Here is a 72,089-nt window from a genome sequence, read left to right as displayed (position 1 = left end):
TACGACCCTATACACAGCACAGGATCTCCGATCAGAGCCGATTACGGAGTACCTAGAGAGAACTAACGTTTCTAGACTCACAGTAGATCAGGGGAAGGATTTAGATGCACCCATTAGAATTGAAGAGGTCATATCTGTGATAGCCAGGTTACAATCTAATAAGTTCCTCGTCTAGGATGGCTTCTCAGCTATCTTTTATAAAATGTATTGTAGCTTACTGGCTCATCTCCTTACGAAGGTGTTTAATGCAATCACAGACTCATCAATGCTCCCTCCATAAATGCTAGAGGCCTCAATCGCAGTAATTGTGAACCGTGCAAAGACAGGAAAGTTTGCGATTCCTATAGACCCATTTCTCATTTAAATGTAGACACAAAGTTGTTCACAGGGGAACTAGCAGCACAGCTGAGCCCACTGATGGCTGATCTGGTTGAGCCTGACCAGTCCGGCTTTATATCTAATAGATAATGCCCTGACAACACCAAACGGCTACTACACCTCATAGATAAGGCAGCTCGGTCCCAGCGGGAGATCATGCTATTCTCGATAGATGCTGGGAAAGCATTTGAAAGGGTGCATTGGCCCTACTTAAAGGAGGTCTTAGCCCACTTCGGAATGGGGTAGAGGTTTCGATCTTGGATCCTTAGCAGCTACAAGAGACCCTCCGCTTCTGTGAGGGTGAATGGTAGGAACTCTGATAGTTTTCCAATTTGACGCAGTACTCAGCATGCTGCGCTCTATTCCCTCTCCTGTTTGCTCTCTATATGGAGCCATTTGCACAGAAAGTGCGGGATTCACCAGAGGTGAAGGGGGTCCAGTATGGAGGTGAAGAACATTTGATCACCCTTTACACGGATGACGTCATAGTCACCCTGGATGACCCTTGGTTCTCCCTCCCGAACTTCCTATGAGAGGTTGAGAGCTGTGGTGTGGTGTCAGGACTCCGAATCAATATTTCTAAATCTCAAGCTTTGAGTCCAACGGTATCCTACACCACGCAAGACCACCTTGCACAGACGTTCTCGATCAGCTGGAAGCCAAGTATACGCTATTTAGGCATTCAGTTCTCCCCGACAATCCAAGAGACAGTAGCACTTAAATATAGGGAACTGGTGGACAAAGGTAAATCAGACCTAAACGCTGGCAACCGTTTCCTTAGCTTGGCTGGGGTGGGTAGCAGCTTTAAAAATGACAGCCCTTCCAAGAATATTGTACGTTTTTTTTGACTTTACCTCTCTGGCCTCCTCCTGGGGCTATCCAGACCTTCATCTGGGCAAACCGACATCCATGGATGAAGCAAAATTTGAGCTGACGTAGCCCGGTGGAGGAGGGTCTGGGCATTCCATCTCTGTGGCAGTACTTTCAGGCGGCCCAGATAAGCTACATGGTGGAATGGACCCGAGCGGAATCCAAGAAAACATGGCTGTTTATGGATAGGGCATTGGCCCACCTCCCTAAGGAAGATTCCCTTCCTGAGGAAGGTAGTTCGTCCCCCTAGCTTATACATTTCGGCAATCACAGTGCCGCTACTTAGGGTATTAGACATAGTGGGGATGACAAATAGCCTCACCTCATTCCCTTCACCATTAACCCCAATAGTAGACAACTCAGAATTCACTCCAGGGATGAACCATAAGGTTTTTGAGGCCTGGCAGAGAACCGGGTGCAGATCGGTAGATCATCTCTTCGATACGGAGGGGTTCGTACTATTTGATAGCCAATACACACAGATTAAGCATTGGGTCCTGGGCTCCACAATGAGGGAGGCGGCACAAAGGCACTTGACTAACTTCGAGAGATGGCTCCTCAGATGGGACAGGGAAAAACATATTGTCTCTGACCTATATAAATTCCTAATGGGCCCAGAGCTGGTGATGAAATTTCTCGCCCAACAGAGATCGGAACAGGAGCTTGGGCATCATCTAATACAGAAAGAATGGCAGGACATATATTATAGAGCACGTCACATGGTACCCAACATCTCTATCATGGAGACTTCAGTAAAGATTGCCACCTATTGATTCTGGATCCCGGTGCGGTTATATAAAATCAATCCAGATAGAGGGAATGAATGGTGAAGATGCTAACATTCTCCTGGGACTCTGATCCACATTCTATGGGAATGCCCCAAATTAACGCTTTTTTGGGAAGAGCTCTTAGTAGAAATAGATACTCACTTCAACACCCAGCTCCCTAAGTTCCCCTCCTTCACCTTACTGGGCCTTCCCAACCCAATCACTTATCTGCTTTGCTCTAGGCAGGGCAAATACATGGTTCTCTGAGCGGCTCACCAAGTAATATTAGCCATTGTGGGTACGGAAAAAGTTCCAACGAGATTGGCCTAGCTACACCGTATTTGGGATCTCTAGGCATGGACAGGCAGGCAACGGCATCTGACCCGGGTGGAGATGTAATTAAAGAGACATGGTGCCCATTCAGAGCACTTTACTCACAGGAATTTATAGAACTAAGATGCCCTAGATATCTCAGGTTAATGCATTTGACAGGCTCTCCCACCTCCTAGCTCCTTTCGGACTATGTAGTTTGGTGGCTTTCTATAGAATACACCTAGGATACAGCTGGCACACTAGGGGGTGGGGAGCATGAGAAGGGAAGGGGTGGTATTAGTGGAATGGTTTATGTTAAAAACAGCTCATGCGCTGGGTGGGCCGAATGTTGATGTCACCTCAGCTCTGTAAAGATTCTTTGTACTTTGGCAAGCAGCACAATAAAACAAATGTAAACATAAAAATGGAAAAGTACTTTTACTACACACTGTTAGACCTGACATCCTTGACGTAATATTCCCCCAAACTTTTTACCTTCCCTCATCCTGTTTTATTCTGCCTTAGGGCTCTGCACACTTTACTACTGTTAACCAGTGCTAAGGTCCTGGTGCTCTCTCCCTAAAATGTAATAATATAGGCTGACACCTAATTGGCACATTCAGTTAAATTGTATCTAGGGGGCGTGGCCCAAGGTGCACTATTATCCTGATTGGAGTGTTGGATTTAGAGACTACATTAGGTCTACTGAAAAGTAGGTACCAGTGTGACTTACTTACTCTTTTGGAAATTATTTGATAACCACAACAACCTCCCACTTAACCATGGCGAAGGGTAGGGATTTTCATTTTCACGTTTTGGTCCTGTTGAAACGCCATGGACCCCTCGTGGACTTCATAGGCATGAAACATGTTGACCTACACACTTTGTTCGATTGCCTCTCTTCATGACTAAAAGTAAACAATCTACACATAACTTTTATCCTTACCTAGGGGACAGCGGATTAAAAGCAGATTTGTGGTACCCCAAGGTAATTTTAATTCACCATTTCACTTATCTCCCACACACCAGCAGTCATCGTCACAGCTTTTTAAGTAAAATAACCCCACTAAAGGGCCTGTATGGTATTGCAGCGCCGACCCCAGAAGGAGCCATGCCTGATGATGAAGCATGACATGATCAAGCGTTTATGAAGGCACTACTTCCTAAGAAGGGAGACCCCTCTCCTCTGCTTCAAATCTAATCTTAGAAACACTATCTTAGGAACAGACACACCATCAAGATTCTGAGTATGCACATCTGACTGCAATCCTCGGGGGAGTGCCAGGCCAGCCCCACGAGATCCCTTTTTCCCAGCACTAGGACCCCCACCATACCATGAGTGCTATTAAGTCATGACATGATATGTCAACGGCCTCAATGATCGCATCAAAGGGGGTGCAGTTCTGGTTTTTGCTAGGGTCATACTCCTGACATCCTACTAATACAAGAGTCTCACCTGATGGGCACTAACTGCCCTCTTGGCTCGGTATGATTATGAGAGGGTGTGCCATGCAGGATACTCCAGAGGTGCCCCGGGATAGCCATTCTCCTACACAAACCCATGCCCATGGTAATCACCCACACCAAATTGGATGCCAACGGCATACAAGTAGCAGTGGGAGAGACGATTATAGGTTGGCTTTACAATGTCATAGGCTTTTAAGTCCCTCCACAATCGCTAGGATCAATGCTCAACCCTATAAGGGTGGTGTTGCTATGGTCATACAATCATAGGTGCCTACTCCAGCATGGTAATGTGTCCCGACCAAAACAGCTCAAAACCTTTGGGGTTTACTACCATCACAGGTCCCCCATGGAGACTTAGGCCTCCAGCCTCGTCCAATGCAAAGTTTGGAGAGCATTCCATCCCGTGGGGCAGGAAAAACCTTGCATCTCTGCGGGCCACAAAACTAGTACTCGCATTGACATATTTCCCCTACTTGCTCCAGATCTGACACACACGACAGACGTATGCATGCATACACAGGGGAATTTCTGATCACTCACCTGTACTGATCATGTAGAGGGGGACGACATGGTCATCGAACGGTCTGGAGACTTAATGCATGAAGGCTGATGGATACAGAGGTGCAGGAGTATCTAACACAAGAGCTGAGCACTTTTTATGAGCTAAATGAAGTTTTAGTCAAATCACAGGTAACCCTCTGTGTGGCAAGGAAGGCCTACATGTGAGAAATGGCATGATCTTATCTCAGAACACAGGACCACCAGGCTCTACGCCAAGTAGCTGAGCTGGAGGCCTGGATTACCCATTTGGAGTGAGACGCGGAGGAATGAGAGAAAACTTTGCCAGTTGGCAATTGACAGGGCATGCCTCAAACAGCAGAGCCTAGATGAGGCACTCCAATGCAGGTTCACTTCCCAAAGCTGGGTCTATGAATGGGGTGACAAGTCCAACAAGCTTCTGTATTGGTTGGCTACTAATGATGCGAGAGAGAGGGTGGCCCCATACATCACAGGTCAGACTCAGGTTAGAATAATAGACACCTATGAAAGCAAAAATGCCTTTGAGAAATACAATGAAACGTTAATGCTAAAAGTCCAAGACCAGCACAAGGAACTTCTAACTTCCCTGATAACGGAACTGCCACTGCTCACTTTATCGATATTTCAGAGAACAGACCTGGATTGTCCTATTGAACTGAATAAACTGGAGGAAGCCATTAACAAGATGTGTCCGGTAAGACACTGGGACCTGACGAGTTCCTGATTGAATACTATCAGCGACTTCGGAGACCCCTTCTGCGAGGGCTGCTAGCCATGTACACCAAGTTCACAATGAAAGGCCACATCTCAAGGGCTAGATTTGAGGACAATAGTGGTACTCTACAAGATGGGGTGTATCACTGATGACTGTGCCTCCCATTGGCTGATATTCTCAATCAATACTGCACTCAAGCTGATATTACGGTCCTAGCCAACAGACTTCTCATGGTCATTCCAACCCTGCTGCCCCCCGATCAGTGCAGCTTCATGTCTCAACATAGTAGAAGGCTTTGTATCTGCAGAGTCATTCAGCAGTGGTATGCCAAGATCTCTTGGAGGGTCCTAGTGCCATCCTTCTTATTGACTTTAAAAAGGCATTTGATTCCCTTGATTGGAACTTCCCACGGGACGTTCTTAACCTCTTCTACGCTCATGACGAGCTTAGCTCGTCATGAGGCACAGTGCAGCTGCACTGTGCCTCACGAAGAGCTGAGCTCGTCACAAGCACAGCGGCGTCGTGCGCGGCCCCTCTCCCCCAGCACAGCAGGGGGAAAACACCCTGCAACAAAGAGGTTAAATAATTGGGCATTGGACGCCATTTAAGTCCTAGGTTACAAGCACTATACACCTACCCTAGTGCTCAGGTACAAGTAAATAGAGTCTTGTCAGACTCTTTCCAAAAAACAATGCAAACAAGGCTGGGCTGCCCACTGCCCCCTTGCACTTTGCCCTGGCCATAGAACCTATGGCAAACTGAGTTAAATTTGATGCACAGGTGTGGGGATTCTAATGAGGAATTAATCTGGAAGACCTCTTTGACTTTTATGAAGATGAGTTTCTTTTTTTAAATTCCCGGCTGAAGTTCCCAGGGGCATGACTACTGCAGATTTTGGACCTATATGGGCAGGCATCTACTTTGCAGGTTAACAGGGGCAGGCCTCTACTGGTCCCCCTTTCTGCAATTGCGTGAGAATTGGGGTGGGGTGCTCATATTCTCGTCTGCTGACTGAGCTTCCAATATCTGAGGATACACATTGTCCTACTCCTGGAACCATCCTGATCCTTGAACCTTACCCCACTGGTCAACAAGATGCTGAGGGTCCTGAAGCAGTTATTATATATTTTTGAAACTTTCCTCAGATGATTAGTGCTGGAACTGGCCCTTCTTGCAGGGTCATCCCAAACGTTTTGCTTCTTCCTCCCTTATTTTTACTGACCTGTGGCTGTTGGCAATAGGACTCTGCGCACTTTACCACTGCTGATCAGTGCTAAAGTGCATATGCTCCCTGTGTAAATTGTTATGATGATTGGATATACATGATTGGCACATTCGTATCACCAAGAAGTCCCTAGTAAAGTGCACTGGGTGTGCCAGGGCTGGTGATGACAAATGCTACTAGTGGGCCTGCAGCACTGATTGTGCCACCCACATGAGTAGCCCCAAAATGGTGTCTCAGGCCTGCCACTGCAGTGCCTGTGTGCAGTCTGTGAACTGCCATGTCCTCCTGGTCAGTGTCCCCACTGACCAGGCCTAACCCTTCCCTTTTTGTGCACATTGGTCACCCCTATGGAAGGCCCAAGGTACCCCCTTGGGCAGGGTACAGTGTATGTGAAAGGAGGAGCATGTACTGGTGCGGGTGACATGCTCTGGTAGTGAATCACAGCCAATTTCGTTTTTCACTATTGTAAGGCTATCTTGCCCCATAGGTTAACACGGGGGATGCTGGCTACAGTGGCTACCAGCATTTCTTCCCATAGGAACAAGATAGGACATAAGAGTCTAGTATCCTGATCTCAGAATTTAATAACACATCTTTTAGGAAAGGTTGTTTTTGAATCCTGTGTTTGAAAACAGCACTTTTAGAAAGTTGCTGTTCTCTTGTCTGACCTTCCTGTGTGCCTTGGCCTGTTTGTGTATTGACTGTCTGGTTTGAGAGTGACAGGGGCTGGGGATTCCCCAGGAGACTGGCTGAGTCAGCCCTAGGCTGAATGACAGCATTTGCAGCTTGAGTGGTGGGAGGAGATAGCACCTGGGCCTGAATAGGGCTGTGCCTGCCTTCAACAATGCTGGCTCCACCTCCTGCTGGGTGGCTGACGACCCTGCCCCTCACTCTGAAAGGAAAGGAGAAGCCAGGAAAACAAAGTGCTCAAGAAACACCCAGAACTGGTTCAGACCGGGCTCAGGGCCCACATGCATAAAGAGAGCAAAGAATTTTAGGGGTATAATTACAGGACCCCTGACAACGGAAAATTAGATCATCCTGGAATTAAGAAGGAACCTCTGCCAAGGAGAAAGCTGAAACTGAAGAAGGGAGATTGTCCAGCTGTTGCTCTGCTGGATTGCCCTGCTGTTGCTTTGCTGCCAAGGAGAGGGGAAGGACTTTACTGTGCTGTGTCTCTTTGCTTGAAGGAATCTCCAAGGGCCTGAGAAGAGCTGGCTCCCTGTTCTGAAGTCCCAGGAACAAAAGGACTTCACCCCCAGCTTCCCCCGAGCTTTACTGAGAGAGTTCTGTCCTTCCTGGAGTGCTTTGCCCTTGTGTGGTGCCTCTGGAAGTTGTACCTGTGTTGGGAAGCTGGAAACTAAGCTTCAGAGACTTTGCTAAAGAAAAGTTATTGCATCGCTCGCTGCGGAGCGCATCCCCGACAGTGCGAGAAGATTCCCGCCGCTACGAAGGTCGAGATCGTCGCAGCGCCTGTTGCTGCTGTCAGAGCCGTCGCATCCTTCGTTTGCGGGACGCACCCGATTGGTGCGGGAAGTCGAACATCGCTGCGAGTGTCGTCACAGAGCCTGTCGTCGCTGGGTGAGATCGCCGCACCGCCTGCTTGCGGACCGCATCACGTCACTGCGAGTGTCATCGCTGAAGCCATCGCATCGAGGAGCTGCGAGAGAGATCACTGCTGGTTCGCGCATCATCGCCCCGGAGATAGTCGCAACTCCAGAGATGGTCGCATCGTGCCTTTGAAGAAACAAACTTCCTATGGAACCTACGCACCGGAATCCATACAAGTGGCCTTCCTCCCCATTCAGACCGGATTCGTTGCAACACGCCCGCTGCTGCTGGATTGCCCTGCTGTTGCTTTGCTGCCAAGGAGAGGGGAAGGACTTTACTGTGCTGTGTCTCTTTGCTTGAAGGAATCTCCAAGGGCCTGAGAAGAGCTGGCTCCCTGTTCTGAAGTCCCAGGAACAAAAGGACTTCACCCCCAGCTTCCCCCGAGCTTTACTGAGAGAGTTCTGTCCTTCCTGGAGTGCTTTGCCCTTGTGTGGTGCCTCTGGAAGTTGTACCTGTGTTGGGAAGCTGGAAACTAAGCTTCAGAGACTTTGCTAAAGAAAAGTTATTGCATCGCTCGCTGCGGAGCGCATCCCCGACAGTGCGAGAAGATTCCCGCCGCTACGAAGGTCGAGATCGTCGCAGCGCCTGTTGCTGCTGTCAGAGCCGTCGCATCCTTCGTTTGCGGGACGCACCCGATTGGTGCGGGAAGTCGAACATCGCTGCGAGTGTCGTCACAGAGCCTGTCGTCGCTGGGTGAGATCGCCGCACCGCCTGCTTGCGGACCGCATCACGTCACTGCGAGTGTCATCGCTGAAGCCATCGCATCGAGGAGCTGCGAGAGAGATCACTGCTGGTTCGCGCATCATCGCCCCGGAGATCGTCGCAACTCCAGAGATGGTCGCATCGTGCCTTTGAAGAAACAAACTTCCTATGGAACCTACGCACCGGAATCCATACAAGTGGCCTTCCTCCCCATTCAGACCGGATTCGTTGCAACACGCCCGCTGCTGCAGCGGGGCTGTCGCAAACGCCTCCCCAGGGTCTCAGGAGCAACGCATCGCTTGTTTTCTACCGCACCAGTTTCTGCTTTCGGAGCTTTGTCGCAACTAAAGATACTGTGTCTGAAACGTGACGCAACTGTGAACTTTTCACGCAACTGTGGATTATTTTATCGCAACCATATTCTTGAACTGTGTATGATGGATTTTTGTCATTTTGGTCTTGTGAAGTTTAGATTAAATACCTTGATATTTTTAAACTGTTGTGGAGTCAGTTTGTGGTGTTTTCACTGTCTTACTGTGAGTGTTGGTACAAATACTTTACACATTGCCTTATGATTAGCTTTGTCTGCTCGTGCCAAGCTACCTAGAGGGTGAGCAGAGGTTATCCCAGAGGGTTTCCTCCTTACCCTGACTAGAATCAAGGGTCCCTATTTGGACAGTGGTACCTACCTCTGCCAACTACAGACCCCCAGTTCTAACAATTAGGGTCAGTGGTTCATGGCAGTACAAGCAATGATGCATTGTTGGAAATGGGGGTCCTTATCCCTCACCGCCGCCACCAAATTCTGGAGGCGGGACTCCCAGTCCCACACTGCTGTCGCCAGGTGCGAGATCCAGACCACGCGTTTCAACGTTAGGCTAAGTAAGGACACCGTCTGAGATAGCCTTGCTCACCCCATAGTAGCTTGGCACGAGCAGCTAGGCTTATCTCCAAGGCACAAGTGTACAGTATGTGCAATCACACTCACAGCAACCCAATGGTGTCACAACAAATAGACTCCACACAAGCTTTTATAAAGCGAGTATAATCTTTATATAAGAAGATATACAATATGATCACACAATACAAAACCAACATATAATAATGGGTAGTATTCCTTCCGGTGGATTGGTAGGTTCTAATCCCAACCACTGCTTCTAACCAACAGTTAAGCTTATTTCTAACCGTTTCCAAAAGGTTAGGCAGGTCGTATCGCTAGAATCACAAACGTTGAAAAAGGAAAGAAATACTGCAATGCGTAATGATATACTCCTGTACTGTGCAATATAGAAACAATGCCATACGTAGCGCCACAGTCATGTACTTTGCAATAGAAGGAATAATGCAATGCGCATCACTACCAGCATGCCCTGTGCAAGGAAGAAACAAAGCAATGCGTCGCACTACAATCATGTACTGTGCAATGAAGAAATAATGCAATGCGCCCCATTATAATCATGTACTGTGCGATGAAGAAATAATGCAATGTGCCACGTTACAATCATGTACTCTGCACGAAAAAAAAAACACAATGCATAGCGCACCATGCATGTAGTTTGTCAGGCACACATAAGGTCAGGCATCATACAACAGTTCGTTAGCAGCAATAATGCAAAGTGTAATACGACAGTCTAAGTGCTCTGTCAACAGTTGCCCCCAACATGGATCAATGATGACACAAAAGAACTGCTTCTCACTCTGTCCCAGTACTACCCCTTCCTGGGCCAGCACGGGCCTCGATATGAGCCGAAGCCACAGGCTTGCGAAGCTGACAGAAGCGAGAGCCAAGGGAGTGTACCTCCGAGGCAGCACCCCACCCCAGGTGCTGATCCACGTTATCTGGGGAGGGGGCACAATCCCACTCTCCTCTCCTCCTTCAGTGACTTGGGTCTTGATTCAGAACTCTGTCAATGGGCCCGGCGATCTCTGGCTGGCAGCTCAGCTCCTCTTGGGCTACTGGTCCAGGTCGCTGCTGTTTCACACCGAGGGCCCAATGACCTGGCCCTCCTTCCAGCTGTCTCAGTGGACACTAAGACCCGCACTTAGCACTGTGGAGACTTACTTCGATTTTGGTGCACACACTACCCAAGCACTCCTCACCAGCGCCTTTGGTTGCACCGCAACATGCAGTCTGCGCGTCTGAGACTCGTCTTTTCTCTGGTGCACACGATGACCAAGTGCTCTTCACCAATGCCTCGGCTTCCACCTCGACACGCACCCTGCATGTCCGAGTCTCACCTCTTCTCCCGGCGCACACGATGACCAGGTGCTCTTCACCAACACCTTGGCTTGCACCTCGACACGCACCCTGCTCGTCCGAGACACACTTCTTCACTCGGTGCACACAACGACCAGGCGCTCTTCACCAACGACTTGGCTGCACCACGACAAGCACCCTGGGCGTCCGAGTCTCCTCTCCTCTCCCGGTGCACACAACGACCATGCGCTCTTCACCATCACCTTGGCTTGCACCACAACACGCCCCCTGCATGTCCGAGAATCAGTTTACTCCTGTGTGCCCACGATCGCAAGGCACAACATCCGAGGGTCTCAAGCTGCAAAAGCACGTGCACACCACGTTGCTTGGGACTTCTCCGGAAACTTTTATGTTCCTGTGTTTTCAAACAGGGAGCCAGCTCACCTCCGGCCCTTGGGGTTCAGAACACAGCACAAAGCACTGTCCTGTTGAAGAAGGGGGGAACACCACTAACTGCAATGTACCTTCAGTCTCTTCCTTAGTAAAAGCTACAAACTGCAGGCCAGCCCCAGATCATGAATCAAGGGTCAGTCCTATCCAGCAGTCTCTTCAGCAACTTCTTCCTTGGCAGAGGTTCTTCTGGACCATGAAAGAAGTCAAAGTCTTTGCTGATTCTACCTGTCCATTTCGCCATTCAAAACTACACCAACTTCTAGGGTTCCGGTTCTTTTAATTATGCCCCTTCATGTCTTTGAAGTTCTTTGTGCTCAGGGGTCCCTGAATCCTGCCTAAATCAGTTCTGGGTGTCTCTTTCCCAGTGTCACTGTTTTCCCTTTGATACTGGGGGTCTGGATCCCTAATCACTCAGCAGGAGATGGGTCAATTGGTTTATAGCACCAGCCCAGGCCTTTTCACCTCCCGGGCTTTTCTTCCCCCTACTCTTCAGATGCAGGGCAGCCTTGTGCCATCTCAATCCCTCCCTGGGTCAAGACCTCACCCAGCTCCTCGCACCTCTCAGATCCAGACAGTCAATACACATTCAGCAGAGACACACAGAAATGCATATAGCACAAAACTCAAACACTTTATAAAAGAGTGGTTTCTGAACACACACTGGCAAAACCACTTTCACAGAAAGATATTGTTATATCCCATGTTTCTTCATTACTTATGTTCTTTTATGTATTTGCATCCTAGTGCCTTGGTTGCTAGGTTATTGTGGAATGTTCTACTCCTGATCTTCAGTTGAAGACTGGAGCTTCTTGGATGAGCACTCTGATAGATCTTATGCTGTACTTGAGATTCCTGATTAAACTTAATCCTTAAGTTTACCTCCTTCTCCTGTCATACTTTGGATACAACATAAATTGGCGACGAGGTGGTCAAGTCAGCATTATCTACGAACCTACGCCTAAATTTCCACTTTTAAACAGATCTCATCAGACTCCAGCGCTCATCATTAATTTTTCCAATTTGTACCAACCTCCATGAATTCAACTTTTCTATGAACTTCCTTGAAATTGAATTTCTACTGGAAAACAACATTGACTTCATTTAAAAGTAAGCTGTTTATTTTATATGTTGTGATTTGATAGCACCAGCGCCTGTTTCTTTCTATTGTTCCCTGATTGCACCAGCGGCAGCTCCTTAATAACCTATTCTTTCTACATTTCATTTTGAGTGTCGCTTTCCTTGTGAATACAACAGCTATTGCCTTGATTGTGCCCTTGACTGCACCTACGGTTGGCACTCTTCCACTTTTCTATTTTGGCATTTTAACATCTCAATCACTTATTCATAAGAATTGTTCAACGTTTACTTGAAAGTATTTTTGACAATTTTTTCTACCTCTATACACGTCTTCATTTATCTTGATTCTAACATTTTACAGCTAAACTGTCTAACTGCCCTTACTTGTTGGAATTCTCGTCTTTTCAAAAGTCGCCATTCCTTCATCGCTGCCTTGAGTCTGCACGAGAACGGCGCGCTGCATTCCTCCGACTTCTTCCTCAGTGTCTCCACGACGATCCACGTCATCACGATTTGACGCTCATTTTGCACGTCATCTCGCATCACACAGCAGCCATTTTAGGTTGCCTAGTAACGACTTGGAGGATCGTTGATTGTTTACTTTCTTTTAATCTCCTGATTATTCTTCCTGTTATGAGGTATTTTATTTTATTTCACAGCTATATTTAATTCTTACAACGTGTGTCATATACGCTGACACACACAGCTGACAAAATACACTGACACACACAGCTGACTTTATTTATCTACGCTGAAATTAATATATCTACACTGAAACCGGCATTTACAACGTGTATCATTTACGCTGATACACACAGCTGACATTACCTATTTACGCTGAAGTTTATATCTATGCTCTAATTAATATTTACAATGTGTGTCAATAGCGCTGATACACACAGCTTACATTGTCTAATTACTCTGAAATTGACATATCTACGCTGAAATTCACATTAACAACATGTGTCATTTACGCTGATACACACAGCTGACATTGCATACATACTCTTACGCTGAAATTGATATTAACAATGTGGTTTACAATTAATATAGTTTATTCATGCTGATATACACAACTGAAGTTACATATTGATTGCAATTTATGTTCTTTTATATTCATACGTTATTACTTTACTAATTAAGGATGGCTCAACAAACTGCGGTTCTTCCATCTTCCTTTCTTCCTGAACCAGGTACGCCAAAAATCAAATGGACACATTGGTTTAAAGCCTTTAATAGTTATATAATTGCTATTGATGCTGTAAAATTTCCTGCTGTTAGGAAAAATGCAATGTTATATAGTGCTTTAGGTGCTGAGGGTCAAAGAATTTTTGATCATCAACCCCCTATTACTTGACCTTCTTCGGATGATTGGAATGAGTATACTGAAGCCATTGCACGTTTAGAAAAGTATTTTAAGGATGAACCAAGTGTAATCGTTGAAAGACACAAATTTTACACCCGCAAACAAAGAGAGTATGAAAAGATTGATATATTTTTAGCTGAATTAGGGATTTTGGCTGCAACTTGTGAGTTTGAAGGTCCTATTGACCAATATCTCAGAGATCAAATTGTAGTGAATTGTTTTAGTAACAAAGTTCAGGAAAGAATTTTATGCTGTCGTAATCCATCACTATTAGAAACATTAGAATTGGCTAGAGGTATAGAAAGATCTGCTTTTGCCTCTAAAGAATTAAGCAATAGTAAACCTACACATGTAGATTTAGTGAAATCCACTTCTTCTAAAAATAATACTCAACGCATTCAATCTCCAAAACCTGAATGGAAGAAGTCGGATAAACCGCCCACTTGTTTTAGATGTGGATATAAATTACATCTTGCTAATTCAATCTCTTGTCCTGCCTTAAAAAAACAATGTACCAATTGTAAAAAAATTGGTCACTTCGCTGCAGTTTGTAAGTTCAAGTCTAAAACTATGTACCTTGAAGTCTCTGATTCAGTTGTAACGTGGGTGAAGAACAAATTATTAAGAAGATATTATTGTCTGTTGACATGATAGATAACCATGAAGATTCTTCTGTTTATGATCCAGTCTGTGATTTAAAAATTGGTGAGTTTCTTGTTCAGGTCACTATAGATTCAGGATCTCCAATTACCATTATTGCTGATTTTCTTCTTCTTAAACATTGGGAAGAAAATTTACTCTTGCCTCCTGACATCCGTACTGTTGCATTTAATGGCAAGGTCATTGATTTAATGGGGTTCTTCAATGATAGTCTAACTTTTGAAGATCGTTCTATTCAAGCTAAAATTTATGTATCTAAGAAAGGTTATAATGTCTTGGGTTGGAAAGACCAAGAAAAATTCCTATTAATTTTAAGACCTGGTACTAAAAATCCTATCTCTTTGGATCGTTCTACTACAATTAATGCTCTGGTCACTGAAGAATTGTCCCTAGACAGTATCATGAATAAATACAGCAATGTTTTTTCTGACAATCTTGGATCAGTTAAAGGCTTCGAACACAAAATCATTTTGAAGCCTGATGCTGTTCCTGTGATCCACAAGGTCAGACATGTTCCACTGAGTATTATGGAAATGTTAAAAAATCATCTTCAACAGTTGAGTAATGAGGGAGTCATTGAAAACATAAATTCATCATTGTGGGTTTCTCCAATTGTAGTCGCACTTAAGAAGAACTGTGATGAGCTTAGGTTATGTGTAGACCTTAGAGCTCTTAACAAAAATATCCAAGTAGATTGCTTTCCTCTTCCGCGTATTCAGGATATGCTGGCTCAATTGAGAGGTACAAAAGTTTTCTCTACCATAGATCTTCGCGCAGCTTACCATCAGATTGAGTTGTGTGAGGAGTCCTGGGATTTAACCGCCTTCAATACTCCCTTTGGGCTTTATAGATATCTAAGATTACCTTTTGGTCTTGCCTCAGCTGCATCTGTTTTTCAGAAATTGATGTTTCAGTTGTTTGGTGAAGTTCGTGATGTTCTAGCCTATCAGGATGATATCTTGATCTCTACTAATACTATTGAAGAACATCTTATCAAACTTGATCAGGTCATTGGCATTTTAAGTGACCATGGTATGACTGTAAAAAAACAGAAGTTTAAATTTCTCCTCAGTGAGGTTGAGTATCTTGGTCATACCATCTCCCATAAAGGTATTGCTCCCAAACATGATCTCCTGCAAGGCATCCGTGATTGTGCTCAACCCATTAACAAAGATCAATTAAGATCATTTTTGGGCTTAAGTGAATTTTATTCGAGATTTGTACAAAATGTTGCGCATGTTAGTGAGCCTTTGAGGTCACTTACTAGGAACAATGTTAAATTTGTGTGGGATGAAGTGCATAAAGTGGCTTTTGATTCTTTAAAGGATTTAATTATATGCGCTCCAGCTCTTAAACCCTTTGATGAGAAATCTCTTTCTTTCATTACAGTAGACGCTAGTAATACTGGATTGGGTGCTGTACTGAGTCAAGCAAATGGTGGTAGTGAAAATGTTGTTGCCTTTGCGTCCCGTCAACTTTCCTCTTCGGAGAGAAATTATAGTACAATTGAAAAGGAGGCATTAGCTTATGTTTGGGGAGTTAGGCACTTCTCTACATATGTTTGGGGTCATGAGTTCGTTGTGGTGTCTGATCACAAACCATTAATTTTTATTTGGAATGACAAGGGTTTAAGGAATGCTAGTCCTAGATTAAGCCGCCTTCTTTCAAAGCTTTATGATTTTAATTTCGTTATGAGACATATTCCCGGTGGAAAGAACTTCACGGCAGACTTTTTGTCCAGGTGTCCTTCAAGTTCTTTGGATTTTTCTCCTATTCTTGATGACAAAGAAGTAGTAGTTAGTTTTTTGGATGGGCTGATTTTAGCCAAGGATGTGGTTTCTGAGTCTGACTGGATTAAAGCGTTGTTGCAAGATTTTTCTTTTAATACTTTAAAGAAGTACATTGCTGAAGGTTGGCCAAGGGAAAATTTGATTGATAAAGATCTTATCCCTTTCTCCAAGGTCAGAGATGATTTAAGTTTGGAAGGTGATTTCATTCTGAGAGGTGTTTCCCTCATTCCCCCTGTTTCTATTCGAGACAAGATTATTGATATTGCTCACAAAGGTCATGGTGGGATCACAAGCACCAAGAAGAGATTGAGACTTCATTATTGGTGGCCAGGTATGGACGTCTGTGTGGATACCTTCTTGAATGGCTGTAGCAAGTGTTCTCATGCTGAGAAATCCTTGCGTACTGTTAACAAACCTTTATGTCCTGTTGTTTTCCTGACAGTCCATGGGAGAAACTAGGCATGGATTTCCTAGGACCTATTGGTGGTTTAAACCAGGGTTTTAGATTTATACTTACAATAGTTGACTATTACTACAAGTGGGTTGCCTGTGAGTTTTTAAAAGAACCTAATACTTATAATGTCATAAAATATCTTAAAAAACGTTTCCAGTCTGAAGGAATTCCTAATTTTTTAGTATCAGACAACGGGGTACAATTTGTATCTCATGAGATGAATAGTTTTTTGGATAATTTTGCCATTAAACATCTTACTACTGCTTTGTACTCCCCGCAAGGCAATGGTTTGGTGGAGAGAGTGAATCGTGTCCTGAAGGACGCAGTCCAATTAACTATTTCGTCTGGTCTTTGTGTTCAGGATGTTGTCAGTGACAGAGTTTGGTCATACAACAACACACCACACTCAACCACTGGGGTGACACCGTTCCTCTTGTTAAGAGGGAGACAGTCCTTTAATGAATTATCTCCTGGTTGGGTTGTTAGCAAAACCTTTCAAGGGAAGGATGTTCTTGATCTTGATCATGTCAAAGATAGGGTTGAATCTGCTCAGCGCAAGTCCAAAATTAGGTATGATATGAACAAACATGTGAAAGAAATTTCTTTAAACATTGGTGACAGAGTCAGAATCCGAAGACCAAGTAAGGTTAAAGGTTCAAAATTTTATCCGGAAACAACTACTATTCAAATCAGTAAACATGCTGTTAAGGTAATTGGTGGTAAGTGGTGGAGTAAAAGGGCTGTTTCCAAGGTGAAGGGCTCGAACATTGCTCTTAATGAAGTTTACTCTGACATTTTGTCTCCTCATAACCTTCCTGCTTGTAATTCCAATCTGGGTGATGGGGCTCTGTCGTTGTTTGACAATTCTAATGTACATGAGGATGAGTTACTTCAATCTGCTGACTTGGTCAATACTGACGATTGTAACACAATTCTTTCAGATGTAGCTGAACCTTGCTCAGGGTCCTCTGATGCCTCTGCACCTTGTTCAAGGTCCACTAGAATTAAGTTTACACCTAAATATTTAGATGATTATATTACTTGATATGTTGTTTTCTATTATGAATTTTTATTGTTTCCCTCTTTTGTTTTTCTCTCACCTTGTTTATTTTAATATGTTTTGTTTTTGGTCATTGTGGGGAAGGAGGTGTGTTATATCCCATGTTTCTTCATTACTTATGTTCTTTTATGTATTTGCATCCTAGTGCCTTGGTTGCTAGGTTATTGTGGAATGTTCTACTCCTGATCTTCAGTTGAAGACTGGAGCTTCTTGGATGTGCACTCTGATAGATCCTGTCATACTTTGGATACAACAGATATGTTATGACCCTGTGAGTTTATACATACTAAACTTTACCTCTCCATTTTAAACTTATAGGAAACTAGGCTAACAAACACAACACCCAGCCTCCCCCATTCTGTCCTATGGGCAGGATGGCCTTTCAACAGTGAAAAACGAAATGGAGTGTTTTTCACCATCAGGACATAACACACACCTTAGTATATGTCCTGCCTTTTACTTACACTGCACCCTGCCCAGGGGTTACGTGGGACCTTCCACAGGGGTGCCCAATGTGTATGAAAAAGAAAAATAAGGCCTGACAAGTAGTTGCACTTGTCAGGACAACTTGCTAACTTAGCAAACTGCACGCAGGCTCTACACTGCAGGCCTGAGTTCCCTTCTCTGTGCACCTTTTCATTACTAGCCCTGGCACACACAGTGCACATCATAAGGGACTTTACTAGTAAGGCAAACATACCAATCATGGCCCACCAAATACCATTACACTTTACACAGAGAACACTTGTACTTTGACACTGACCAGCAGTGTGCAAAAATGCCACATTTCACTGAATGTTTTTCTTGTTTGTTTGCTTTAGGTGCACAAGAGACATCACCCGTAGTACTGCCAGGCAGAAGGCCGGCACAAAGTGACACCACCTGAGTCCTCCTCTGCTTCTGCTTGTTCAGTTAAATGCCAACTGACAGGGCTTGAAGATGGCCACAAAGAAAGTTTCAAGCCAAGAAAGTGGCCAGTGAGGAGGAGAAGGAGATTGCCACCACTGGTGTGCCGCCCTCCACCTTTATCATGAAACATGGTGTGCCTGCTGTACCCTGCTCCGGGCAGCAAAAAGCTTGGACCAGCACTCCCACATCAATGGCACCACCTCAACTTAAGCTAAAGCCCTTGTCTCTCAGTAAGGAAGCCACTGTAGTCATGGCGCTGAGCAGTGAGTTTGAATTGGATTTGCCTCAGTCGTAAAGTACCCAATGGTCACAGGCAATTGAGCACAGTAGACAACCGGAACCGCATCCAACAACAGTTCTTTTTGAAGTAGGAGCACAACAGGAGGTTGAGCTTCCTGCTAAGCAAGATGTAGCTCTTGGACCATTGGCTTCACAATCTTCAGCAAGAAAAAGAAAGGTTACTACACCATCTTTTTCAAGCTCCACTTCTGATGATCTTGACATGAGTTGGACCTCGGATGAGTATGAGACCCGCCACGAGAGACAAGGGAAAAGAAACATTCCTGAAAGCCTTAGCATTATGTAAAGTGACAGCAATGAGGACAAGCCAGTGATCATCATTATGGAGGGCAGCTCAGAGGACACAGAGATTACCCCTCCTATTTAACCTTCTCAGAGGGATGTGGCAGTGGTTCTACCACCACCTTCCATGTTTGTAACACCCCCACTTAGACCTGCATCCACCACTACCTCAGTCGAAATATGCACTGCAGAGCAGAAAATGACACATCAACCTACCTCCAATTCTACAGGCATTGCCAGTGGCACAAAAAGTTCTGCACCCAGTTTGAAAGTTCTTTATGATTAGTAAGCAGGAGGTTGACATTGCAATTTGCTCCATTCACCACATGAGAGTTAGTCAAGGTAAGCCAGGTTCACACTATGGTACAGGAGGTCAAACGTCCCATATGAAAAAATATCACACCGTGCGGTAGAAGGGGCACCTTAAAAAGGTAACAGCTTCTGTTGGTGGTGATGACAGAGGGGATGCAGCTCTGACCACTGTGATGGAAGGAGGTGATGAGGAAGAAGAGGATGACAGCTTTATACAAAGCAGAACTGTCCCCTACAGTGTTCCAGCATCACCCACATCAGCAACCTCCAAATGACACAAGACTCGGGGCAGACACTACCAAATACATGGATTCCCCCAAGACGCTCTTTAAGTCTACCACCTCCTGATTCTCTCTAAAAGTCACCTTCATCAGTGGTGCCACAAAAGAAACAAATCCAAGCTACTATAATGGGCATGTTTAGGCAGGAGGGGCCCCACAATCACAACCACCCAATGGCACATTTGGGAAGCTGGCAATAATGTTTTAGCGTTGGGCCTCCTCCCCTTTTCTTTTGCTAAAGAGTGGGATTTTTAGAATTTGTGGTGGCCATCCGCCCAAACTTGAAGGTTCCCAGTCGGACCTATTTTGCCAGAGTGGCTGTTGGAACACTCCATCATGATGTTCTGCAATTGGTTTGCAACAGGCACAGTGGAACAATTGTCAAGCAACTGATTACATGTGTATCAATGTACACTGGATCTCTTTTGTGGGGGTTACGCAACAGCAATCTGCAGGTCCAAGCACTGAAAAAAGTTTTAATAGCGTTTGGCAGTATACAATGGTAGCAATGTTCACCGTGGAGAAATCTTATATGGAGCAGCAAGGAGCTACGAGCGGCGAGCAGTGTGGCGAGAGGAGCCTGAGCCCTGAGCCCGAGGAGCAACGAGCGGCGAGTGGCAAGCCTGAGCCTGAGCCTGAGCCCTGAGCCCGAAGCCCTGAGCCCGAAGCCCTGAGCCCGGAGCCTCGAACCTTGAGCCTCAAGCCCATACCTGAGCCTGTACCTGAGCCTGTACCTGAGCCTGTATCTGAGCCTGCACCAGATCCTGACCGGAGCCTGACCGGAGCCTGAGCGACGTGGCACCCGAGCATGAGCTAGGTGAGGAGCGGCAAGTGGAAAGGAGAGGAGGCAGGCAGTGAGAGTGGTGGGGATCCTGAGCTTCTGCCAGTCCGTGGCTCTTTCACCACACAGTTCCACCACCACGGCCCACCTTGCTTTCATCTCTTGTGTGACCTCCAGCAACAGCTTGACTCGTCTTGGGCAGTAGAGGGCAGCAGAGCCCAAGGCAAGGACCTTCGCACCGACTGCACTGGCCGCAGAAAGAGGACACCAAGACCGCTGAAACAGCCAAACTGTTGAACTGCTGACTTGTGCCCCCCATACCCCCCAGCTCCCAGGTCCCAGCTTCTAGCTCACGGCCCTTCGGTCTCCCGGCTCCATACTCCCAGCGCTTCCCGAGGTGCTGTGCAGTGCTGCACTCGGTCAGGGGGTCACGGCAGGCCAAGAGGAGCGGAGTGCATGGAGAAGGGTACAGCGGACTGCGGACTGCGAGGCGCACAGCAGGGGTGCCCAGCCAGTGCTGCATCAAGTTGGCGCTGCACCCCTCGCCAGGGTGAATTCCAGGCGAACTCAGACTCCAGACGTCACGTTTTTTAGGGAGGTGTCTTAGGGCAGGTCACAGCACCAGCACCAGTGCGAGTGGGAGGATGCCAAAACTGCTACTTCCCCTATCCCGACTCCCCTCTCCCCTGCTGAAGTGGATTCTCTTCCACACCAAAAATAAATTAAATTAAATTTAAGACAACTTAAACAGGGCTGTAAATTGTTAGATAAATCCACACCACGCAGGATTGCGCTAAAATAACAGAAGCTAGTAGTTAGGAGTTTTAAATCATAAACAACACAGACCATCAATTAATCAAGCAGCCCTACTCAGCCCTACTCAGCCCTCTATTTAGAATTTTCAGAAGCAAACAACACAACTTAGACTCTGACAGACAAATAGACAAATAGATAAACAGAAAAATAGACATGAGGTCGGGTAAAGAAAGGCAGAGCATTACAATAGGAGAAAACAACCACAACAGGCGCAATGGCCAATATGGAGTATGAAGCGCTAGTGAAATTAGGTAGGGAAACAGAAGCAGAGGGAGTAATGTCATTGCTTATCAAAGCACCAAAAACTTCCTATCAACCAAAAATCTATTTCAAATTTTCCTTTGTAAAAGATCAAGGGGCCATGTTGAATTTCACTAACGACACACAAAAGGAACTCCCCTCCCCTTTGTGCCCAGAAGAAACTTCTCCAAAAAGAACAGAGAGAACAGATACAATTTCGAAATGACAGAGTAATAAAGGAACACTTGGAGTCAAAAACGGAGGAAAGCAGAGAAAGAACACGTGGCCACGAGGGATACTGGAAAAAATTTAAATGCAACAAAGACATCAAAGAAGAGCCTCCAGTAAAGAGGAATGAGAAATATGAGAAAGATGATGAGAAAGGAAACAATGAAGCCAAGCAAACCTTAGGAAACTTGCACATTACATGTCCCCAGGAACCCCCAAGAGTTCCACTGGAACCAAACATCAAAATTCAACCCTATCAACAAAAGAACAAATACAACACGAGACACAGCGGTATTAAGCTCAAATGTACCAGCCTCCGTTTCCACCCCGATCGTCCCTTAGAAAGGCAAGACAGCAATTCTGACACTGTTGAATTACCAACAAAAAGCGAAGAAGGGAGGACCCTACAAAAAAGTATAGACAAATCCTTCTTAGACCAAACTAGGCCCTTTGCGAAGACCAAGAGCATTTCCTAGCTGAGACAAGGGACGGGACCCAACGATCATAGTCCCTATCCTCTGAGTCTCAGACGAACACCGGTCACCTTCCATGACTGCAATCTCAGACAAAGGAATTGAGAACATCGGCATCCCACAAGAAGAGACTCCCAGTATTGCCCGAAGTAACATATCCTTCCTCACAATGGAAGAGTGGGAAAAAAGGTTTACACATACTCCCAGGGAAAGAGCGACACATCACAGCAGGACACAGGAAAAGTAACGTAGGAAGAGATGGAGGACTTAACAATAGAAGAGAACAATCTATGGGCATCTCTACTAAATACCATGCAACTTTCAACAAAAGCTATGGAATACCACTCTGACAAGATGGACATTCAACTAAGTCTTCTAAACTGTGTAGCTACGAAAGTTACAAATATCGATAAAAAGCTTTCAGATTTGAACAACTTGATTGAGAGAGCCCAATCCGAAATGATAATAAACCCTCCAAGCTACATCTGCTACTCAATCATTGATAAACTAGCCACGCTACCGGCTGTAACGGGCAATCTCCTAATAGATATAAAGAACGCAAATAATACCAAAATCAAGGGAGTTGTAAATGCAGGCGGAAATGTAAAAGGTATAAGTGAAGGAAATACACCATAAACGGAACCCCAAGACAACCGAATAGGAGAGGCATTGAATTTATCTGACCTAACCAAAGAAGGAAACAGCATAGAGGTATCGCCCAAAGAAAGGAGCCAACTGAAGACAGGAGAAGGAGTCGCCCAAGGACTGACGCAACAAGAAAATCCTGGAAAACGCGGCAGGCCCACGGGACCAGACCACAATGATCTCAAATCAATTCTGTTTATTCCTGAGAATAGATCAAAGGGTGGAGAGGACATTTTAAACAGAAGTAACATTCTTTGAGTATTAAACTCTATCAGTAACCTGGCAGAACTAGCTAGCCTAGATCTCGAATCTGTAGATTTCAAAAGATACAAGCATCTGTCGGAACAGGAAATAATAAAAACTACTTGGATCACAGGAAACCTAGTGGAATGTTTTTTAAAAGAGGAACATCAACTACAAGCATGTGGGATCCGTATAAAACCTCATTAGAAAGTTGGCTATCCAGACCCACTACTTCAACATTTCCACGACCATAACGACAACACACAAAAAAGAGATTGGACCGATGTGTCCATAAAATCTGAGTTAAAAGGAGCCTGTGGAGTCTCAGTTGAATCTAAGGCTAGAGACACCCCGATGCTCAGGGACAAAGGTGAGAAGGATACAGGGAAAGACTGGACTTGGGTTGCAAAAGCCATTAACACCAGATCAGTAGGGTCATGACAGATCGAAAAACAAGACAGGATTTTACCATTGTTAAAACTATGTTCCTGGGCCCTTATTTATGAGGCCTTGCATCAGTTTTGCACCGCCGGTGCGTCACTTTTTGTGACGCACCAGCGGTGTAAAAAATGGGCCTCGTTGCGCCATATTTAAAAAGTGACGCATCTAGGTAGATGTGTCACTTTTTAAACCCCTGCACCACATTATACCTGCGTCAGGTATAATGTATGCAGAGGGGGCGTTCCCCCGCAAAAAGCCTCGTAATAGTGACGCAGTGAAATCTATGAGATTTCACTGCGTCACTTTTAGGACGCTGGTGCGTCAAAATCTTGCGCCTGCCTCACAGCAGGCGTAAGGCTGACGCAAGCCCTTTCACATGGGGCTTTCCCCATGTGAAAGGACGCATTGCTGGAGTTGCGTCACTTTTGTGACACACTCCAGCATTGCATCACTTTTGCGCTTACAGATACGTCAGAAATACTGACGTATCTGTAACTCCTTGCGACATGATGCGTCATACATTAAATATGACGCATCAGGAATGTCGTAAGGAGTGCGCAGTGGAAAGTGACGCATTGCTGTTTTCACGCAGCGATGCATCACTTTTCATAAATGAGGCCCCTGGAACATAAATGGCCTTGGATTGAAAACCAACAAAGACCTATTGATGTACTTTCAGCAGTTTCATTTAATTCCACTCCAAGAGACCTGGTTGGAAGAGCTGTTTCATCTTCAAGGTTATAAATCATGCAACCTTCCATCCAGCAGAAATTCCAAGTTTGGTCACCAGAGAGGAGGCCTCACCACGTATGCCTCAATAAAAATAATAAATACAGTTAAAGAACTGCTGAATAACAATTTATCAAACAACGGAATTAACGCAATACAGTCGGAGATTGTAGGCCCAGGAAAAATCAAACAACAGCTAATTCTGGTAAATACTTACTTGCACCCAAACGGGAAAAACACGGCACAAAATCCCTGGTGTCAGGACTGACTAAACTTATCAGTGAAGTGGAAATATCAAATTATATTGTGTCAGGAGACTTTTATATGTTCCTCTCAAGGAGCCCCGGAAACGATCAGCCTGCCAACGGTCAATTGCTTGAAAGGGGGGGTCCCACCTCAGGAAAAGTGTATGTGGGGAAAACAAACTAAGCTATTCAAAGACCTACTAATGGATTTAACAAGATTGGGCTTGATATCATTAAATGGGTGAATACCTGGCGACTGCCCCAAGCAGCAACCTACCATAATTCCACGGTTTATACTGCAATAGACTACACTTTCTTATCCTACTCACTCTTTAACTCCTTCCACGCTCATGACGAGCTGGGCTCGTCATGGTGTAGCCTCCTCGCACGCTGATGACGAGCCCAGCTCGTCATGTAACATGGGTTTTTGAAAATCTCAGCATACGGCCATAATTACAATAGCGGCCATGAGGTTAAATTAGTAAGCGATTTTAAGATTGGAATGTCTGATTGTAGCGACCACCAGCCACAAGAGCTGACCCTGACGGCACAGGGAACAGCATTTTTCTTCCCAATCGAAGCCCAAAATGTAATGGTCACATCAAACTGCAAAAGAATCAAATGGAAAACGAGCGACCCAGAAAAACATGTGATAGAGGCCAAAATTTGCTGGGAAGAATTTAAATTACAGAATGGCAATAGTATAAATGCCTGGGAGGATTTTTTGAAAAACTTTGGACCTGCTAACTCCAAATTAAAATCATCAAAAGCAATCAATGCAACAAACAACCAAAAAGGAATTACCTACCAGGACCATAAACAATAAAACAAATCCATCCACAGACAACTCAAACCAGCAAATTAAGGCAAATAAAAAGTGACATTAACAGAACACTCTGCAGACTCCATAAAAAGGGTTCCAACAGCAGCACACAGATGGAGCTGAGGAAGCTAAAATGCAGTAATAACAAGATCATTTGGCAAACAAAACAGGAAAACACAGAAAAAACATGGGCTAAATCGCTATATGATGCAAAAACGAACAACAGCACAAGATTCTGGCACACAGTAAACAACATAGAGAATCCTAAGGCTCCTGGAATCAACTCCCACATAACTGAGGATGCCTGGCTAAAACACTTAGTGTACTACTTCAATAAAGAAGCTGACGGAACACTGCCTCATTTGGAGAACACCTCTCCAACCTGATAACTCACTACTCACTCCGTGACTCCAACAACTTAATTCTTGGCGACCTCAATATACACTGGAATGAAAAAAAACAACACGCTAATCAAAACCCTAAATGATCTCTTAATCAACTACAACCTCACCCAACACTGCACTGAGAAAACCCACAATAGAGGCTTAATCCTGGATGCCATTATCGCACAACCAGATTTAGTTTCAATTGTCCCAACCTTGCTCGTTGACTGGTCTGATCACCATATCATTCTCTTCCACAGCAACCAAAAGATCCAGTGTCAGTCCTGCATGCAAGACCCCCCCGCTGGGAAAGAAATCTAAGTCAGTTTCCCCTTGAAGACCTGGAGGAAAGGTTATACTCCCTCCTCCCTAACCACAAAGGTGAGCTCTCAACAACAGAACTCACCTCTCACTACAACTCTACAACGTCCTCCATTATGCACCAAATAGCCCCCCTGAAACTAAAAAGAGTCAGGAACATACCATCAAGATCATGGTCCGACACAGACATAAACTCCGAAAGAAGAGAACTAAGAGCTGCAGAAAGACTCTGGCGCAACAACCCGTCCACAATCCTACGAAATAGACTGAAATCAGTTTACGGAAATTATAAAAAACACATAATGAACAAAAAATCTTCCTTCTTTTGTAGTGCCCTTGTTAATGCTAAAAACAGGCCCAAAGAACTCTTCAATCTCATTAGGCAACAAACTTCTAAACCCACTTCAACACTAGCCGTGTCCTCCAAAGACCTATGTGATAACTTTGCCAATTTCTTCACTGAAAAAATCACCAAGATAGAACTCTCCTTGGATATTCACTGTAGTCTCCCTGCCAGCAAATTGCCTCCAGAAACGGAAGAGACTTCTCCCAAGCACCCGCAAACCTATGGAAATCTTTCAATCCCATCTCCAAAGCAGAGATAATCAAAATGATTTCCAACTCTAAACTCTCAGCACACTTCCCGGATCCCATACCTGCCCAACTGGCCAAAAAGCTCACACTCTCCCTAGCCCTGCTCTGGACAGAGATTATAAACAGCTCCCTAAGCACTGGAATGATGCCAGACTGTCTTAAATTTGGCCAAGTAACACCTCTACTGAAAAAAACGGGCTCCGACGCAAACGATCTGAACAACTTCAGACCCATCTCCAACCTCCTCCCTCTCCTTGCGAAAATCCTGGAAAGATATGTTCTCCTCCAACTTACCCAACACCTGGACATCACCAACCTTCTTGACCCCCACCAATCGGGTTTCAGAAAAGGATGCAGCACAGAGACAGCGATCCTAAATATAATAAACAATATGAACAAATCTCTTGACACAGGTCAATGTTGCTTACTCATACTCCTGGACCTATCTGCAGCTTTCGACACGGTTGACCACAAACTTCTCATTAAGACACTTAAAGAAAGAGTTGGAGCGGAAGAGGTGGTCTTACAATGGTTCACCGCTTTTCTACAAAACCGCACCCAAAAATTAAAAATAAAAAACTTCCTGTCCGATTTAGCCCCTCTTAGCAGGGGTGTCCCACAAAGATCAGTTCTCTCGCTCCAGCTATTTAACATCTATATGGAACCACTTTCCATAATATTATAAAACAACAACATACCCTTCCACCTCCATGCTGACGATACCCAGATCTAGCTGGAAACCTCCTCCATTGAAGAGATTCAAAGACTGAAAGAGACTCTGAAAAAGGTTGAGCACTGGCTATCACAAAACCACTTGAAACTAAACCAAGACAAGACAGAAATTCTCCTCATCTCTAACAAGGACAAGAACCCCCAAATCACTGAATCGTTAAAAGCTATTGATGCTCTCAATCACAAACCCACCCCAGCTGATTCTGTAAAATCGAGAACTACAATGGCTCCCAATAGAAATGTGTGCCAACTTCAAAACTGCCTGCCTCACACACAATGGTACAAAAGGGGGTGGTGATGGACGGAACATCTGAACCAATCAATCACTCACACCCAGTCAACAGATCTGGGTTTAATCCATTACCGTTCTTTAGCCCACTCTGCCACCCCAGTTCAGACATGGCCATATGCAAATCAGTCTGACCCTGTGCCTCATGGGAACAGTCCAGCCTGAACTGCCAAGCCATGCCTTACCTGGACCGGAAACAAGCTTCCTAATACCGGTTTCTGGCATTACAGCCGTCTTCAGCCAGGCTTGCTTGAATCCAGTGGGAAAGTGAGCAAGGGACTCACGTCTGAGCATACTCTAAACACGACGAGCAATTTTTCTGATAAGAACGGGCTAAGTATTAACCTACAAAAATCAAAGGTGATGATATTAAATCAAAAATGCAAAGAACAACAGCCTTAGTGGACTCTATAGGATCAGAGGATGGAGGTTGTCAAAGAATATAAATACCTGGGCATAATCTTTGACAGGAAAGGAACGTTTGGGCAACAAAAAACGGCGATCAGAAACAGAGGGCTATCTCGGGCCGTTGCATTAAAGAGCACTAAGCACAAAATACAGGTCCAAACTTAATCCCCTTGCTAGTAGTACTACAAGCATGGTTACTACTGGCAAAAACTTATGGCAGTGAATGTATGAGAGGGAGCGGCAAGATGGCGGCCTAGACGCTAGGCTGATTGCAGCACTCTACTGAGCTCCGACGATGATGTGATCAATTGGATCGATCTTGCGACGGATTCTACACGGAGAACTCGTAAACTTTACAGTGTGCTCTAAGAAATGCTTACATGACTCGAGAAAGAAGGCTTGAAGAAAGGAGAGTTTCGGTAAACCCCTGATTGCTTGGCTGAGATAAACAGAGAAGAGGCGCCGATATCCTGGCATGCTGACAGCTGAAAACCCCGGGCGCCGTGGAAAAAAAAAAGTCATTCAATGAAAGCGCCGCTTTTTTTCTTCCTCACAGAATTGTAATCGACACGCCTAAACTAGGGGTAAGATACAGTTGCAAGTTCCTGCAGCAGCACGATAATGCGATACTGCTACAATGTATTAGAAACCCTCAAACGCTTTGAGATATTTGATACACTTACTCTCTGGTGGAGCCCGGCTCCTTTTCACGGCGTCCCCAGGGAAACAGTGTACACACAGTCAGTAGCTCTACGGAAGCCGTGTCAGCTACAGGAATTAGCGCGGCAAAACGCCAGCTCCACTCTGCACGGCTCGGTTTGGCGTTTAGAGAAGCTTTTGCGGAGGGAGGCTCCGAAGGAGAAGGAGAAGGACACAGTGATGCCGCCAAAGATCGCCTCAGCTGCAGCCACCAGAGCCAGGATTGCGAAAGCGGCAAGGGTTCTGCGGAAGGAAGCAGAGAGACAGCAACGAGAAGGACTGATGGATGATGAAGACCAGCTACAGGTAAAAACAGCAAAAGCTAAAAAGCAAGTAGCAGCAACTGGTTCTCCCTTGGGGTCTTCAAGGCAGGAAATTTTAGCGACCCGTAGAAGAATAAGCAGTGCAGGAGGGAGGACTGTGCTTGAGCTAATGTTTAGAAAGACCCCAAATCAGAACAATTCACAATTAGAGACTGAGCTTGAGACTGAGACTGTATCTATTCCAGTAATGAATGGGGATCAGAGTCTTTCAACTGAGAGGCAACAGAATGCTATTTCTGACCCAGAGGAGGGAACATCCAACTCCCTTATTAACCCTGAAAACCCCGAAAACATAGCAATTACTGATGTTTTGAATGTTGAAACTCCCAATATGAATAACATTATAATTGATGAGGTCTCCAAAAACAACTTAATTGATGGACCTAAATTAATAGTGTTGGATGAGGAGAAGCAAGCTGAGACGGGCCGGGCAATGTCTTTTTCGGGACCTGGGGGCAATATTCTAGGGGTGCAAAATGGACAGACTAATCCTGTGCCTGAAGAGTCTTTTCCTACAATAAACAATAACCAGATCGAGCCTAGCGTAATGGCAACAACTCCAGGATTAGACAAAACAACTACTACGGAGGAGATACCTAGTGTACCCGAGGCACCCCAACGTGTAATCACTAAACAAACTATAGCAAATAAAGATGCCAATGATTTGCTTCCAGGTATCACTCTACAATTGCCTGCACAACCAGGACAGCTGCAAGAGGGGGAAAAAGACCTCCCTGAGTTCTACTCTTTTTCCGATGACACTGAAGAGGTTGGAGCTGACAATTTAGGAGAATGGTCTGAGAGCTTTGAATCGTCTGAGGATGAAGATGAATCAGAAACACATATATATTCCTCAGAAGACAGCTATGATGAGGGGAGGCAGATTTCTAATACTGTCAAAACTAAGCCTAAAGGTAATGCAAGAACTGTATTAAAGAAAATGACAACAGGTCAACTTGAATATAATCAGGCTACTTCCTCAGACATGCCAAGTGATTCAGAGATAACCCCCTCTGCAGTGGAGACCATCCTCCAGGCTATAGCAGCTCACAGGGAAGAGACTGCCCAGGACAGAAAAAGATCTCGTATAGCCTTACGTAAAATGCAGGGGGTTGTAAAGAAACTCTCTAAGACATGCACACGGATTGGAGAGCGTGTAACTGAGATGGAACAAAGGGTAATGGCAGCATAGAAGGACTCTTCTGAAAATTGTGAGAAAATTAAACTACAGGAAACAGAACTGATGGATATCAAATGGAAGCTCGAAGATTTCGAAAACAGGCAACGCCGTAATAATCTTCGCATCCTGGGAATACCAGAGAAAGTTGAGGGAGAAAATATACGAGCCTTCATTATTAAACTTTTCAGTGAAGCTATGCCTGAACTACAGAGCTGGAACTGGGAAGCTGAAATTCAAAGGGTACATCGTTTCCCTTTTAATCCTCCGCCGAAACCAGGGTTATATCCAAGAGCTGTTCTAGTGTACTTTGGTAATTTCCTACTAAGGCAAGCGGTAGCAGAGAAAGCGAGGCCAGACCGGAAGATAGCCTGTAATGGTTTTTCTTTCTTTTCGCGACCTGATTTTTGCCACGCAACCGTCGAAAGACGATGGAGGTTACGAATGTTGATTAAATCTTTTCAAGAGAAAGGTGCTCTGGCCTATCTGAACAACCCTGCTACTCTTAAGATTGTCCACCGTGGTCAGACTAAGTTTTTTCAGTCAGAAATAAAGGCAAAAGAATACCTAGATGAAATAATGTAGATAGAATTTAATTCACTTGGGTCATAATACTCTAATAACCTATAGTGAGATATGTCCTCTTCTTTAGGCCCTTGACGGGTGAATTAAGTGTGCTCTTTCTTTTTGAGACAGTAACAAAGCAATGGAGGTATAATTCAGGGATGTATGGTATAGACTGTATATAGTTTTGAGATATAATATGATACACTTAAATGTGATGTAGAATCTTTTGCAGAATCCTTTGTCTTTTTTTTTTCTGCTCTTTTATGACACTTTTCTTTAAAAAAAAATAATCAAAAAAAGAAGAAAAAAAAAACAATTTTTTTTTTTGTTAAGGTAGCTCAGTAGAAGTGCAGCAACTTCATCACACAGACTCTGGGTGAGTCTGGAAGCCTCAACAAGAAGGGAGGGAGTGGAGAAGGGGTGGGCAAGAGGGAGGGACGACGAAGAGGGAGGGGGGAAGGGAAAGGAGAAAATGGGAAAAAATCAGGCATAATAGTAGGCACAGAGTTAATTTTGGAAAATATAAAGCAGGGTATGTACATGGGATATGACTTGAGTAACATTAATCGACAAAACTACCATATGAATAATGGGTAAGCTTAATATACAAACTGGAATATAGGAGGCTTACTGACCAGAGATAAACGAGTACGACTTGAAGAATTATTAAAGTTATACCCGGTAGACATTTTATGTCTACAGGAAACCCATATTCCATGGAGCAAAAGAGCGCTATTAAGACTCAGAGGATATAATCTGATAGTAGCTTCATCTCAAACGACAAACATAAGGGGGGTTGCAATATTGGCTAGGAGTTGTCATGGACAAGGAATACGCTGTGCGTCAGATTCATATGGAAGATGGGCAATTGCTAAATTAGTTAGTGGAATTACGATATGCACTGTCTATGGATCTAATCAGGATGATCCTATAATTTTTGAAAAATTAGAAGCAGAATTAGCCATTTGGCAAGGTCCACTAATTTTCTGCGGCGATCCTAACATTTCTTTAATACCATCCTTTTCACCGTATGTAACTAGATTAAAATATAATGGCCGGAAACCAAAGGTTTATCGGGCTATTAGTAATTTAATTTGTAGCCTTGGGCTAACTGATATTTGGATGCAAAATAGCCCAACAGATTCTGGTTACACATATTACTCACACCCCCATCAAAAATATGTACGGATAGATTACATTTTTACATCTAAAGATTTAACATCCTCCTCACACATAAAGAAACTTCCGAAAACACTATCAGACCATAATCCCCTATTATTATCAATTGATTATAAAACTAATTATATTCAAAAAACAACATGGTCCTTTGATAGGAAATTACTATGCAACCAAGAATATATTGAATTTATTAAAGTCTGGACTGAGGAATTTTTTAGCATGAATCGATTTAGTGCTTCAAGAAATATTGTTTGGGATACTTATAAAGCCGCTCTAAGAGGGGAAACCATTAAGTACCAATCTAAAATTAGGAACGGGGAAAAACAAGAATTTGAAGTAAAAATAGCTGCTCTAGCTAAAGCCGAAGAAGAACATATCAGTAAAATTAGGCAAAGACAAGATACAAGTCAGGTGATGATGCAGGTAGCTATACTAAAATCAGAACTAAACTCTAAACTAAGTCAGAAAGCTGCTGAGACATATCAATCACACAGGAAGCAAGTCTATGAAAGCGGAGAGAAAGTGGGCAGACAACTGGCACTTAGTACGCGTCAGAAAATTACAAGAAGGGACATAGTTACTATAATAGAAAATGGGCAGACCTTCACTCATGCAGCTGAAATTAATTCCCAGTTTCAGAGGTATTATCAGAAGCTATATACAGAGGATACTAAGAGTCCTGAGATAGAAACAAAAGTTTTCATAAACAATTTTCTTAGTAACTCCGAGGCTACGAAAACATTGGATAATGATACAAGGGAGGATCTTGAAAAAGAAATAACAATTGCAGAAGTTAGGACCGCATTATCATTATTAGCCTCTGGCAAAGCAGCAGGTCCAGACAAGATACCGATTGAGCTATTTAAGATACTTAGCCATCAGTTACTACCGATTCTACATGATTTGTTTCTTGGAATACAATTTAATGGTGTACCTCCAATTTCTTCGGAGGAAGCTAATATAATCGTCTTTCCAAAAAAGGGAAAATCCCCAGAACTTCTCACGTCATATCGTCCTATATCCCTTATCAATTCGGACTCCAAATCATATGCAAAAATCTTAGCACTCAGGCTCAGTGGGGTCATTGAACAGCTCGCTTCCCCATGGCAACATGGCTTCATCCCTGGAAAGGGAACCACTGATCACATCCGTAGGGCAATTGCCTTATTTGACGCCACGACAGCCAGGGGGGAGCGTATGTCAATGATTCTACTGGATGCTGAGAAAGCTTTTGATCGTGTCACCTGGAAATTTCTATGGGAAGTTATGACACGCAATAATTTTGGCCCCAAATTTATTAACTCAATAAAATCAATGTATCACCGCCCCAAAGCCAAAGTTCTCGTGGCCGGACTATTTTCTGAATACATCAATATAACAAGAGGTACTAGGCAAGGCTGTCCGTGCTCGCCTCTGCTATTTGCCCTATATATCAACCCTCTTATCTTGAAACTATTAGAGAGCACTATTATTAAACCGGTTGTCAGTCATCAGTTTGAAACGAAAGTACTGGCATATGCTGACGACATTGCGATCGTCACACCCGATCCAACAGAAGCTATTCATGAAATAGAGGTAATCACTTCTGAATTTGGGACTTATTCTGGGTACTCTCTCAACAAAGGAAAGACGATTATAATAAGTACACCCGATACAGTTTGTATGGATCCACGAAGAGTTGAAAAAGCTACTTATCTGGGCATTGAACTCTGTGCAAACACTAAGATAATCTCACAAATTAATTTTGATCCATTACTGAAAAAAATCAAGAATGATTTTGAAAGGGTCAATAGCCTTCATTTATCCATTATAGGGAGAGTTAATTATGTTAAAATGATTACGCTACCCAGATGTCTCTATTTATTTAGAGCAATACCACTAGCCATTAAAAAGGAGACTTTAATATTGATTAATTCACTTATATCTAAGTTTGTGTGTCAGAATGGGAAAATTAGGAGATCTATTGAACTATTGTCTCTTCCTATTGATAAAGGCGGCCTTGCCATACCTAATATGGTATTATATTATTGGGCAGCACAACTAAAACAGTTTACACCTTTATTTAAAGGATATAGCGAAGAGAATTCAGAGGGCCGTGTTGAAATACTGCCAATATATGAACTTATAGTCGGTCGGGAGGCAAAAGGCTTGTTATTGCGAAAAACTGAGACAAGAAATTATAAAGATTTTAAAGGTGAAATTATGATTAATGTTTGGAAAATTTGGAGTAAAATTGCTAAATATAGTCAAGTTGAGAAAATTAATCGCTATACACCACTTGTTCATTCTAATCTTACTCAAGGACAGGATTCAGATGCCTTTTTAAAACATTGGGCCAAGATAGGAATTAAGACAATAGGTGATTTTCTAATAAATGACTATGACACAACTTTTCTAGATGTAAAAATTAAATATAAACTACCGAATGGGGATTTTTTGAAGTTTGCACAGATATTTGCTAGACTAAAAGCTAAGGAGTCACTAATCTGCTTGCATAAGTATGAAATTATGGATGTAATATTTAGAACAAACACTAGAATTGGAACCCTATATAATATTCTTTTAAGCATGAAGAATGATGATCTCGATAAAACGGAAAAAAATGGTGCTAAAAATTGAATAATCCAAATGTGGATCTAAACCAGGTGCTAAATATGAGTCAAAAGTTATTGATGGCAAGTAATCTTAAGGCACAATTGTACAAAACTATCTTTGACCTTTACTTTACCCCTGCTAAACTATTTACATGGGGCAAACGGGAGAATGGTTTATGCCCAAGATGTACTCAAGGGCCGGCAACCCTTACCCATATGTTTTATACTTGTCCTAATTTGACATTAGTGAAAAGTATGATAAATTCCTTTTGGGAGGAAATTTTTGGACATATAATACCAGAATCCGAAACTTTATTTCTCTTTGGCCATGACCATACCTTAAATCTGGAAAAATCTGAAGAAAGATTAGTTTTTATTGGCATGGCTGTTTTCAGGATACTCCTATCTGCGAGATGGAAAGATGTAGAGCCTCCAAGTTTTCAGATGTGGTTAGCACGCTTTTTGGCAGCTTATAGATATGAATCTGCAATATTTAAAACAAGAGGGATACGATCTAAATTACGAGGAGATATGCTTTGGTGTCCAATAACTGAATGGAAAAATCGCATTGTCCCTGGTGGTATCGGATGATTGGTGACTATACTTATAATTGACTTTAGAGTTTGTTTATATTGTTGTATAATCTTTATCTTTCTAAAATGTTATTTATGTTGATTTCTGCGAATTTTAAACCCTGCGATTTATTTATTCATAATACTGTACTATTTGAGTTAATTCTGAATTGATGTACTATTGCAATGATATCCTACTTATTATGCCTGAATAAAAAAAAAAAAAAAAAGAATGTATGAGAGGGAGAGACGAAACCACCTTAGATAAGGTGGTGTCCAAAGAAATGGAAATATTATTCAACCTCCCACAGTACACTTCGCCAGCCCAACTAAGGCTTGATTTCGGCCTCCACAAACAACAAATAGCACGCAAGGGTGCCTACGCCAAATGTTAGAACAAAATAAAGGGAGCTGAGACAGGTACTTTGAACTCATATCTATGGAAAGAGCTGGAAAATAATAAAGAATGCCCAGCAATGGTCTATCTTCAGGCAACAATAAGCTCTCTCACACTACAAGGCCTCCAGAAAGTGTACGGGACTCACAAATGTTTCAAGCAGCTCGTAAACAAAACAGTGAAGACACTATCTCTGGAAGAAAATAAAACCAAACTCACTAGGGCCCTTGATTGGTTTGTCATTCAGAGTTATACCAGGTCTCTACCACAAACTTATTTGGGAACAGGGTTTTCACGGACTGTAAAGGAATCTTTCTTGCAGTTGAGGATCGGAGTTATACCAGCAAAAGAACATCTCCCCCATGGAAACATTTGGAAATTACAACAAACTGTAGACTCTGCGGTGACCAAAAACAGGACGTTTTGCATTTTCTGTGCAGCTGCAAAGGCCTGATAGGGCGAGTGAGTTGGAGGCGGAGCTGAATACTAGCCCGTCCTCTACATAACCCATAATCAAAGCTGCTCTCCCCCTGATGACACGGGCACGAACGGTGGCAGCCCGCTGGGTTGATACGCGACCTGACAGACTGCTATTGCTGTGCGTTTGATTTGTAAATTGCACGGAAGAGAATTACTTTATTGCACGGAAGAGATTGATTTAAAAAACTTGCACTGAAGCGATTGATTTTAAAAATTGCACTGAAGCGATTTATTTTAAAAATTGCACGGAAGCACCTTCTTCCTCTTAATAATTGTAAATGGTACTTACTACTGTGGCACTTGTCGCCCCTGGCAATCTGAGTCCACCGCAAGCGCTAGGCTTGTTTGTGTGGTAGGGTGCAGGGCGGTACCTTCTTCCGGGTTCCCTCCCGGTGCAGGCACTGATAGGGCGAGTGAGTTGGAGGCGGCGCTGAATACTAGCCCGTCCTCTACATAACGTAATGCCATCTAATACGCGCAGCGGATGTGCGCAGCGTCCGCGCCGTTCACACGCCGAAGACACGCCAAAGACCAGCCCGTCTGTGCCCGTACGGGCCAGGACGGGGCACGGGGCAGAGGGCTATGCTTCACCGACCCAGAACAAATTGGTAATGCCCCCTGATTTTTTTAAAATCACTTCGCCCCACTTTACATGCAAACTGTGCTACACTCGTAGTACCCATATCTGGCAATGCGACATGTACACATTGTAACCTTACACTTACTAATTTCCAACCCTACCCTGACCACAGAAATAAAAACACTAAGCAGAGACAGAAACCGAGTCCCAAGGCACACAAGTTCCCGTTTTACAGCACGAACTGCCGCTCGTTACCCAAACATAAGCTAGATATTTTTACCCTGCTTCTAGAAGAAAAACCCAGTGCTCTCTTCCTGTCACGTCTGAGACAGGATGACTAACCTGAACATTCAGAAGCAGCAGGAGCGATGAAGTTGCCTACTTCCTTCTTCCCTAGGAACAGTCCCCCCGCCGAGCTCTACACATATACAAACTCAGCCAGGGAGACCCCCCCCAGGGAAGGGGAAAAAATGGAGAAAGTAAAATAAACAGGCTGGCAGCCAAAGACCATCCACAGCTGGCGAAGACGAGTGAGAGATCTATCAGTGCTCGCTTGCATATGGTCTGCAGAAATACACAAGAAAAGACAAGCGTAAATACAAGCCCCCTCCCCTATGGACAAACAACAGAATGTGAATAAACCAAAAGGACACCTATAATACTCACTACTATAGGCTGCCACAATCATCCAACAAGAAAGTGATGAAAAGAAATAAACAAATATCCGACTGTAAGTTGCTCCAATGAGAAAGCGGACCCCTGATTTCAAGTTCAGATCTGTGCAGTTAATACGCCGTCTCACTACAGTTTCAAGTTCCAAATAGCCTGTCTGTGATCTCCGGGAATCACTTCACCAACAAATAACGTTCTAATGAGCTTCCGCTCTTCCCACAACACAAGTAGTGAAGATTCCGCTACAATTCCAACAGTCTTAGAGTTTTACGAAAGCGGCCGCTTCCGTAACAAATTCAGTGACCACTTAGAGGCAGCAGCGTTTAATTATTCTCCATAGCATTAAGACGCTTGCACTGCGCTCATACCCTGGTTCAGCAAACGCCGACTCGGCTTCTCTGCCACGGCTTCAATTCTTCAGCGCGGCTCCAGGTCAAAGGTGAAAGCACGCCGTGCAGCGGGACAGCCTGCAACACGGCTGCTCTCGGATAACTTCAAAAACAGTTCTGTAATCCCCAGGGTAAATCACGGATTCAAAAAGACTTCTGGTATTCCTCAGAGTTCAAGGTAGGCAGGCAACAAAAAGTGACAAGCACCGGAAGAAAGAGGAAAGAAAACATATAAAGCAGATCACTCAACACAAACAAAGGACCACTTTCCAGGCATTCTGGGAGATGTAGTCTACGAATCGGGGCTTAGACGTGACAGATCCCCCTCACTAAGACCGACGTCTCGGCGGTCCACCAGGCTTTAAAGGGTGCTGAGCGTGAAAGCGTCTCAAAAGGCCAGGACAGTGGAGGTTGGAACGAGGTTCCCAGGAACGTTCTTCATGCCCATACCCTTTCCAATCAATCAAGTACTGAAGCACCCCTCTCACTTTCCTTGAATCAAGCACCTCTCTCACCTCATACTCCACCTCCCCATCAATCTCAACAGGTTGTGGTCTCGCCATTTCACGAGTGCCTTCCACATACGGTTTCAAAAGGGAGACATGGAACACAGGGTGTATGTGCCATGAGGAGGGGAGTCTTAATTTCATAGCCACTGGATTGATTACAGCAAGAATGGAATAGGGGCCAACATATTTAGGCTGTAATCTAGTATTACCTTTCAGTTTCAGGTATCTCGTGCTCAACCATACCTTGTCCCCCATCGTATACTCAGGTGCAGGAGTTCGTTTTCTATCTGCCTGCTTTTTATCATGGTCCCTGGCTGCCGCCAACTGTTCTCCAGTCTCCTGAGCTATAGCAGTAAGGTGAGCATGATGCTCTTGGATAGAAGGGAGGGAGGATAAACCTGGGTGCTCAAAAGGCAGAAAATTGGGATGATACCCATTGACACAAAAAAAAGGCGAACATCCCAATGAAGAATGAGTAGCGCTATTGTAGGCGAATTCTGCCATCCACAACATCGTTCTCCATTCTTCTCCGCGCTGTAGAGTAAAACACCTCAGATACTGTTCGAGTGTTTGATTTAATCTCTCTGTTTTCCCGTCTGTCTGAGGGTGATAACTTGTTGACAGACGGGCATCTATATCTAAGATGTCACACAGCGCCTTCCAAAACTTAGAGGTAAACTGAGAGCCCCTATCGGTAATAAGAACAGAAGGCACTCCATGTAACCTCACCACGTTTTGCAGGAAAACTAAGGCCAATTCAGCAGAGGTAGGTAATTTAGTTAACGCTATAAAATGACCCATTTTAGTTAAATGGTCTATGACCACTAAGATGGTATTGTTGCCGTGACTGAGAGGCATCTCCACAATAAAATCCATTGAGACTGTATGCCATGGTGCAGGAGGGATCGGTATAGGGCGTAAAAGACCACTACTTCGTTGATGGAGTGCTTTCGCCTGGCTGCAAACTGGACACTGGGCCACATATTCAGCAATGTCTTTTTTCATAGTTTCCCACCAGAAATACCGAAGGACGGTTTGCAGGGTTTTCTGAACCCCCAGATGTCCTCCTAGTGTCGAATCATGAGTCCATTTCAAAACTTGTTTTTGCAGATCTGAGGTGTACACGTACAACAACTTATCTCTGAATAGGAGTCCGTTTCGTAGTGTTCTTTGCTGTGGTTCAACATCAATCCACGTTTGCACGTCCATCCCATTCACTTCATCTTTCACTTGTTTCAGGAAATCCTCAGAACTTGTGATTGCTGAAACGGAGGGGGGAAAAGACACTTCTTGAAGAATCGGAGGGGGCTCCTCAACAGGAGGAGGTTGATCTCTCACTGCTGATTCAGGTCTTGATAGTGCATCAGCTTTCCCGTTTTGCGGACCAGGACGGTATCTAATCACGAAATCGAAATCAGAGAAGAATAACGACCATCTTAATTGGCGTGGTGTCAATGCTCGTGCACTCTTCAAGAAAAGGAGATTCCGGTGATCTGTGAATATCTCCACTGTATGCCTTGCTCCCATGAGATGGTGTCTCCACTCCTCGCAGGCTCTTTTTATAGCAAGCAACTCTTTGTCCGTAATGCTATAGTTTATCTCACAAGGGGAGAGCTTACGAGAATAATAAGCCACTGGATGCAGTTGTCCCGTATCCGGATGTCTCTGTGACAAAATACCTCCAATAGCAAAATAAGAGGCATCCGTCTCCAGTACAAAAGGTTGCCGAGTATCTGGATGTCGGAGGATAGGAGCAGTAACAAAGCATTTCTTCAAAGTTACAAAGGCATCCTCTGCTAACTCTGACCACTGGAAGTTAGCTCCTTTTTTCAACAAATGGGTCAAAGGTTGAATAACCCTAGAGAAGTCCTTGATAAACCTTCGATAAAAGTTCGCAAACCCTAAAAAACTCTGCAAAGCTTTTACATTCGAAGGGGATTCCCACTGGATAATAGCTTGCGTTTTCTTTGTATCCATTTGTATACCATTCGGGCCGATGACATAACCCAGGAACTCCACCTCTCCAGTATGAAAGAAACATTTTTCCAACTTGGCATACAACTCATGTTGACGTAGGCGTTCCAGTACTTCCTTCACATGCTGGACATGATCTTCTTCCGTGGATGAGTATATTAAAATGTCATCTATGTATACAATACATGACACATCCAATAAGCCTCGCAAAACATCGTCCATAAAGTACTGGAACGCCGCAGGGGCGTTGCAGAGACCAAACGGCATCACTTGGTATTCATAGAGCCCATATCTAGTCCGGAAGGCAGTTTTCCACTCATCACCGCTTCTCACTCGCACCAGGTGGTAGGCCCCCCGCAAATCCAACTTGGTAAAGATTTTAGCGTCTTTCAGCTGGTCCAACAAGACGGGGATCAAGGGCAATGGATATCTGTTCTTCCTGGTCACCCTGTTTATGGCTCTATAGTCTATGCAAGTTCTCAAGCCTCCCTCCTTCTTAGGAATGAAGAAGAGCGGCGAGGATGCAGGAGACGTCGATGGGCGAATGAATCCAGAGTCTAACAATGTCTTCAAGTATTGCTGAAGATATATGTTTTCTGCGTCCGTGAGAGCATAGACCCTGCTACACGGTATATTGGCGCCAGGTTCTAGCTCGATGACACAATCATAATCCCTATGAGGGGGTAATTTGCTGGCTTCCCTTTCACTGAAGACTTCCTGATACTTGTTATACACCGAAGGGAGTGTAGAAATGGCATTCGCTCGCTTCTCTTTTCCTCCAGAAGCCAACGTGCTAGCAGGTGTTTCAAGGATAATCTCTTCGTGAATATGTCTGGCCATGCAATGTTCTGCACAATATACTGAATTCAAGGTGATGGAACGAGCTGCCCACTTTACCATGGGATCATGTTGGGTTAGCCATGGCATACCTAAAATCAGCCGAAACTGAGGAGCATCGATGAGGTCAAAGGCTATATGTTCATAGTGTTCATGTCCTACCTGCATTAACACTAGACAGGTATGATAACACACTAGTCCGGATGTCAAATCTGATCCGTCTACCGCCTTCACCACTTCAGGTACTTCCTTTTCAATGCAAGGGATGCCCAATCTCCTGGCATATTGAACATCAATGAAGTTACCCGTTGCTCCGGAATCAAGCATAGCGTGAATCATGACTGGCATGTTCCCATTCCAAGTAAGGGTAACACACAAATTCATATGGGGCACCGCGGGTTGCATGGTGTTAGCAATTGCATGTGAGACCTCTTTAACTCTGTCAACGCTCAAATCAAAGGCCTCAGATTTGATTGAGCTTTCTCGTTTCCCGACTCTGAAGCGGGATACTCAACGGCAGGTATGTTTCCGCTTCTCTTGGTTTTGGCCTTACAATCCTTGATGAAATGACCAGGCTTTCCACAATACATACACAATTTCTGATTTCTTCGGCGTGTTCTTTCTTCGGTACTCAGCGGGCCTCTAATTCCCCCTATCTGCATAGGTTCTGTAGTATCCAAGGAAGAAGCCCCTTCCGATGTCGCTCTTGGTTTGGAGATTGGAAATCGCCAGTCATAACGCTGTTTATCACCTTTTCTTTCTTGTAAACGATGATCTAACTGTATCGTCAAGTCAATCAATTCTTCGCAACAAGTGGGCATGTTCACCACCTGAGCCAGGACATCTTTCAGTTCCCCTCTCAATCCTTGATAAAACAAGGAAACTCGTTTAGCAGTAGGCCAATCAGTCTCGACAACAAGACGATTAAAATGGGTAATATACGTCAACAAATCTAGTGACCCTTGTTTTAGCGTTATAAGTTCTCTATCCAAGGACAACATGTGCGCCTTGCGATCAAATAACTTACGCATCTCTTCACAAAAGTCATCAAACCTAGCTAATACAGGATCATTTTTCTCTATGAGAGGGAAGGACCAGCTTGCAGCGTTGCCACCTAGATAGGACAACATGAAAGCTGTCTTTGAATGGTCATCCGGAAATACTGTGGGTTTGCACATGAAATGCAATTTACACTGCCCCAGGAAGGTACTGAATTTCTTAGGATCCCCCATGAATCTCTCGGGCGGGGCCAAAGGTAGCTGAACAGGTTGAATAACCTGTATGGTAGAAGGACCCTGCCCTCCAGGAGCTAGGTGTGAAACAGAAGAAACAGGGGGAGGTAATGTAGCTTCTCGAATATACTGCTTCCCCCCCATTTTGGCCTGAGCCAATCCTTCGACATCACGTCTGAGAGCCCCCATTTCAGTACGCATGTCTTGGTTCTCCCCTCTCACTGCATCTACCTCTACCCGTAAGGCGGTCAGGGAATCTAACAAGGTTTGTAAAACAGTATTAGTGTCCATCGCTCGGGCCGCGAGAAAACGTGGGCTTGTCACTCTGTCACGTCTGAGACAGGATGACTAACCTGAACATTCAGAAGCAGCAGGAGCGATGAAGTTGCCTACTTCCTTCTTCCCTAGGAACAGTCCCCCCGCCGAGCTCTACACATATACAAACTCAGCCAGGGAGACCCCCCCCAGGGAAGGGGAAAAAATGGAGAAAGTAAAATAAACAGGCTGGCAGCCAAAGACCATCCACAGCTGGCGAAGACGAGTGAGAGATCTATCAGTGCTCGCTTGCATATGGTCTGCAGAAATACACAAGAAAAGACAAGCGTAAATACAAGCCCCCTCCCCTATGGACAAACAACAGAATGTGAATAAACCAAAAGGACACCTATAATACTCACTACTATAGGCTGCCACAATCATCCAACAAGAAAGTGATGAAAAGAAATAAACAAATATCCGACTGTAAGTTGCTCCAATGAGAAAGCGGACCCCTGATTTCAAGTTCAGATCTGTGCAGTTAATACGCCGTCTCACTACAGTTTCAAGTTCCAAATAGCCTGTCTGTGATCTCCGGGAATCACTTCACCAACAAATAACGTTCTAATGAGCTTCCGCTCTTCCCACAACACAAGTAGTGAAGATTCCGCTACAATTCCAACAGTCTTAGAGTTTTACGAAAGCGGCCGCTTCCGTAACAAATTCAGTGACCACTTAGAGGCAGCAGCGTTTAATTATTCTCCATAGCATTAAGACGCTTGCACTGCGCTCATACCCTGGTTCAGCAAACGCCGACTCGGCTTCTCTGCCACGGCTTCAATTCTTCAGCGCGGCTCCAGGTCAAAGGTGAAAGCACGCCGTGCAGCGGGACAGCCTGCAACACGGCTGCTCTCGGATAACTTCAAAAACAGTTCTGTAATCCCCAGGGTAAATCACGGATTCAAAAAGACTTCTGGTATTCCTCAGAGTTCAAGGTAGGCAGGCAACAAAAAGTGACAAGCACCGGAAGAAAGAGGAAAGAAAACATATAAAGCAGATCACTCAACACAAACAAAGGACCACTTTCCAGGCATTCTGGGAGATGTAGTCTACGAATCGGGGCTTAGACGTGACACTTCCTCACCGAAACCTGGCTTCATGCCAGTGCGGGCCCCGATGTAGCCTTAGCTCTCCCCTCCAACTATACGATTGTTAGGCAGGACAGAGCGAGAAAGACTGGTGGCGGTATCGCTATCATCTATAATAAAGAGCTAAAATGCAGTTTCGAACCGGTTGATATCCCAGATTGTTTTCTGGCCTGTTCAAACTAACTATAAACCCTAACTTCACGCTATCTGGTCTACTGATGTATAGACCCCCCAGGAACTCCACTGTATGGGCTTCCACACTAGTGAATTACTTAACCCCTCTCATTCTAGCTTCTAAAAACTTTTCATTACTTGGAGACTTAAACCTACATTTAGATGACACAGCAAATTCTACATGTGTCAATTTCTTGGAAGATCTGACAACGTTAAATATGAGATTATTAAACACCGGACCTACTCACAAGGCTGGGCATTTATTAGACCCGATTATTACCAATCTCACCGAACTAATATGGCAGGATACCATCCCCATCTGCTGGTCAGATCACTCCCTAATTAAGTTTAGCCTGAGACTACCAGTAACTACTCCCATGCAGCCAGTCTTTTCCGCTATACCCATGAAAAATTGGAAAAACCTTAACATTGTTCAACTTAATCAAGCACTCAACATAATCCCACCTAAACCGGGCCATAACATGGAAAGTATTGCTAATGCAACACAACAATGGCTCAGTAACACCGCTGACTCTTGCCTACCTTCCTCTCACCGCCCCCAGCCCCATGATTCAATGAACAACTAAAAATGGAGAAAACCAAATTTAAGGCATTAGAGAGACAGTGGAGGAAGGATTACGTGCCTGAAAAAAGAATGGGCTATCAAAATGCAAGAAATAAATACCATGCAGCTTGTACTAAAGCCCGTGCCCTGTATGTAAATACTACTATTATGAAGGCAACTAACAGGTCAAAAATATTGTTCAACACTGTTAAGGAACTAGCAGGTGCACAAACCAGAGCGACGGCTCGTCCATTAAACAAACAACAGTGTCAAGATCTCGCGACATTCTTCTCCCAGAAAATTGAAAAATTAATTATTGACATAAACAGCAATAATATTCACACCACCTCACAAGATCTTGAGGACTTTGTCCCCACATCAAAAAACACCTTGAATCACTGGCCTCCCATCACTATTGACACACTTAAATCCATCTTCAAGACAATTAAGTCTGGTTCCCCTGGCGACCCTATCCCTATTAAAATACTGAAACAACTGGATGCCCCATCTCTGGAAATTATTGTCAACACGCTGAACTTCTCCTTTCAATTCTCTTCAGTCCCCGCACTCTGGAAACACGCTATGGTCAGTCCTTTACTGAAGAAACCTACTGCAAACCCAGAGTTGCTATCTAACTACAGGCCCATATCTCTTTTCCCTGCTTTTTCCAAATTGTTGGAACGACATGTCCATTCTTCCCTCATTCTTTTCACTGAGGAAAACGCCCTTCTTCACCAGTCACAGTCTGGTTTTCGAGCAGGTTTCTCCACAGAGACGGCTCTGCTAGGAGTTACCGAGAATATTCGGAAACTCCTTGACAATGGTCATACGGTCGCACTCATTCTTTTAGACCTGAGTGCGGCCTTTGACACCATATCGCATGCAGGCCTGCTAACCACGCTAAATAAAAATGGTATATGTGGTGCGGCTTTGGAATGGATTAGGTCCTTTTTGACCAACCGAACCTTCCAGATTACATCTTCCTCAGCGCATTCCGGAGTGTTCAGTGCCCCACACGGAGTGCCCCAGGGCTCTATACTAAGCCCGCTATTTTTTAATCTCTACCTTAGACCTTTGGCCGATGTAGTGGACCACTCAGGACTCACCCTCATGACCTATGCAGATGATTCACAGATCATTTTTTCTCTGTCAGAATCCAGTCCACCAGCCCCGTCACTTCTTAAACAGGGTCTCCAAAATATCTTCAGCTGGATAACCACCAACCAGCTGAAGCTGAACGGAGACAAAACTGAGCTCCTCCTGCTGGGTAAACAACGGGACCTATGGAACTCCATCCATTGGCCTTCCCAGATGGGAAATCTCCCATCACCAGCCACTTAGGTATGCAATCTAGGGGTTATGTTGGACAGCTCCCTTTCCATGAAACAACAGGCAAACAAAGTTGCTGGCCTCTGCTTTATAATCATAAAATGGCTTAAAGAAATTCTGTGGATGCTGCCCACCTCCACCCAAAAAACAGTGGTCAACGCCCTCATTACATCTAGGCTTGATTACGGAAACATCTTGTACCTTGGCCCAAACAAAGCTGTATTACAGCAGCTGCAACTTGTTCAGAACTCTGCTGCTAGGCTGCTATGCAGAATTCCTAATACTACCAGTGTGTCAAAAGGCCTTCATGACTTGCACTGGCTCAGAGTAGAGAACCGGAGTAGATTTAAGGCCCTCAATTACATGTTTAAAATAAAGGCAGGTACGGCACCTAAATACCTGCAAGCTGTAGCCCATTCCTACACTCCCAAACGCATTTTACGGTCACACTCAGCAGCAAACTTCTGTGTGCCCAGGTACAAACTTGCAAGAATGGGAGGAAAATCCTTTGCCCAGCTAGGACCCAAACTTTGGAATGCTCTTCCCCCATTCATTCGCAAAGAAGAAAACTTTGCCAGGATCAGGAAAAACATAAAAACCTGGCTGTTCGATCAATAACGTGAACGATCCTGCGTACTTTTCCATCTTTTTCTTCTGTGCTGTGTCATGGCGCCGGGAAACCCTTTTTGGGTAGCTGTGCGCATTATAAGTGCAAAAAATAAATAAATAAATAAATTAAAACAACTCTGGAACCAAAGATGGCTTCGAACTCACCAACAAGCATTAAAAGCCTGCTTTGCAGGAGGAGACATTCAATTAGCTTGTAGATTGGCATGTTTCATGAAAATAGCAAAAACCATGCTAAATCCTCCTGCTAGTATATGAATTGATGAAAAAAGCCAAAATTCAAAATTAAATTCCAGATCTGTAACCTTTATCTGTTAAGTAGTCTTCTTGATAGATTTGTTGTGAACCTTTAGGGTACAGCAAGTAGAAAGAGTATAAATTAATGTTTGTTAAATGGATACCCTTGGCTTTCAATTTTAAATTTAGGTTCGTTTAAAGAGATTGTACAATTCTTACTTGTAGTAAATAGTATTAACATAAAAGTATATATACATTGTTAAATTTTAAACAGTCTTAAACCAACCTCATTGTAATGAAATTAGTTGTTTTATGCATTTTGTAAAGGTGCTTTCTTTTGTATTCTTTGCTCAATTGCAAAAATTGTTATCAATCACGCACTAAAGAATTTAAATGTCGATTATATAGCTGCAAACATCTCTCTAGACTTTAACAGCAAGGTGCTTGAATGGCTACGACCCAGAGGTCCTAGAATTAATTTTTTGCCACAGACAATTGCAATAATATAGTCAAGGCCATGGCAGATCGTGAATATTTCAGGGTCCTGTGATTGGCACATTGCATCAACCTGATTGTACGGGACAAAAAAGAAGACATAGTCAGCCACGTTTTTCAAGCCCGGAAGCCTTTGAAGGTCATTCGGTCGTGCTAATAGAGTACTGGGGAAAGCCCCCATAAAGGAGGTGCCAACACATTGGAACTCGACCTACTACATTTCAAAATGTTTGTTTGAGCAGTGCAGACCGATCACTGACTATATACGTCAAAGAAGAGGTGGTACAACTGGAAAAAGCATGATCATGGAGATGGACAAATGGGGGCCAGTCAATGCCGGACAAAAATGCTACTTCCTTTTGAGCTTTTCATATGGGAAGTCAGAAAGGAGGACAGCACAATGAGCCAAGCAATTCTGTTGTTGCATGTGCTACAGGATCAGTTAAAAAGATGTCACAAAGGTTCGCCAGTGTGAACAAATAAGCATATGAGTATGTTCAGAGCATAATCCTTTACTTGGCTGTTAATACAAGGTTGCAAAGTGAGATCTTATCCGCCAAAGAGTACATCTGCGCTACAATACGTGATCCACAGTGCAAACAAACACTGCCCAATTTAATTCCTTTTTCAGAAGGGGATGTTTCACAATAAAAAACTTGTGTCCAATTCACAAAGGGAAACAAACAGCAAAAGTCTAAGTTTACAACTTTCGGTATTCACAAAGGTAAGTTACTAGTAGTATCTTTATGTCAGCACTCAAGGCAGAGTTTCTTCACACGGGCTCAATCTCCTCACTCAGGCGGAATCTCCACCCAAAGTGCGGAGTTTCTACTTTGCACATGAAGTGGATTTTCTGCACTCAGGGCAGAATCTTGAGTGCAGACATAAAGATATTACTCATAACATACCTTTGTGAATATCATCATCATCAATAAAACTTTATTTCGGTTATTTTGCAAACCATAAAAGTACATATACAATATAAAATTCTTATCATACAAAAAAATGTAAACACATATCATGTAAAGTGCCAAAAGTGAAAGAATATGCTTTCTTCCACAGAATAAGGTCAGAACAGAAAATGAAAATATAAATAATACAAATTTCACAGTGAGTCAATTACTGGTCCAGACAATTTCTCAGTTTAACAGTTAGTTTTTAAAATTCCTTAATTTGGAGGATACTGTCACTATGCAAAAGTTGTAAATACATTAGTGCCGGTCTGATTTGTGTAAAATTAAGTTTTTTTAAAAGAGTTACCAGGTAGCGCTTCCGTGGGAATTCATAAAACTTACATAAAAATATAAAATGCAGCATATCCTGCTGAGACTTTTTGTCGCAGCCGCAGGGTGCTGCCGATTTGTTAAAAATGTCTGTTTTTGGTCTGATCAGCAGATGATGGAAGAGATTTAACCTGAACCTCGTTAGGAGAATTTTTTTATGGGAGGTCAATGAGCCAGCCAGGTACGGTTCTATGGTTTCACAAGTTTTCAGCATGGCAGATTTCCTCACGCTTTGTTTCTGAAGCTCCACATCCTCCCTCTGGATCCTCCTATCCAGAAGGGAGGCCCGTTTGATGAGCTCCAGATCCCCTTTTACAATTTGGCTTGGGTATTGAAACAGTTCTAGACGACCAAGCCTAGCAAAGTTGGATTTCAGATATTTTAACCAAGGGGTACACATGGCCTTACCTGACTCAAAAAGTCCCTCACAATCAAATGCGTTAGTGGTATATCCTGGTTCAACCACAGTTTTAGCCAACAAGTCAAGGGACGTAGAGAAAATAAGTCACTTAGATATTGCGTCCCTAACTCTTCATGTACAGCAAGATTGGGGGTGCCTACCGGGACACACAGGAGACGCTTCAGAAAAGAGTTTTCAGCAATCTGCAGGTGCTCACCACCAACATACCCCCAGATTTCACTCCCATAAATGGCAGTTGCCACTGACTTTGCATTATACAATTTCAGCATGGAACAAATGGGGTTTTTCCCCAATTTGGCAGCAAAATTAAAAATGGAAGCATTAACCCTCACAAGTTCTCCTTTCTTTTTTGCAAGGTGAGGGGCCCAATTAAGTTTGGTATCAAAAAGAACCCCGAGGTAAGAGAACGTTTTTGTTAAAGGGATTACAGTTTTATCAATTTTAAAGGTGAAAGTCCTTCTTGGTTGCTGGCCTACTTGCATGACAAATGATTTTGAATTGTTAACCAAAAGGGGTCTATCTGTCATGAACAATTTAAAAGCATTTAGGAGGGATTGAAGTCCCTTCTCAGTTCTCGAAATTAAAACCGCATCATCTGCGTACAGGAGTATAGGAATTCCCCGCCTACCGACTCTCGGGCAATCTGCCGGGACGTTCTGAAGCTCATTATCTAGCTCATTGATATAAAAATTAAAAAGGAAGGGGGCCAAGATGCATCCTTGGCGAACCCCCTTTCTAATGTTAAAATTATTTGTTACACTCAGATCTTGGGAGTATCTCACGTTGGCTCTGGTGTTGTTATGCAGATCAGCCAAGAAACCAACCAAACCACTATCCACCCCCTTCACCCTCATGGACTGCCACGGCTTTCCCCTGTTAACACAGTTGAAAGCTGAGGACAAATCCATGAAGGCAAGATGGATGGTGCCCCTTTGCACTACAGTGTACTTACTTAATATTAAACAGAGATTCAGGCACTGAGTTATTGTAGAGCGACCACTACAGAAACCATACTGAGAAATGGACATAATGTTTTTTTCCTCTGTCCATTCAGATAGTCTCTGCAGTACCATTCTTCCTACAATTTTAACCATAGAGTCTATTAATGAAATGGGTCTGTAACAGTGTTGGCTACCTTTGTCCCCCTTCTTAAAAACCGGGACAAATGTAGAAACACTCCATGATTGCGGACAGCCCTCTTTCACAGCAGCATTAAAAGCAGACTCTAGTATGGGTGCCCAGAAGTTGGGCTCGGACTTAAATAAGTCCTGCGGGATCCCATCAGGCCCTGGGGCTTTCCCAGCTGTTAGACCAACAATGCCCTTGATAACCTCACCTCTATTAAAACTAATCATTTCTCCACCACTGACAGAAGGGGCAGTGTTATGAGACTCATCCATCGAGCAACAATACAATTTCTTAAAGTGTTCTTCCCAGTCCTCCTTAGGTATATGGCATTCTAATCCATCGCCCTGCTCCTGGGCCAAAAAAGGTTTCCTCATCACTGCCCAGAATCTAGTGCTACACTGCAGAGTAGTGGGATCAAGAATCTCACTCCATGCCTCTTCCCTAAGGAATTCCTTGTGTCTGGCAATAATAGTTTTATCATTCTTACGGCATAGCTGAACTTTTGCCTTTATTCTTGGTTTGGTAGCCAGTGCTAATCTTAAATTTCTGGCTGATTTTGAGCATTTATGATTAAACCATTTAGGTCCCTTTATCTCCATCTTCTTTACAGGAGCTGACAAGAGCTTTGAAACCTTAACCAATAGATTTTGAAAAGCACTAATGACATTGTTTGGCTGTGCGCCTTCTTTCATACAGACCATAATCTCATCTGCACAAGCGACTTTAATCTCTTTGTACAGCAGGTCTGGGGTGATCTGGGACCATCTTAATCACCGTCTCCCATCTGTCGTACTCACCCTACCTGTAGTGTGATTCAATCCTTCTTTGACTGACCATGGGCCCCTCATCTGTACAGTGAGTGGATTGTGATCGCTAAATTCACTGTCATCAATAATGAAGGAATCCACAAAGGACTGCATTGATGATGTTAAAAATGATATAATCAATGAAGGTTCCCCTCCCGTGACCCTTAAAAGTCGGTGTCTCAAAAAGCATAGTAGGGTTCAACAGTGCCATTGTCGCCGTTAAGTCCAGATCTTTAAGCATATCATTTAAATGTTCCCCCTCAATTGTGTGTTCTAGGTGAAACCCCTCGGACCGCGCACAGTGCAAATCCCTGATACATTTAAAGAGGGGGTCCCCGCAGGGATGAACATTAAAATCCCCCATTATCAGGAGATTATGCGAGCAGTCCTTCATTGAATTACTAATGAAAGCATTCAATGCTACTATCTGGCTAAGGGCTGAACAAGAATTAATAACGTTATGAAAATTAACCACTCCGGCCATACAGTTTTCCCCCAATAAAACTAAACCGATAATACCAGTATTGCATGTTGAGACTCTACGTACTTTGCAGGATAATGCAACAGAAACTAACGTAACCATTCCCCGCTTGGGTCTGCCCCTGATAGTTGCTGTTGCAGGGACATAAAAAGCCTCGTACCATTCGAGAAAGTGGTTGCATTTAATAGACCAAGTCTCCTGCAGGCAGATAATTTGATACTGCTTGATATACCTGATCCAGTTACAATCCTCCATCTTAGTGCCCAGGCCCGCAATGTTCCATGTGATTACATTGTTCTGCCTCGTTTTTACGCAAATTATCTCTGTGCATCCCACTTCCTCCAGTCTGTCATTTTCCTGACCCACAGATTCCTCACGTCAATCACATGACTCTAAACCTGAAAGTGTGTCATATCTATTCTGTGTTGCAATATTAAACCCATTCCTACACTGATTGCCAACATTGTACAAATATGCTCCATTAGGGGTCGGTGGCTGAATAGGAGTAAATGGTCTAAATGACCCAGAGTTCAGTGGGGCTTTAATCAAGTGGGTATAGAAGTAACCAAGTGGGCGTACACATATACTATTCACAGTGTAAACTAAAGAAGCCGCTCTTAATAAGACTGTGGCAACATGTTGGGGATGTTTGAAGTTAACAATAATACAATCTCCATTTGTTGTCTTTCTGGATGTTCCAATCCAGTTCACCTTCCTTGTTGACAATACTTGGTCAGCAAATGTAACTGGAAATCCAAAATTTTTGTTCAACCATGATACTGTTCAATTTTTTAATGAGTCATGGGATTCCTCATAGGACTGAAGAGAATGGCACTCAGTGGTGGGAACATTTGTAAGAACAACCACATATGGTGCGCAGTCAGGAGGAAGGTTAGCATGGCGGTTTTTCTTTACATACATAGGAGCCGGCGTTCCTTCTGAGTCTACCGTGGCCTTTTTATTCTGGGTGATTGGAGGAGTAAACTCAAGTGGGGCTGGCTCAATTACAGATATTAGCTGGCTGGTTTGCTGTAAGTTCACTCTACCAGCTCCCTGCCCCTCAGCAACCGGTCTCTTATCCACCGCTTTTGATCTTCTTGCAGCGGCTGAGGCCAAGTGAGTTGCTAACAGCCCACCCAGTCTCTCTACTTCTAGGGCCACGCTATCTAATTTGGAAATCAGGGGTTTCATCAGCTCTACAATTTTTTCCTCTATCTTAACTTCTATCACATGGATTAGAAGGGCAAATTGCTCCGAATTTATATTTGTATTTGTACCATCCACACTTTTCCCTTCCTGAGAATCAATTATAACAGCAGCACTATTTGGGGCTGGATGGCCTTTTTCTACTCTTTTTTTGTTGTTCTTTCCTCCACGTTTAGTTTGTGCCTTTCTACATAATCTCACTGGCCTAGGGGAGGGTGGTAACTCTTCTGCTGTGTCGTTAATTATATCAGGTCGGTCTTCATTTGGTTCAACATGAACCTGTGCTTCGGCCATTATTGCCCTGATCCAAGATATCAGTTACAGCCAGATCCACCAGTGGGTAAGACAACTCTTCATGTAAATCAGGGTGATACCCTTGACCCAATGAAGCCCTACGCTCGGTGTTAATTTGGGTCACCTTTTTTACCAAGTAATTGTCCGTGGTTCCTAGGCCAGATGCAGTTTTGTTTGTCTTGACCATAGACCTTGTCCAAACTTGCCTGTATCCCACAAGGCTAATCAAGTAATAAAAATAAATATTCACAAGCACTATACACTGATAACAATTAAGTGGGACTCACTTAGCTCATAGGTCCTTAGGTAAAGTGCCAAGTACCGTGGCCCAGTCCAGCCTCCTCAGGCCTCTAAAGGCCACAGAGGGCCCGCCCTTTGCCCGGGCTTCGCTCGGCGTCCCGCGAAGCGAGGCAGAGCTCTGTTTTAAAGGTGCCTCCTGGCGCTTGCGGTCTGTGTCAGAGCAGCACCGCCGCTGAGGCAACCGGGAGTTGTAGTCCTGGGGCAGCGGCGCAATCCCAGCAGGTTGTGACTCCTGGCGGTGGCAGCAACACTGGAGGGCTTCCTCGCCTCGCCCTTCAGCTCCGGTAAGTGTCCCCCCGCTCCGCCGGGCAGAGCGCTGTTTTAAATGTGCCTCCTGGCGCTTGCGGTGCGTGTCAGAGCAGCGCCACCGATGAGGCAACCGGGAGTTGTAGTCCCGGGGGGGGCGGCGCACTCCCAGCAGGTTGTGACTCCTGGCGGTGGCAGCAACACTGGAGGTCTTCCTTGCCTCGCCCCTCAGCTCCGGTAAGTGTCCCCCCACTCCGCCCGGCAGAGCGCTGTTTTAAAGGCACCTCCTGGCGCTTGCGGTGCATGTCAGAGCAGCGCCGCCGCTGAGGCAACCGGGAGTTGTTGTCCCAAGGCGGCAGCGCAATCCCAGCAGGTTGTGACTCCTGGCAGTGGCGGCAACACTGGAGGGCTTCCTCGCCTCGCCCCTCAACTCCGGTAAGTCTGAATATCAAAAAGTAGTCAAGATAGACTTTTGGTCTAAACTTAGACCAAAAGTCTAACTTTACCTTTGTGAATCAGGCCCATGAGTTGTTGACTAAGGGAGAGACCTGGAAGAAGAATGCCTGGAAGTTAGAGGCCTGGGCAGATGCTCTAGCATGCAGCCTTAAACCTCCAGGGAGGGCAGTGCTGTTGTACTACAGCAGTCAATACCATCAACACTAGCAAAAACACTAGCAACAACACCAGCAACAGAAGACTCAGACCCAACCTGTGCAATGGCGTGCTTTCAAGTGGCAGACCATAAGTCAAGTGCACAGGCAAAGGCATCAGAGGTCGAGCAAGTAGCAGCACCAATGACTAGTTTGAGGATGGTCCATGACTATCTGGATGAACAAAAAGGGGTCTACCTGGATCAAAACCTATTGGTCTACTGGTATTAATAGATATTTCAATGGCCAGCGCTCAGCAGGCTAGCAATCAAAAATCTGGTTTGTCCATTAGCCAGTGTGCCTTCTGAGAGTGTATTCAGTGCAGCTGGTGCAGTTGTTACAATCAGAAGGACCAGACTCTCGCTTCAAAAAGTAGTGAGATTGATTATAATTAAAATGAGCCAAACCTTCATACCACATACACTGTTCCTGAAACAGCACAGGAAGAGGACAAGGGCAATTGGCCAGACTCAAGTGTGTTAGCTGACCAACTTCAGGGTGAACTGCCTGAGTTTGAGGACAAACCCTATTACCCTGATGAAGTAGGCACCAACAGAAGTTTCACATTATCGTTGAACCGCTTTGCAGAAGAAAAATAAAATGGATGTTGCTAGAGGAACATTGATATATTTGGTGTTTGGCTTATGCAGGCCAACCATTTATTCAAATGTATGGACTGGATTGGAGTTGGACCAGTGTGCACAGAAGAAGGCTCCCCATTCACTTAAAGTACATGAAGATGACGCCTCCCATCCCTTTACTTCTTTTTTTTATTCCCTAGCTGGGCTGCCCCAATGCTGATAATTCCTTTACAAGACTGCCATTTGTTGCTGCTTCCATTGGGAAAGAGGAGAATCGATAGATAAATGTGTACAACCATGCTTAGAACAGCAAACTATTGGACCAATGTGTGATATATAGAGTGAGTGTGAGTGATGATGAATTATGTGGTAGGAGACAGTGAGGGTGTTGGTCAACTAATTTGCAAATTGTGATTGTCCCTTTCACACTTAGCTAGATTTACTTACTTGGTCCACTAATTGCTGTACTCTTTTTTCAGGTGCTTTAGAGACCAGACCAGTCAGTTTAGTTAACAAAAACTACTCAAATTGCACAAATTCTTTGGCTCTTCTTAATCATCAATACCACTACAGGTCTATCTCGTTCAAGCTCATTGAGTCAGAATTCGGAGACAGGACTCAGGGCGGTAATACCTCAACACCCTGAAGAAGGAAGTTATGGAAATTGCCTATTTACTTCAAATGGAATCCAACAAGACTCAAAGAGGCCTACTCAGCCCTGTGGACTGGAGAGAGGTGTGTTGATTCGGGAAATATTGAGTAGTGTGTTGGTTCAAATGTCAAATTCCTCTGATTACGGTCAGGGGAAGAGGGACTATGACTAGAGGCATGTCACATGGTGGATGCACTCAGCTACATGTTATACCAGTTGCGAGATTGCTCAGCCAGGTGCATGCAGCTACTTGTCTGGGATTTGTTTAACATTGTTCTCACTTCTCAGTTAATTGCACATGAGTCAGGCTGCACCAGCCTTTGCTCATGTTCTGCCCTCTTGGTCCTCATCCATAATGAAGCTTACATTCTCCTTGACTCTACAATATTGACATTTAATGTTTTGAAATTCACAGGCCTTCTCTTTTTCTGCACGAAAGCTCCATAAGACTCCTGCTTACCTTATTGGACTGGTTCAGCCATGCACGCAAGACAGACATTCAAAGAAGAATAATACAGGTGCACAACCTATTTTGGAATTTATATAGAGTATAATTTTTCTTTTCGAAACAATCATAATTTTTAGAACTGTGTGTGTGTTCTCCCAAATTTGTATCTTACAAACCTAAGATAATGGATCAATTAGATACTACCCTGGGACTCAAAGGCAGAAGGACTGTTTGCAATGCATGATGATGTGCTGATCATCGACTTGATGAATGTTGTTGTTGGGTTTGTCTTTGTCACACATTTCCCCAACTCCCGTTCCCATCCATTCATTAAAACCCCTAACCCTCTTCCCCATGTTGTGTGATATACTGAGGTGTGACTTACAAATTCAGACCATAAATGGATCACACACTTGGTTGGGCAGATGTGGTGAAATCGACTCCAACTCACTTCAAGCTCTTCTTACTTGAACAATACAATAGCCCACACAACACCACTTACCCACTCAAGCATGGAAGGGACAACACCATCATCATGGCGCATAGTCTTAATTGAACAATGTCTGTCCTATGATAAATAGTACTAGTGTGCACTATGTGGCTTGATTTACAAAGGTAAAGTTCACTCTTGCCGTGTTACTAAACTACCAGCAACATTGCAAGTAGAAAGTAACCTTAGTGGTAACTATCTAGTAGTAATAATAACTCATTTTATAGTGATAGTGATCACTTGCAAAGTTACAATTAGTAAAGTTACTGATGGAAAAGTTACTAGTTGTAAACTTACAATGCAAGAGTAAACTTACACCAAAGGTATAACATACTTAGCTTTTCTGAATCAGGCCGTGTGTTTCTTAGAATGCCTAACCCACTCCTGAGTCCTGACTTGAGGATTTTGTAAGTTGAGTTTAAATTGTTTTAATAAATTAAATACTAGCTCCCCAGGTTGCTTATGAGTTTTGTCATGGTAGTGGTCCGGGCTCAGGCTTCGATAAGTTATGATAATAACTCACTAACTCAATGTGTTCTTTCAGTCTAGTTGCCTGTGATGGATAATCCTTTGGAATAATCCTACATTTGGAGTTCACCTCTTTCGGAATAGGTGGGAGTGGGCCCTCATGTGTGATGTTTTCCTTGTTAGCGCTAGCCCTTTACTACCTCAACCATTAAGAAGGTCCTTTGGGAAACCCTGCAATAAGGTTTTAGGAGATTGAGAGAGGTAGTAACCATTGCTTCATCTATTCAGGTAAGAGAACTAAGAAGTGAACTAGTGAGGAACTTATACTAAAGTTGCTTTTTTTAAGCAAACAGAGATAGATACGTACGATTAAGATGTGTGTGTATGTTTTAGGCATATGTATACCTCCTTGTGGTTAATAGTTACAGTGGGTAGTAAGACAATGGTATTATTAACTACCTAGTATACACTTTGATAAGTGCTGGGTGTTGCAAAAGTGGCTAAACCTCATCAAGCAATACCTCAAACAGACCTAGTCTGTTGTTCCCAATCTCATTGCAAGGTATACTGGACTGCAGGAAGAGGACGTAAGTAAAGCAACCTAGCAAAGAAAAATATGGCAAGACACTTCAGGTAGGGAAAGTTCAGGGGGAAATTCAATGTGCAGTATGTGACTATTTCAGAGAACAGTTTTTTCCAATAAAAACCCCCACATTGCTGTGCTAAAAAACATACAAAGACAAAAAATAGATTGCTAGGGATATGTATTTGAAAAGAAAAAGCCTATTTCTATTTTTAATAGAGGAAACCCACCCTCTCCACTCACAACAGGCTCTCCCCTCTCATAAGCAAATACCCCCAAATGACCTGCCATGTCTGACCCTTCATTATTAAAAGCGGAACAAAATGAGGTGCCGGTGGCCTCTTTTCATTCGGGCTACATTCATGTTGGATACTAGCGGCGCAGTCCAGTCGCGAGAAGAGGCCCGGAGTACCAGATGAGGTTGACTCCATGAGGGGCAGGGTGCGAGCACCTGTCCGATGCGAACACAAAGTTCCCTGTGTCAACTGAAAAGCGAGGCTGAGCTGCAACAGTTTTATACATTATCCCACTGGGGCAACACTCGATTTTTTTAATTACTACTGCTCAAATGGTACTGGGACTCACTGGAACAGCACCCATTTGCACTACAAAATCCAGAAAGCCACGGGAGTGGCCACACCCACATGGGAAGGACTTTGTGAAATATAAGTGCAACATGGATAATCACAGTCCCTTGTAGCAGTTGTGCCACTGAAGAAGGGATTGTTATTTACTGAAACGCGTCTGGCCATTAATGCACAAGTGAATGCTGAACTCTGTGACCAGCTTGCAAGTTTGACATTATTAAAAGCGGTACAAAATGAGCTACCGGTGGCCTCTTTTCATTCAGGCTACAATTACGTTGGATATATATATATATATATATATATATATATATATATATATATATATATATATATATATATATATATATATATATATATATATATATATATATATATATATATATATATATATATATATATATATATATATATATATATATATATATATATATTCTGAAAAAACCATAGGTTTCAGGCCTTATATAGTTAGGACTTAGCATATAAAAAAACATTGAAATTGCTCCTATATAGATAGTTGTACTAACTATATTTCGCGCACCCGAAATCCACTGCTGATGATGTCACATATTACATCATTCATGACATAGCTTTTTTAAATGCTAATACCTAACTATATAAGGCCTGAAACCTATGTTTTTTTCAGTGAATTTTAAAGGTTTTTTAAATGCTAATTCCTAACTATATAAGGCCTGAAACCTATGGTTTTTTCAGTGAATTTGCAAGGTTTTTTAAATGCTCATTCCTAACTAAATAAGGCCTGAAACCTATGGTTTTTTCAGTGAATTTGCAAGGTTTTTTAAATGCTAATTCTATTAGCGGATAACGTTTAAATATGTTAATATCCTTGTGGGACCACCTGAGCAGCCCTAGGGATCCGATTTTTGGACCGGAGCAAGATGCTCTCTGATTGTGCCGTATTTCTTGCCTTCTGCCCCCTGATTGTGCCGTATTTCTTGCTTCTGCCCCCCTGATTGTGCCATATTTCTTGGCTTCTGCCCCCCTGATTGTGCCGTATTTCTTGCCTTCTGCACCCTGATTGTGCCATATTTCTTGCCTTCTGCACCCTGATTCGGCCGTATTTCTTGTCTTCTGCTCCCTGATAGTGCCGTATTTGTTGCCTTCTGCCCACTAATTGTGCCGTTTTTTCTTGCCTTCTGCCCCCTGATTGTGCCGTTTGTCGGGCCTTCTGTCCCCTGATTGTGCCGCTTTTCGTGCCCCTGCCCCCCTGATTGTATTATCTTTGCCAGTGTTTGTTCACTGCTGGTATTGCTTTTGCCTGTGTTTCTTTGCTGCCGTTATTGTCTTTGCCAGTGTTTCTTTGCTGCCATTATTGTCTTTGCCAGTGCTTGTTCGCTGCTGGTATTATCTTTGCCAGAGCTGTGTGGGCTGTGTGGGCTGTGAGAGCTGTGTGGGCTGTGAGAGCTGTGTGGGCTGTGAGAGCTGTGTGGGCTGCTGTGAGGGCTGTGGGCTGTGAGGGCTGTGGGGCTTGTGAGAGCTGTGTGGGCTGTGAGAGCTGTATGGGCTGTGAGAGCTGTGTGGGCTGTGAGAGCTGTGTGGGCTGTGAGAGCTGTATGGGTGTGTGAGATCTGTGTGGGATGTGAGCTGTGTGGGCTGTGAGGGCTGTGTGAGCTGTGAGGGCTGTGAGAGCTGTGTGAGCTGTGAGGGCTGTGTGGGTTGTGAGGGCTGTGAGAGCTGTGTGGGCTGTGAGAGCTGTGTGGGCTGTGAGAGCTGTGTGGGCTGTGAGAGCTGTGTGGGCTGTGAGAGCTGTGTGGGCTGTGTGGGCTGTGAGGGCTGTGAGGGCTGTGAGAGCTGTGAGAGCTGTGTGGGCTGTGAGAGCTGTGTGGGCTGTGAGAGCTGTGTGGGCTGTGAGAGCTGTGTGGGCTGTGTGAGCTGTGAGAGCTGTGTGGGCTGTGAGAGCTATGTGGGCTGTGAGGGCTGTGAGGGTTGTGTGGGGTGTGAGCTGTGTGGGCTGCGAGGGCCGTGTGGGCTGTGAGAGCTGTGTGGGATGTGAGCTGTGTGGGCTGTGAGGGCTGTGAGAGCTGTGTGGGCTGTGAGAGCTGTGTGGGCTGTGAGAGCTGTGTGGACTGTGAGAGCTGTGAGAGCTGTGTGCGATGTGAGTTGTGTGGGCTATGAGGGCTGTGTGAGCTGTGAGGGCTGTGTGGGCTGTGAGAGCTGTGTGGGCTGTGAGAGCTGTGTGAGCTGTGAGAGCTTTGTGTGGCTGTGAGGGCTGTGTGGGCTGTGAGAGCTGTAAGGCTGTGAGAGCTATGTGGGCTGTGTGAGCTGTGTGGGCTGGGAGGGCTGTGAGGGCTGTGAGAGCTGTGTGGGCTGTGAGAGCTGTGTGGGCTGTGAGAGCTGTGTGGGCTGTGAGCTCTGCTTCTTTTGTGTCTCAGTCTACCTAGCACAAGATGAATGCCAACACTTCCTGGTTAGAAGTGTTGACAGCCAATGAGCATGCTGCTTTACTGTGAAAGGCATGCTGATTGGCTGCCACTGTCTGTCAACACTCCAAACCAGGAAGTGTTGGCAGCCATCTTGTGCCTCGGTAGAACCAATTTAGAAAAGGGGGTGGTGATGAACAGAGTGTCTGAGTTAAACAGACCACTCTTACCCAGTCCAAAGATCAGGGCTTGATCCATCACCGTTATTTATCTCACTGCCCCATCCCAGCTCAGAACCTGGCTATATGCAAATCAGTCTGTCCCTGGCCCAGTGCATCATGGGAACAGGGCAGACTAAACTACCAAGCCAATTCTTCACCAGAAAGGAGACAAGCTACCGGGGACCGGTTTCTGGCATTTCAGCCTTCTTCGGCCCGGCTTGCTTGAATCCTGATGGAGCAGTGAGAAAGGGACTCATGTCTGAGTATACCCTGCCACACCTATAGTGGCCAAAAACGATTTAGAAAAGGGGGTGGTGATGAACAGAGTGTCTGAGTTAAACAGACCACTCTTACCCAGTCCAAAGATCAGGGCTTGATCCATCACCGTTATTTATCTCACTGCCCCATCCCAGCTCAGAACCTGGCTATATGCAAATCAGTCTGTCCCTGGCCCAGTGCATCATGGGGACAGGGCAGACTAAACTACCAAGCCAATTCTTCACCAGAAAGGAGACAAGCTACCGGGGACCGGTTTCTGGCATTTCAGCCTTCTTCGGCCCGGCTTGCTTGAATCCTGATGGAGCAGTGAGAAAGGGACTCATGTCTGAGTATACCCTGCCACACCTATAGTGGCCAAAAACGATTTTTCCCTTGCTCATTGCACCATCAGGATTCAAGCAAGCCGGGCCGAAGACGGCTGAAATGCCAGAAACCGGTCCCCGGTAGCTTGTTTCCTTCCCAGTGTAAGAATTGGCTTTTGTAGTTTGGTTTGCCCTGTTCCCATCATGCACTGGGACAGGAACAGACTAATTTGCATACAGCCAGGTTCTGAAACTGGGATGGTGCAGTGAGCTAAAAAACGGTGTTGGATCTAGCCCTGATCTCTTGACTGGGTGAGAGTATTCTGTTTAATTCAGAGACTCTGTCCCTCACCACCCCTTGTTGTAAATATTTTTGTCCACCCTAAGCGTGGAAGGGTATACTCAGATGTGAGTCCCTTGCTCATTGCACCATCAGGATTCAAGCAAGCCGGGCCGAAGACGGCTGAAATGCCAGAAACCGGTCCCCGGTAGCTTGTTTCCTTCCCAGTGTAAGAATTGGCTTTTGTAGTTTGGTTTGCCCTGTTCCCATCATGCACTGGGACAGGAACAGACTAATTTGCATACAGCCAGGTTCTGAAACTGGGATGGTGCAGTGAGCTAAAAAACGGTGTTGGATCTAGCCCTGATCTCTTGACTGGGTGAGAGTATTCTGTTTAATTCAGAGACTCTGTCCCTCACCACCCCTTGTTGTAAATATCGGTAGAACCAAGGCACAAGAAAGCAGGGAAACAAAGGTGCAAAACACGCAAAGGGGGCAGGGTAGAAGCACCCTGACCCCCTAGGCCTGCTCAGGGGGTCCCACAAGGCCTCCCAGGTCGAAAAATCGTGGGGTACGCGCACCGTACGCGCACCGTACGCGCACTCTTAACACCAGAACCTGGGCTTCTATGGGAATATTATCAATCCCATTATCGCAGTTTCCTGCCGATAAAAGCAGCGATAATGTATCGCCCTTTCTTGATAATACGGCCCTTCGTTTGCATTTTGAAAGAGAGAACATGAAAACCTACTCTCTCTTATAAAATGCAAAGCAGAATGCTTTTCCCCATGGAGAGCTGCATATTAGCAGGTCCCCGTGTGGAAAAGTAATGGTGGCTTCCAAAGGACGCAGGGAGCTGACTGGGACCGTAGGCACATTGGGCCTCCATCCACAGTCCCCAACTTTGTATATACGCCCATGGGATGGGATGGGATTCCGAGGAAGAATAAAAATTAGTAGTAGGTGTTATTTATTTTTACGTTAAAATTAGGAGTCTGTAATGGGCATATTTACAAGGACAGCGTTAACATTTTCTGGTGTACACCTGGGCTTCCATTGGAATTCTCACAAATTCTCAAAAGCCTATTATTAAGCCCATTATGGCCGCTTTAGCCCCACCCATTTTTTTGAAAGCCCCGAAGAGTAGCACTCCCCGGAGCTGGAGGAGACCGTAAAGCCCCCTCTACCAAAGTATTTTACTGGGACAGTAACCTTTGAGCCCCCCACCCGTTTACTTTGTTTACTGATGGCGGTCTCTGGGCAACTGACCCCTCTGCACCCCAATCAAATTTAATATTGTACACCCCGGGATTTGGCCCCCCCGGTAGCTAATTTTTAAAAATGCACAGGAGCCTACGCTTTGTTGTTATTTTTTACGGCGGATCCATGCACACTGCGTACATTACTCAGTTTAAAAAAAAAAAGAATAATCATTTTTGGCGTGCTGGGAATGCTTGTGGGACCCCCTAAGTAGGTCTAGAGGGTCAAGATAGTTCTACCCGGCACCCTTTATATGTTTTGAACGCTTGTTCCAATAATCTTTCGACCCTCGCTTCTACCGAGGCACAAAATGGCTGCCCAAACTTCCTGGTTTCGAATGTTGACAACCACTTGACAGCCAATTAGCATTCAGCTCGTGATTGGGATGATGCGCTTAGGGTGCGCTCAGGATGCGCGGATCCACAAGGCCCTAGATATATATGTACTTTTAATTGTGATTTTTTCAGGAACTACTGAACAAATTTACACCATTTAAGCAAAAGTCATGAGTCTGAACTAAGGACTACCTCTTTGCCAAATGTGGTATAATTTCATTCAGCAGTTTGGGCTGTAGCCGTGATGAACGGTTCCTATGGAAAATTGCATAGGGAAAACATATTTTGGGACCCCATTTTTTCTCAACCCCTACTTCACGAATCACCCCAAGACTTTAAGATATGATCGGACCAGAGCGCCCCACTAATTTTGAAAATTTTGCGAAGATTCGCCAACCGGCGCCAAAGTAATTCCAAATAGAATGTTGCGGCTTTCCTATGGAAAATAGGTCCTAACTATAACTACCTACTGGCGACTGCCAGTAGGATATATATAAATATATATATATATATATATATATATATATATATATATATATATATATATATATATATATATATATATATATATATATATTACCTACTGGCGGTCGCCAGTAGGTATATATAGCTAGGATTTTTTCTCTATGGGATTTTTGAAAATTCTATGTCTAATAACTTTGGGGTTTGTGGACGGAATTGGCTGAAATTTTCAGGAAAATTGAACATTTTGTTTCTGAGCAGCCCCTGACAATTTGGGGGGGTTTCATCAAGGGGGAGCCGAGAAAAAAGGGGGGTCCCAAAATGCGTTTTTCCCATATTAATTTCCATAGGGCGGTTGGCCTCACTTTTAGCTCGAACGGCTGAATGGATGTCATCAGTGATGTCACTGACCATGTCATGAATGATGTAATATGTGACATCATCAGCAGTGGATTGCGGGTGCGCGATATATAGTTAGTGCAACTAACTATATATGGAATTTCAATGGTTTTGTGTGAGTAAAATAAGATTTTGTAAGTTCTAATTCCTAACTATATATGGTCTATAACCTATGGTTTTTTCAGTGAATATATATATATATATACGGAGTGTGTTTCACTGTATTCAACTCTCGGCTGGCAGGACTTGTTGCTGGAAGGGGTAACGAAAAGCGGGGACCCAGGGAGGCTTCAAGACTTCATTTTGCCTGACATCACGCGCCTTGCCCTGCAGGACACCACCACTTGGTTTGAACATTTCCCCACTTACCACCAGCCCAGAGATGATGCATTCTGGGAGTTGCAGTACCTACCGTGTTGTCTCAGGTGGAAGATCACATGGTTGGGGGAGGTGCCTGCTCTTTATCAAGAGAGCACTGCAGGAACATTGAGAGCGGAGGCGAGTTCGTGACTTTGGTGAGCAGCAGGCATCCGATGAAGGCGTCACAGCCAAAATGCATTATGCCCTAACTGCCGTCTAATAAAGCCCTTCCCTGGATTCCCCGTGTGTGGCTGCTTCCTTCTGCGTTGTGGAGGGGTTCCTGGCATATTTCCACGTCGGTCAGAGGCGTGTTAAGCAGTCCCGTTACAAAAGTAGGCTGACGGTTTTCTGGCGTCTGCAGCAGCAGTTCTCCTTTCTCCATGTTAATGGATACTTGTCAGTCCACCTGAAAGCAACAGTTTGGCAGAGGCCGCTGCCTTGGCAGTTCGTGACTTCACGACGGAGTGTGTTTCACTGTATTCAACTCTCGGCTGGCAGGACTTGTTGCTGGAAGGGGTAACGAAAAGTGGGGACCCAGGGAGGCTTCAAGACTTCATTTTGCCTGACATCACGCGCCTTGCCCTGCAGGACACCACCACTTGGTTTGAACATTTCCCCACTTACCACCAGCCCAGAGATGATGCATTCTGGGAGTTGCAGTACCTACCGTGTTGCCTCAGGTGGAAGATCACATGGTTGGGGGAGGTGCCTGCTCTTTATCAAGAGAGCACTGCAGGAACATTGAGAGCGGAGGCGAGTTCGTGACTTTGGTGAGCAGCAGGCATCCGATGAAGGCGTCACAGCCGAAATGCATTATGCCCTAACCGCCGTCTAATAAAGCCCTTCCCTGGATTCCCCGTGTGTGGCTGCTTCCTTCTGCGTTGTGGAGGGGTTCCTGGCATATATATATATATATATATATATATATATATATATATATATATATATATATATATATTACCTACTGGCGGTTGCCAGTAGGTATATATAGTTAGGATTTTTTCTCTATGGGATTTTTGAAAATTCTATGTCTAATAACTTTGGCGTTTGTGGACGGAATTGGCTGAAATTTTCAGGAAAATTGAACATTTTGTTTCTGAGCAGCCCCTGACAATTTGAGGGGGTTTCATCAAGGGGGGGGCCGAGAAAAAAGGGGGGTCCCAAAACGCGTTTTTCCCATGTTAATTTCCATAGGGCGGTTGGCCTCACTTTTAGCTCGAACGGCTGAATGGATTTGCATGAAACTTGGCAAAATTGTAGGGACTGTTAGCCCGATGTGCCTTTGCTAGGTCTCAATATATGTGCTGCAGTGGATTTTGAGTAATTTAGGTTCAAAAAAAGATATATATCTGGGCGGAACCTAACCACACATCTGATCTGATTGGCTGTCAGCACTTCATCCAAGAAGTGTTGGCAGCCATCTTGGGACTAATATACATGATAGCACCTCATTAAAAAGCATTGTAGTTAATAGAGGGTTTTAGGACTTTAGTTACATTATAAATCATTTGTTGATGGTACCATACTCGTTTTAGGAATTGTGGTGGGTTCTAAGGTGATTTTACCATGTGAAAAAACCTTCTGCTGTGATATCATGAATATTGTTTGAAAGAAAACTAATATCTCATGATTTTCCCACAGTGGTTTGGAAGGGGATCTATAAGTTAAACTGAAAGCATATTTTCTGTAAATTCACATTATCTTTCTCAGTCATGTGAAAATGAAGTCTGACATTCTCAGTAAAACATGTACATCCAACAAGGACAGAGACTGTCAGTTGATTCCTTTGTGTTCTACTGCAGCCTCCTAGAGTGTTCTAAAGAACAACTAGAGCGCTAACAGTCCTACTTATTACAAAGGTATGGCACACCTGAAGCCATCTTGATTGGAATAAAGTGGTAACTCTTAAAACATTTAATTTAAAAAGAAACAACATGAGGGGGTATATTTTGCCATAGAAAGTATGATTAGTGCTGCAGAATGAAAAATTAGGGCACATTTTGAGTGACTTCTCAAATCCTTTTCTATTTCATTAAAACATTCTGACATGCAGTCTCCCAAAATGGCCACCAGAGACAAAAGAGCCCAAATGTAGCCCAAATATCACCCAGATGTAGCCCAAGTATAGCCCAATGACAGAATGTCCCAGAGTGTTCTAAAGAACAACTAGAGCGCTAACAGTCCTACTTATTACAAAGGTATGGCACACCTGAAGCCATCTTGATTGGAATAAAGTGGTAACTCTTAAAACATTTAATTTAAAAAGAAACAACATGAGGGGGTATATTTTGCCATAGAAAGTATGATTAGTGCTGCAGAATGAAAAATTAGGGCACATTTTGAGTGACTTCTCAAATCCTTTTCTATTTCATTAAAACATTCTGACATGCAGTCTCCCAAAATGGCCACCAGAGACAAAAGAGCCCAAATGTAGCCCAAATATCACCCAGATGTAGCCCAAGTATAGCCCAATGACAGAATGTCCCAGAGTGTTCTAACGAACAACTAGAGCGCTAACAGTCCTACTTATTACAAAGGTATAGCACACCTGGAGCCATCGTGATGGGAATAAAGTGGTAACTCTTAAAACATTTAATTTAGAAAGGAACAAAATGAGGGGGTATATTATGCAATAGAAGGTATTATTAGTGCTGCAGAAAGAAAAATTAGGGCACATTTTGAGTGACTTTTCAAATCCTCTTCTATTTCATGAAAAAATTCTGACAAGCAGTCTCCCAAAATGGCCACCAGAGACAAAAGAGCCCAAATGTAGCCCAAAATTTCACCCAGATTTAGCCCAAGTATAGCCCAATGACAGAATGTCCCAGAGTGTTCTAAAGAACAACTAGAGCGCTAACAGTCCTACTTATTACAAAGGTATGGCACACCTGAAGCCATCTTGATTGGAATAAAGTGGTAACTCTTAAAACATTTAATTTAAAAAGGAACAAAATGAGGGGGTATATTTTGCCATATGAATTATGATCAGTGCTGCAGAAAGAAAAATTAGGGCACATTTTGAGTGACTTCTCAAACCCTCTTCAATTTCATTAAAAAATTCTGACATACAGTCTCCCAAGATGGCCACCAGAGACAAAAGAGTCTAAATGTAGCCCAAATATCACCCAGATGTACCCCAAGTATAGCCCAATGACAGAATGTCCCAGAGTGTTCTAAAGAACAACTAGAGCGCTAACAGTCTTACTTATGACAAAAGTATGGCACACCAGAAGCCATCTTGATTGGAATGAAGTGGTAAGTCTGAAAACACTCAATTTAAAAAGGAACAACATGAGGGGGTTAATTTTGCCATAGAAAGTATGATTAGTGCTTCAGAAAGAAAAATTAGGGATCATTTTGAGTGACTTCTCAAATCCTCTTCTATTTCATTAAAAACATTCTGACATGCAGACTGAAACATGCACTTTGAATACCAGCAGCAGACGTCCCTGGTGAGCAGTAGCTTTACTACAGTGATCTAATGTGCAACTAGAGTGCTAACATTCAGAATTTATGGCAAATGTGTGACACATCTGAATGCCTTCTTGATGGAACCAAAGTAAACAAGCATTGAAAATGCAATAGATCTCGCCCTCGTTTAAGTTAAAGTCATTCTGTTTGTAATGAGGTGGCTTTTTAGCTTTGCTTTTATTAGTGTTTTTTCAACTTTCATGTAAATAACATGCATCTGTATGCATATAAGTATATGTATGCATGCATTTATGTTTGTATTTATATAGATATACAGATGATATATGTTTATATATGTATGTATATATATATATTCACTGAAAAAACCATAGGCTATAGACCATATATAGTTAGGAATTAGCATTTACAAAACCTTGAAAATTCACTGAAAAAACCATAGGTTATAGACCATATATAGTTAGGAATTAGCATTTACAAAACCTTATTTTACTCACACAAAACCATTGAAATTCCATATATTGTTAGTTGCACTAACTATATATCGCGCACCCGCAATCCACTGCTGATGATGTCACATATTACATCATTCATGACATGGTCAGTGACATCACTGATGACATCACTGATGACATCTCAAATGACATCACTGATGACATCACTGATGACAACATCCAGTGACTGTATGTTTCTGTAAAGTTAAAATATGTCTTACATATTGAAGAATGAGTGGATGTATAAGTGTCTGGATGAAGGATTTAGTAGGTGCATGACTGACTGTATGAGTGAGTGATTAAATGTGTCTCACTGAGTGCATGGGTTAGTGACTAAACTGTCTTAATTTGTGCATCATTATGTCTGTCGTTCTGTAAACTGTTGCATGTGTTGATAAGTAGCTATATGAGTAACTATATGGGTTATTGATTGGTTGCCCAAGTATTTGTATGGGAGACTGAGTGTGTGTGTGGGTGGCTGGGAGGTGTATGACTCTGTGCATAGATGTGTGAGCAGTTGATTCACTAGATGTATGGTTTCAAAAGTGCATGTGGAAACAGCTGTATGGGCGGTTGACTGTGTGCATGAGTGTATTGGTGAGTGAATGGATATCTCAGTGCTACATGTCAAAGTAAGTACATATGTAAAAACCAGTACATGTGAGAGTTGACATATATAAATAACTGTGCATAAGAGCCAGTGAATGTGTGAGTGGCTGTATGGATCATTGTGAACTTGTATCAGGGATTGTATAAGAGAGTAAATATGTGTTAGTATATGTTTGAATAAGTAAAGTTTGTATAACTGTATAGTTGAGGAAATGGAGGTGTGATTGATTCTTTGCATGACTGACTAGGTGTGTGAGTAACTCCATGGATGAGTGACAGTCTGTGAGTGTCTGTTTACACTGATTGTATCTAAGGTTATATTAGAGTCTGAAGAGGTTCATCGTATTATCACATGAATGATATCATCAGTGATGTGATCAGTAATGTCAAATGAGATGTCATCAGTGATGTCATCAGTGATGTCATTTGAGATGTCATCAGTGATGTCATTTGAGATGTCATCAGTGATGTCATCAGTGATGTCACTGACCATGTCATGAATGATGTAATATGTGACATCATCAGCAGTGGATTGCGGGTGCGCGATATATAGTTAGTGCAACTAACTATATATGGAATTTCAATGGTTTTGTGTGAGTAAAATAAGGTTTTGTAAATGCTAATTCCTAACTATATATGGTCTATAACCTATGGTTTTTTCAGTGAATATATATATATATATATATATATGCTGAAACCCCGCATTACCACCTCCAACCCCTCAGGACCGGCGAAGCAGGAGACAGACCACGAACTTTTCAGGTAACTGATTTTAATTGCAGGTCTTAGTGGTACAACCAACCATGACGCATTTCGGGCTATGCAGCCCTTGTTCACATGCAAGGAGCAGCTGGGTTCACTGATTTTTAAAGTGCATTTTGCCCCCGCCTGCTACCCGCCTCCTAGAAAGGTCATGTGACCTACAAACACAAACAACAGACTGGATTTGCCCGAGTCCAATGTAAGAAAGCCTGGTTGTTTTCATATGTACATATTGCATAAAATTAAAGCAATTATGGATAAGACAACAATTCGAAATTATTGCACAACAAGTACTATGCATAAATGCATTCATGAACAGTAAACACCATTTTGTTATTTTCTAGTCACTTGTTCAAAAGAGCTCATAATTAGGCTTGGCAAAATAACTGGATAAATCCGTTATGTCACAAGAAAGACCAACTATCCTTGTTTATAAAAGGTGACTGTGCTGATAATTTCAACTAATCCTCTGCCCCGTGGGACAGAAGAGCAGAGAGCTGGGTGTGCAATTGAGCGAAAAGGTTCTACAGTGTCAACAACCAAAAGCTAGGACAACCCTGCCTAGTGTGCAAAGAGGCTTTGTATAAAGTGCATAAATTCACATCTAAAAAGTGATAAAATACATGATATACATCTTACTGATTAAAAAGAATGCACATAAACAAGTTACCTGTATTAAAATAAGGACTGAGCCATATTATTTGATCAAAGGTAAGTAAAAAATGCTATTCTAAAAACAGTAATTCATCATGATTTTAAAAGTGAAAAATAAGTGCAGTGACCAAATATATGGTAATAAAACTTGATAATGAGTAGGGAGGGAAAGTGCCACAGGTGTAAAGTGGTCGTAGGACAGAATAAAAGGGAAAAAAGGAATAGTAAAACCTAATAGATAACAGGGAACCTGACTATCTATTAAACATCTTAAATAATCCTTGTTAATCGGTTCCTTCATAACCAGGAGAACAGATGGGCAACAGGGAACCTGACTACCCATCTGAACCAAGCTCCATCTCAGTGCGACTGGCTTGAGCGACAATATTAGTTGAGTCCCTTGCTGATATCCTAATGGGCGCCAATGTAGATGAAGGGCAAAACCTCTTCAAAATGCTAGGATGAGGAAACACGCTACAGATTTGTATCGTGACTATAGAAAGTTGTGAATATCTTCAGTGTTGTTGAGGCCGTTAGGCCACTTGCTATCAAACTCCCAAAATCAGCGTGTCTCTAACTGCCTCAGTAGCAGCTCCCTGTTTCCTCCTCTACGCGAAGGCGGAACTGATCCCACCACAAAATACGTGAGGCACTCTAGATCTTTATTGTGCCTTAACGCAAAGTGTTGTGCTACTGGATAGGCGGGATCATTGTCTAGTATCGCTCGGAGGTGTTGGAGAATTCTGACGTGCACCTGGGCTTTAGTGCTACCTATGTAGTGTAGTCCACAGGTGCACGTCAGAACATAAACTGCGAAGTCGGTTTTGCAATCATGGCTGCCCTTGATCGGAATGTCTGTCGTGCCAAAAGGTGTGCGGTAATGTGTTCTATTCACACCAAATTTGCATGCCCTACAATGTGTGCATTTGCGAAATCCAGACTTGGATTTTAACCACGTACCCTTTTGTTTCAGCTCTGGGCTGCTAACATCCAGAGATGCCCCCATATTTCTGGCCCTACGAAAAGTAACTAGGGGCTTTCCGGGCAAGTTAAATTGAGGATGCTATCTGTGAGAACTGTTGGCCAGTTTTTTTGAATAATCTTTTTGATGGCGTTCTCTTCACTGCTGTGAGCAGTGATAAATCTAGGGCAAGTGTTAGTTTCTGTGTCTGGACCAGCAAGGGAATCAATATTAACAGTATCTGAGCTCTGTCTCGGCAATAGACTGTCTCTGCTTCTTAACCTTGCTTTAGCCAAAGCCTGGTTAAAAGTTCGCTCTAAATAGCCACGTTCTTTAAGACGGGCCCTGAGCTCAGTGACACAACCCTCAAAATCTGCAGGAGAATATAGATATATATACAGATAAATGGATAGATATTTACATTTGTGATTACCAAATTCACATTTTAAATACATGTAGATATAATTTATTTTAGATATTTTTACTGAAAAAATAATCAATTATATATATACAGGGAGACAGGAGGAAGCTATTTCTGTCTCACGTCCCGGATTGCTTTTTGTTTATGAGGCAGAGCGTTGGGGACCCAAGGGATTTCTGGACTGTCATATAGGGGTTATAGTTGTACTTCAAGCCTCCCTTCCCTTGCCAGGCACAACAGCGCTGATGTGAGCGGACTTCGGACTCCTGGAGCGGTACTTACCGAAACAGGGAATCATGGTAGTTGCAGTCTTTCATCACTCGACTTCAGCTGTTTCCAATCAAGTGGAGCCGTAACACCTCCTACTATTGGGAGGGCCCTAGCATTACAAAGGAAAATGGCGAAGTGGACCCTGAATTTGCAAACGGCATCGGAGGAAGGCAAAATAAAGCCGAAATGCATCATGACGAGCATTGGTCATTAAAGAACTCCTAAAGGTTTCCCCACTGTGTCCTCTGGTTACTTGTTTGAGTGATCGTCCTTTTGATACTTTTCACGCGCTGCCTGCACGCGTGTTAGAGGACCCGTTCTACAAGAGTCCTGTGGATTGTTGGCAAACGTGGCAAAGTCTACCGAGGGATCGGATTTCGCAGGACCGCCTCGGAAGCAAACCAATCAAGAGGGCGCTGTTCAGTACGAACTGTGACTTCACAGGGAGACAGGAGGAAG

The 72,089-nt window shown here is 43.8% G+C and overlaps 1 pseudogene; it reads right to left on the bottom strand.

Annotated features, from left to right (window-relative positions):
- Positions 1 to 42,853: 42,853 nt before the first annotated feature.
- On the bottom strand, positions 42,854 to 51,504 carry LOC147664072 (uncharacterized; annotated as a pseudogene).
- Between the last annotated feature and the right edge of the window lie 20,585 nt (positions 51,505 to 72,089).

This window comes from Lissotriton vulgaris, unplaced genomic scaffold, assembly GCF_964263255.1.
Source record: "Lissotriton vulgaris unplaced genomic scaffold, aLisVul1.2 SCAFFOLD_270, whole genome shotgun sequence".
Lineage (NCBI taxonomy): Eukaryota > Metazoa > Chordata > Amphibia > Caudata > Salamandridae > Lissotriton > Lissotriton vulgaris.
The sequence above is the reverse complement of the archived record's forward strand: the minus strand, read 5'-3'. Positions and strand labels throughout refer to the sequence as shown.